A 72089-nucleotide genomic window follows, 5' to 3' on the forward strand; every position below is an offset into this window, starting at 1 on the left:
CACGAGCGAAGAAGGCATGCTAGACTGCAGGCCCAGTGAGGATCAATGAGCTTCAACAGATATGGAATGCTGCAATGGTATACCAAGCAACAGCTTGTTCCCCCTAGGCCTACTTAAGCCATCAAGTAGACTTGGCTGTTGTACAAGCAACTCGTCACCAACCACCTCCAAAGTGTTCTCAGAGTCAAGGTAGGCTGTGATTGTGCAGTTATGTATGTCAACATGGTAATTAAGATTCCACAAAAAATACTGCACCTTAAGCACTGTGGAGAGATTCTTTTAGAAAATCCCACAGCAGTCACAAAAGGAGCTCCGTGGTGCAGAGTGGTAAGCTGCAGTACTGCAGTCCAAGCTCTGCTCACGACCTGAGTTCGATCCCGATGGAAGTCGGTTTCAGGTAGCCGGCTCAAGGTTGACTCAGCCTTCCATCCTTCTGAGGTTGGTAAAATGAGTACCCAGCTTGCTGCTGGGGGTAAAGGGAAGATGATTGGGGAAGGCACTGGCAAACCACCCCGTAAAACAAAGTCTGCCTAGTAAACGTCGGGCTGTGACGTCACCCCATGGGTCAGGAATGACTCAGTGCTTGCACAGGGGACCTTTATCTTTTTCTTCATTCTCTCCTCGCTGGTAATAATCTGTCCCACTTTCCAAACCCACACTCTCCTTCTCCTGGTGGCTTGCTCACATGTACTTGGGTCAGATGATGTTACCCAGGGTTAAACTTTATCCAGTGCTCCCTGGAGGCCCTATAAGATGTGATTTCCCGGGGACTTCCGGTGGTGCTGCTGGGGAGAGCACTCCATTTCCCCAGGCTGTCCTGGGAGAAATCCAAGTTTGCGTTATTTCTGGGGTACATAGATACCCCAACCCGACCCTTGCAAGTGGGTTGGAAAGCAGGAACTCCCTGCAGCCCGCAAACGCGGTTTGACCTCCTAGGTACTCTGAGGGGGCTTTTTAAGCCCCTCGGAGTCCTGGACGCCGGTCCTGCGAGGGCACTAGGGAAGGACATCGCCAAAACGCAACTTAGGCATCAAGCTCCACCCTCCACCACCTTAATACCAACATAAGGACTACATAAAGAAAAGAACCTCACCTCTTGACACCCAAGTGAGTACAAAAGAACTCTTCGTCTACTTACTGGAAACTTGAACAGACGGGGGGCTGATAAGAATATTTCTGGGACCCCCATTCCTCCTTAATCCGAACTGAAAAAGTTTGATCTGAGTTAGCCATCGGGATTAGCGACAGGAGCCTTATCAATCCGATCAGCCTAAACCATAATAAAGAGTCGGAAGGATACCTTTTGATTGACAAGAACTATCACCAATGGGTCCAAGGGAAGGGGAGGGTGATTTTTCTTCCTGATTTTCCGGCGAAGAATATCCTGCCACGTTTGCAGTAAGGGAGCGTCTGGAACGGAAGACCCTCTATAACAACCTATCTATCATCGGAACTAAAATAACAGGAAGTAGTTGTAGGACCGATTACGCGTCGCACTCGAGTTACTTGGAAATCATTCCTGAAGGAACAACCATCGAGAAGAGGCGGTAGAAGGTCCACGGCACTAGCAACTTCCTGTATACTTCCTGATCAGCCCGACCTAGAGCGACCGAAAAAAACTCACTGGTATTTCAAAACTTTAAAACACAATTCTAGAGCCAATTTCGACTCTTTTCAACCCGAAAAAATTATAAGGCTGATGTTTGAATTATTATCTTTTAATTAGAACTTTAAAGGCCCTGTCTGTGGACATGTATTTTACCAGCTTCTTTTGGCTTAATACATAGCCCTGCTCCTATGAAATCAAAGGGAATTTTACAGAATTCAAACATGGAAAAAAAATACAGGACATGCTTGCTAAACATTCTGAGGCGACAATTAAACAATTAAAACAGATTTCAACACAGATGGCTCAACTGATTTCAATGATGACGACTCTTGACCAATCATCACAGGTAGGCAATCAGAAGTTGGATCTGGTTATAGAAGACATAAAAGTCTTGAAAATTCAAACGATGACCACAAATACAGACATACAAGCAATGGACTCTTCTGCCCAAAAAGTCATGGAAGAATACAAGGATACAAAGAAGAAGACAGAAGTTCAAGAAAGCAACCAGCCGGCGATAAAGAGATCAGACATACAAGAAATAGACTTTTCATTTTAAAAAGTCATGGAACGACGTGTGGATATAAGGAAGAAGAGAGCAGGTCAAGGAATACAGATTGAAGCCACGATGGAGATGAAGCCCAGAAAGAGTTATTTTTGGATACGTATCCTGTCTGAGGAAATGAGAGAGAACAAAGAAATCCTGTTCCCATACCTGACTGGCCTATTTCAGTTACAGAAGGAAGTATTAGACCATGGTTAAAGGATTGATTTAAACATGATTGCTGGATCCAAAGGCTTTGATAGTGTGGACGGGTGGCATGGCTATTAATGATGTAGTGGAATTAAGATTAAGACATCATTTTGGGAATAAAGGGCTAGAAATTCTTGAGAAAAAAGACTGGATTGTTAAAATGTTTGAAGTGGCAGAAATGGCAAAACTCACAGCTATTCTAAATGAAGAAAATGACGTTCGGTTTCTGGGGGAATGGGAGGCGTGGATGCATTATTGTGAATATGAGTTAAAATTGGGAAGAATGGAAGAATATTTTCTAATCTGATCCAGAGGATTATTTTTGGTTTTTTTTATAATGAATAAGCATAATTATATTTACTAACAGATTATGGTTTTTTTTATACAGGATATTGATAGTTTATTAAGATTAGATTAACTACGACAAGATGAACTTTTTATTAAGAGGAAGATAGAGGTGAAGGGGAAGTCAAAATTTTCCATTTCTTTTTTTTCCTTTTTTTTCTTTATTATATGTTATGGAACTATAACAACTTTAGGTTAGAATTGAAATTTTATATTGTCATAGATGTTGTTTAATGCAATGGAAAATTTTTAGTACAAAATCCAATAAAATCTATATATATATAAAAAAAAAGTGATTTCCCCACACTTTTCAGAGATTCGTCTATATATGTAAGGACACATTAAAAAAAAATACTTTCTCAAAATCACATTCTTTTTTGCACCCCATTTTCAAGATGACAGGAGAACAAAGCTTAACGTCACCCCCTGAGCCATGAGAACTTCAGCTCATGGGTCAGTTTAACATGGACTCCGATTCTCTTTACACATCAACTTTATAGTGCATCTGGCTCATTTATGGGTAGGTAGGGCAGGGCTGGACAAATCTATGGATTATAGGTGTGTGTGTAAAGTGCCGTCAAGTCGCAGCCGACTTATGGCGACCCCATAGGTTTCCAAGGCAAGAGACTAACAGAGGTGGTTTGCCAGTGCCTTCCTCTGTATAATGATATTCCTTGTACAGGGAGATATAAGGCATTTTACGCAGCCTACTTTATGCTAATTGCTATGATCTTGAGAAAAATGTATTATTTCTCATGTGGAGATCTGCAGTCACAAAATGTTTCCAAGTGGCTTGTGTTTTTTGGGTGTGTGTGTGTGAGTAAGGTCTTGCTAGCTTGCTATCAGCAGCCGAATTCCATCTGGCCTCTATTTGTCTTCCTTCCTCGCAGGTATTTAAATCCAGGGTGGGGGCAGAAGGGTCAGCTGAAGGGCTCTTAGCCCTGATGATCAGGATCAGCCTGGGTGCCTCTTTATTCACTGTTGTTTAAGTATGTTGTTGGCAGCGGGGGAAGCCTGTTGATTGAAAAAATGTATTTCAGTAGTTTTCTGTGAGCTGTTTTGAGTCCCTGTGGAGAGGAAAGTGTCATACAAATGTTGCAAACAAATAAGTGTTTTCATACAGTGTTCAGAGTACCTTAACTCCCCTTAGCCTACAGGACTTAATTAATCAATTACCGTATATACTCGAGTATAAGCCGACCCGAGTATAAGCCGAGGCACCAAATTTGAGGCCACTAAAGGGAATTTTTAATTGATCCGAGTATAAGCCGAGGATGCGCTCGCCAGGATGATCTTGCCCCTGCCCCAGGTCGCCCTCCCACCCGGCCTCCCAGGCCCTCCAGACCCACCCCGACCCCAGCGCCATCCAAGGAGGGGAGGGGGAAGAGCCCCTGAACCCCCTACTCACCGGGAGAGGCGGCGATGCTGCGCTCTAAAATGGCGGCCACCATTTTAGAGCGGGAGGACAAGGCCCGCGGATCAGCTGGCAAGCGGGAGGACCGGCCCGGGTGAGGTGGGGGGTGAGGTGGGGGGGAAGAAGCTGCCGCCGCTGCGCAAAAGGCGCAATCGGGTGAGAAGAAGCCGCCACCGCCTCCGCACAGAAGGCGCGATCGGGTGGGGTGGGGAAGAAGCTGCCGCCGCCGCGCAGAAGGCGCGATCGGGTGGGGGGGGCCAGCGCAGAGGAGGAGGCCGAAGGAGCCGCGGCCGGGGAAGGAGCGCCAGCTGTGGCAGCTGCCAGCACGGAGGAGGCCGAGGCTCCAGCGGGCGGCGTTGAGGCGGCCCCGTGAGTGGCACGGCCTGCCCAGGCGGCATGGCCGGGCGGCTGCGGCGAGGCCTTCCTGCGGTGGTGGTGGTGGTTGCTGCTGTCTGCACAGCAACCCTGTGCAGAAGTCGGGCGGCGGGTTGCTGCTGCCGCTGCCGCAGGACATGCCGGGCGAGGAGAGAAGGGGAGGAGGAGGTAAGTTTCCAGCTGAAATCCACCCCTTAGTGGTGCCTCTCCCCCGGGGTGACTCGCGTATAAGCCGAGGGGGGATTTTTCAGCCCTTTTTTGGGGTTGAAAAACTCGGCTTACACGTGAGTATATACGGTAACTCTATTTATTGGCCACCTGTCTCATTGAGACTGAAGGCGGATCATAGAATATGAAATGATACAATCAGGCACCATAAAAGAAACAATGAACAGTGCGATAAGTCTAGGATTACAGAGTTAGAACACAATACAAACAACAAATTGTCTAAGGGAAGGTATACTATAAACAATGAAAAAAGCTGAATTGTACAGGTAGAACACAAGGAAGATGATACCTATGATACAAGACTTTCAGCCCATTCCTCAAATGACGGCGTGCGGAGTCGGCGGGGGAGAGGCGCAGTGGCGCCTCCTCCTAAGCCAATTCATGCAAGCCGTAAAACAAAAAAAAGCTGTTTCGCTGTTTTTTTTTGTTTCACTGGGGCTAAAAGCCCCATTGAAAACAGCGAGGCTGCGCCTGCTCAAAAACAGGCACAGCACCGCCGTTCCCGGCATTGGTGTAACTGGCCGAACCGGGATAGGAAGCTGCCTAACCAGCGGCTCCTCCCCCAGCTCACCCCTGGAACACCCCCCTGCGCTGGTGCGGCCTCTCTACGCCGTGGCCTGTGCCACGGAGAGGCCACTCCAGTGGAGGGCGAGGCGTTGTCTCGTCGCGGTCGGCTGCCAGTGGGACTGGCCTCACCGCCAGCATAAGTGCGTGTAATCATGGTTTTACATGCACTTATGCTGGCGGCAGGGCCACGCCACCTCCTAAGAGGTTTCGGGGGCCCCTTTCAGGAATCGGCTGTATATATTCTACTATAAATTAGTAGACTGTAAATTAGCTCTCCTGTTTCATGCTACCTTTCTAAAAATGCCTTCCTGAACATTTCAGTTTTGCGTATTGTGCTGAAAGATAGAAGTGTGGAAGCCTTCTTGATGTCCTCAGATAGGCGATTCTACAAGGTGGGAGCCACAACAACGAATAAAGGTGAATGGGCAGTTACTGATCCTACCCATTTGTAAGGTGACACCTTCAGAAGACTGCTTGGATGAGCAGAGCTGTCATGAAGGAATAGAGCGGAAGAGGCAGTCCTGCGGTGCTGAACTCTGGCCCATGCTACAATCTTAGGGTTGCCAGGTGGATAGTTTCAGCGGGCAATGGCCTGCCGATCCCCCCAGCTGCTTCAGAGCGGCACTTGTGTGCACGCATGGCTGTGTGCGCTTGATGATGTTGCTTCCAGGTTTACCAAAATTGGGGGGGGGGGTAGCCCCACCCCCTAAAACCTCCTGCCAATCGAGAGGGGGGACTGGCAACCCTATACAGTCTCCACGTGCCCAATGACTGGCTTCAGATAGAAAGGAGGAGGGAAGAAGTACATCCCTTCCTTGTATTTCTGCCCTTGTTAATTTCTAGCATTTCTTGCTTTGGAGGGGAAAATTTGGGAGTCACAAAGAGGATTCCATGTTTGTGTTTCTTCTTCTATAATTTGAGTCTGGAGTGGGAAAAATAGAGAGATGTACTCCAGAGTTCATTCCATTTTTATCCCAGCCTTCCTCCAAGGCATTCAGGATGGTAAACGAATTCTCCCCCTTCCCATTTTATCCTGATAACAACCCTGTGAAGGATGTTAGGCTGAGACATAATGACTGGCTCAGAGTTACCTGGTGAATTTCATGGCTGAGGAAAAAGCAACATGGTACAATTTCAAGCAAGTCTGTTCCAGGTTCTCTCCCCACCCCCCAGTCCTACTTTACCACTCACATTGGCTGTCGTGTGTCGGTACACACAAATTATCCTTAATTTCTTATATGAGTTTTCAAATAATATCAAAAAAGATGGGAAAATAATGTGTTTTTCACTTGTCTACAGCATGTAAACCTTCTTGAACTTCAGAAATTGCAGTTTGTGTGACAATTTAAATAATGAATAAAGACGTGAATTATCAATGGGTCTCCCTTTAAAATAAAAATGACTTTAAAATTGGGTCAACTTGTTGCCCAGGTTTTGCTAGAGAAAGAGCAGCATTTTTCTAGAGAAAAATATGGCATTTGGGATGCTGGGGAAATGGTCAAGGACCTTATAACAATTACACACAACTTTGGTCTTTACAATCAAGTTCTTTTTAAGAATTCTTTTTTCCAGAATTCTCTTTGATATCCTGAAGTAGCTTGGTAAACAAAAACAAATGGATTCTTGTAGGCTTTCCGGGCTGTGTGACCACATGGTCTTGGTATTTTCTTTCCTCACATTTCGCCAGCAGCTGTGGCAGGCATCTTCAGAGGAGTAACACTGAAGGACAGTGTCTCTACCAAGACCATGGTCACACAGCCCAGATAGCCTTCAAGAACCGATGAACTCTGACCGTGAAAGCCTTCAACAATATTTTAAAACAAATGGACTTTTGTTGAGAGAATATAAAGAACCAGAGACCAGCTATCAGGAACGACCCACAGACTAGGCATTGTGATCAGTCATATGTAGCTTTGACTCTCTATAAACAGATTTGGGGTAATTGACCATCTGAATTTTTCTCTGCGGAGGGCTGAGGACAGAAACTTCTTAGTCTTCCCTTTGAGTGGAGCGACTTGTTTATAACACAAGATCAGATGGGCTCTTGCCAGAGGCTACTGGTGACCTGCTGGGTATTCGTTTATTACAAAATATCATAACATGTGATGAAATGTGAATATCTAGGACGTGACCCCGTGCCAGTGTAGGTGCCGTCTAATCGCAGAACAAGGTGACATCTACACCGGCGCGGGGGGCAAACATGCTTTTGTCTGGGTGCCACCACGCCAGCAGGGCTTTCCTGGAAAGGAAAGCCTGTGCCGGCGTGGGGGGCATTCCTGGGGTGGAGGTCCCTTTAGGCAGTTTCCACAACCCTTTCACCCTGGGAACTCTCCCTTGATCAGCGGTTGGGCTGTGCCCCCCTTTTTGGTGGTGTGGCCTCGCTGTTTTCAATGGGGCATTTCCCCCTTTTTTATTTTTAAAAATGCTTTTCCCCCCCTCCGTGGCAACTGGGAAGCCTTTGAGGAGGAGGCATGGCTCCGCTGTCCCCGACCACCTACCCCCCCTTCAGGATTGTGCTCAAAATGTTAAAAACTGACATCAAACTATTGGAATGTAAGCTGTTTCTCTGTGCGGGGCTGAGTCCCAATGAGAGCAAGTTGGTCAGATGCCAGGGCCCTGCTATGAACAGCAGTGGGCGGCTGGTACCTTCCAAACACAGGAGTGTGACAAGTTTTGCTTACCTTGCTGCACCACTCCCACTGCATCTTTCCTTAACTCCACCTACCTTACCTAAAGCTTTTCCTACCTGCGCCATCCCATTCCCCTTTATGGAGTCTTCTCCTATTAGTTGAAATAGCTACTGAAACCTCCTTGTTCAGGGGCAGTATATTCCTGAACATACAGAGACGAACCACAAGGAAAGTATATTGCTTTTATTCATTTATTGTATTTACAAAATTTAAACTCTGCCTTTCTACCTTCATTAAGCCACCAAGATGGCTAACAGATTAAAAATACATATAATAAAGACATATCTTAAAAAGCCATTAAAAGTAAACAAAATACATCATTCAAACAATTAAAACCAAGTTAAAATACGCATGCAGTGCAATGCAACAGATATACATATGTTCCACTTGTAAACTTCCCCGAGGCATTAGTAAGGCTACCTTTGGAAACAGAAAGCTGGGTGGATGGAGGCAAGGGTATTGTCCATGATCACTAATGGAGTGCATGGCAGAAGCAGTGATGCTCAATTACCTGCTGGTTTGGTGTGCATCCTGCTTGCTAGTCACCATCATTAAAAATGATCTTTCACTGAGATGTTTGGATGGGTCATAATGAATATGGATGTATCCGTTTGCAAATGGAGTGCTTTTTATTTTTATTTATTTATTTATATTTATTTTCACAGGACTATATGGCTCTTTTGCAGTTTCCATCCCCCCTCCAAATCCGGTGTATACTTGGGTATACATTCTGCAGCTGTTAGGATCCGTAAAGAACTCAAGAAGGAGGAAGATTAATGGGTTCCAGGTTTTCTGGGTCTGTGTTTATGTATTCTGTCCTATAGGGGTTATTTTTTAGGTATATAGGGCAAAGTATTGTTCTGTATTGACGACTGCGTATTTTGTGTGTGGGGCTATAATGGTCTCACTTGACTTATGCTGGTTATGTACCGCAATAATAAATTTTCATGTGAAAAAGGAGGGGAAATGGTGTACATGAAAGGAAATTGATTGCATTTACAGTGAACGTATCAGTAGAAAGCTCTGAATGTAAACTGTGATACTGTACAAGTCTGTGGAATAAACTGACATTGTTATAACTTTGTGCATTTGCTCCTCCCCCCCAGCCCTGCTTCTCGTCTCCTAGCAAACCCCTGACAAAAACAATCAATGAAGCACAAGCAGGTTGCATTGCTAGAATGACTTTCTTAGTGGCTGGAAGGCTGTTATCTAATGTCTCCGGAGTCCTGAAGGTTGCTGTCTTTACAAATTAGCTGCTTTCTTGGCTGCATTCCCAACACAGTGCCGTGTTGGTCAATGACAGGAATTGCTGTCTGAGATCAAGAGCAGAACCAATAGGGTTTTTCCCCCCAGTGTTGCTGCGGTACTGCAGTCCAAGCTCTGCTCATGACCTGAGTTCGATCCCGACGGAAGTCAGTTTCAGGTAGCCGGCTCAAGGTTGACTCAGCCTTCCATCCTTCCGAGGTCGGCAAAATGAGTACCCAGCTTGCTGGGGGTAAAGGGAGAAGATGACTGGGGAAGGCACTGGCAAACCAACCCTTAAAACAAAGTCTGCCTAGGAAACGTCGGGATGTGACGTCACCCATTGGGTCAGGAATGACCCGGTGCTTGTGCACAGGACCTTTACCTTTTTATTCTCTTCCCAGGTTTTTTAAAAAACTTTTATGAATTTACGAATTTCAACATAACTGATCCTGAAGTTTCAAGGAAAACAAGATGTCAAAAATACCTCGCAAACAAATCACACCTCATTTTAACACCCATCTACATTTTTTTCAAATTAGCTCTCGCTACCAAGAGGTGCCCCAAAAGAAAAGGTCTTTCAAAAGATTTCAAGTAACGCCTGTATGTTGTATTCATTGTCAGCCTGAAATAGCTCACACTTTCATGCACATTCCCACTGAGTACTCAAAACAGTTCAGCTGGCATTTGTGAGTATTTAACAGGACATTCATCAAGTGCATGAGAGTGTGCACACACAGAGACAGGCCCCCATCCCTCTTGGCAATTCCTCCTCCCCACCTATTGCCAAAGCTATTTGTTGGTATGTGGGGAAAAGTTTGCCAATGTCAGCTTAGGGGTGTTATAAATATATTGGAACTTAGTCCTAATGCTTAGAGTTGGGCTGCCTTGATCTTTACATACAAGTCTAGAAAAAGCATGTGTCTGAAGAGTTTTTCTCCACTCCCCTAGGTTTGCTGTCCCATAATTATTTTTCCAAATGCAGCATAATATATCTTGTCTTTCTTACGTACCGTATATACTCGCGTATAAGCCGAGTTTTTCAGCCCCAAAAATGGGCTGAAAAAGCCGGCCTCGGCTTATACGCGGGTCAATACGGGGGGAGGGAGGGAGGAGGGAGGAGGGAGGGGGGAAACTTACCGCCGCCGGCGCCGCCGCCGGGCCCGTGCCGCTTCCAGCCGCAGGAAGGCTGCCCCGGCCCCCGGCCCCCGCCGCCATTTTTCCCGGGCGGGAGGGGCCATGGGCAGCCTCCTGCAGCCGCAGGATGGCTGCCCAAGGCCCCCCCGCCCCCGCTACCATTTTTTCGGGCGGGAGGGGCCTTGGGCAGCCTCCTGCAGCCGCAGGATGGCTGCCCTTGCCCTTCCCGCCCCCCGCCGCCATTTTTCCCGGGCGGGAGGGGCCTTGGGCAGCCTCCTGCAGCCGCAGGATGGCTGCCCTGGCCCTTCCCGCCCCCCGCTGCCATTTTTTCCGGGCGGGAGGGGCCTGGGGCAGCCTCCTGCAGCCGCAGGATGGCTGCCCAAGGACCCCCCCGCCCCCCGCCGCCATTTTTTCCGGGCGGGAGGGGCCTGGGGCAGCCTCCTGCAGCCGCAGGATGGCTGCCCTGGCCCTTCCCGCCCCCCGCCGTCATTTTTTCCGGGCGGGAGGGGCCTTGGGCAGCCTCCTGCAGCCGCAGGAAGGCTGCTCCGGGTCCCCCTGGGCCTCGCCGCCGCTTCCTCCCGCCGGGAGCGGCCTGGGGCAGCCTCCTGCAGCCGCAGGAAAGCTGCCCAGGCCCCCCCGGGCTGCGCCGCCGCCGGACCCTCGCCGCTGGAGAGCCCTGTCAGGTAAGCCTGCGGGGGGGGGAGGGGTTATAAGCCGACCCTCGGCTTATACACGGGTGCCTAATTTTTCCCCATTTTTGGGGAGAAATTAGGCACCTCGGCTTATACGCGGGTCGGCTTATACATGGGTATATACGGTAACTGGGTCTTCCTAAAGTCTGACAAAAGTCACCCAGTAGTAACTGGGGAATATCTCTTCATCCCAACTGTTGCCACCGGCAACACCATCCCATAGAGGCTCAAGAGCCAGTTTGAGGTCTATTTAGAAATTGGTGGGGGGATGGAAAGAGTTGGGAAGCTTAGCACAGCCTTTTAAAAAGAATTTATGTGGGTAGCCCGATATACTGGGGTCTCATTCATGACAAACAAGTCATGGCCCAAACAAGTCAGTACTGTATATGCTTCAGCTTTGTGTTTGACTCTGTAAGCCAAATTCTGCCCTGATCAGCAACAGGAAAAATCAGTAGCTGACATTATACCAAAATACCAAAGTAAAGTGACAGATAACATTAAATTCTGTAATATCCACTGAGAATTTTAAATGTTTTTTATGTTTTTGTTGCTGTTGTTGAGGGGTCCTATAGCTGTTACTCAAAAAAATGCACTAGTTGTCAGGCCTGTTCCAGCTGTCCCTGTCAATTAGTGTAGCAAGCCAAGAGGGATACATAATCCCCAAGTAGGTGGCCATATAAATTACTTAAGTCAATAAAGTTTAATTACCATCATGTCTGTTTTTCCCTTCCTGGGTGAGGCTGGTAGGCAGGAGAACAGTGAGTGACGAAGTACAAGGTTGGTATACTGGTATGTGGGGCATTAGTAGTGTTGCCAACATCAAGTTGGGGCCTGGAGATCTCCTGGATTTCTAGAAATTCATCCCCCCTGGAGAAAATGGCTGCTTTGGAGGGTGGCCTCTATGACATTATATCCTACTGAGGTCCCTCCCCACTCCAAACCCTGCCCTCTTTAAGCTCTACTCCCCCAAATCATCTCCCAGCCCACAGTTAGCAATGCTAGGCATTGAATGAGGATGTGAGACAACATAGAGTTATTTCTGGGTGATCGTTGTCCCTTTGGTGCTTGGTCCTGAACTGGTCCTTTGGCTAATGTAGCTTGCTGGGTAAAGTTGGGACAATAACTTTCTCTCAGCCTAACCTACCTCATAGGACGGTTGTAGAGATAAAGTGGAGGAGGAGTGAATGATATACCGTGCCCTGAACTCCTTGGAGGAAGGGTGGGATAAAAATTGTACTAAACTAATAAATAAAATCTCCTTGCTGACCAGGACTCTGAGTATAAAGTTTGATTGTTATCAGCAAATGGTATAATTTTATTGTTGTCTTTCTTGTTTGTCTGTCAAAGTCCTGACCATGACTCACTTAATTTAACCGACATCAGTTTAGCAGAGGCCAATAGCGTACGCAATTCAAAACACACACTCCCCTTGGTGTTAATGCTGAATTGGTTTGGCAAGATTACAGAGTTATCTCTGTTTCCATGACACTTGTCCACAGTGACTGTGGAAATGAGGTGTTGACTCATGCCCTGCTGTGATGCTTATACTTAAAAGAACAAAGCTGCTAAGAAGGGTATTTTTGTTTTTGACCTACTGAAAAGCATTAGTCAATAAAACACCTACTGCCAAACAAATGCTTGTGAAGTTCTTGACCATTTATGCTTGGCTGTTAGCCTCGCCATCCCCCTGGACTGCCCCAGGGCTTCTTTGAAGTTATTCATTATTTTTTCCACCTTCAGGAGTCACTTTGCAGCCGTCGCCCACTTGCCCCGTGGTTTTCCAAACCTGTTTTATGACAAATTTAAAGTGTGATTCAAGGCAAAATCCAGGCAATTTCCATGTATAGTCTTCATTTCAGGTTTATCTCCCCACGCCCATTCTCTCTTGTCCCTCAAACTCCTCCCCCAGAAGCTATTTTTTCAGTTTAAGGAAGTGGATGGGGAGAAAGAGGGGAGGCGTGTGTGCTAGTAGGGGCTGCACTTCCAGGCTTCTGCCAAAGCTGCCACCCCACATCAAAATGCTGCTCTGCCATGCAATGCTGGATTCCAAAGCAGGCATTTTTTTTGTATGTTAAGATCTGGGAACAAGAGAGCTGCCCCCCCCCCGCCATAGGCGTGCTCTGCGATCTCCAGTCAGTTTCAGCAGTGAGTATTAAGATCAGCATTTTAAAGGGGGGAGGGACTTGGACAGTCCACATTTTAACTGGTGATTTCTTCATTGCAAAAATTAATCCCTGGTGGTCCTGGAACTTCTTTGAGGAAATGAGCACCCATGCATAGGGCTTTAAAATTCAATTTAGCAAACTGTGCATCTAGCGAGGGACATAATCTTCCTTGCATAAATGGCCCGTTGACCTACTGAAAAGCATTAGTCAATAAAAAACCTTCTGCCAATCAAATGCTTGTGAAGTACTTGAATGAGTTACATTGAGAAATGAAATTCCACAAGCAAATGTTTCTACATCAACAAATAATCTGTCAAGGTGACCACCAGATGTCATCAAAGCATAAAGCAGCAAGGCAGGGGTTGAAGACTCGTGTTCTTTGACAACTTAATTACAACAGATTTTTTTAAAAAGTAAAAGCAGTGGAGACAAACATTCTTGGGAGCACAACAAACGGATATCAACCATGCGTCTGTGTTTACTGGCTACAGGCCAAACTGCAAATTATTTCTTTCCTGATCTTTTCATCCCAACCAAGGCAAGCTGATTGCCCAAGGCAGCCTTTGGAGTTGGCGAGCAGCGCTTGTGATTCAGCCACAAAATGCAAGAACTGGAAAACGAGATTGCAGAGCAGTGCAGAAAGCTTGGGATGGGCCGCCGAAGGAAAATGAAGGGCTGGCAGTGATTCCCAAACCTGTTTTTCTTTGTCCTGTGGGAATTCAGCTAGAGTTGTAATAATACCGAGAATTTGCATAGCATGTTTAAATGCTTAAAACTCATCACCTCAGGATGGAGCAGACAATCTTCTTTAGAGTACGTGGTATGATAGAGGCATTCTTAACCGTACACTAATCTCACTATCGATCACCTTATATAATCAGGTTTTGCAAGTTTTGTACAGTTGCAAAACCCCACAAAACCCATTTGACCAAAGATGACAAAAAGAAATGTGTGTGCACACTGGGATTGTCAATCTCCAGATTTTGGCAGGAGATCTCTCACTATTACAACTGATCTCCAGGAGAAAAGATCAGTCTGTTTTGCTGTTTTGGAAGGTGAACTCTATGGTCTTACACCCCATTGAAGTCCCTCTCTTCCCCCAAACCCACCCTTCTCAGGCTCCACCCTCTACATCTCCAGGTATTTCCCAATCCAGAGATGTCATCCCTAGTATACACCAAAGGCAGCAATGCCTTACTGTAATACACCTCATATATCAAAGGTGGTTATATACCCTGGTATAATTATCTCGTACTGCAGATCAGGTTTGGGGAGGGGCAGTGGTTGAGTCTAAAAGGACCATGCTTTGCATGAGACCACCTAGTGAATTTGTGGCTGAGACAAGGTTTCAGGGAGACTGGGGCTCACAGCTTGCATGAACACATGATATTCCTTATACTGAGTCAGACCATTGGTCTATTAAGGTTATTATTATGGCAGCTACTCGCCAGGTCTCATGTAGAGGTCTTTTATGTTATCTACTACCCAATTGTTATAACTGGAGATGCTGGGGATTGAACCTGTGACCTTCTACATGCCAAGCAGATGTTCTATCACCAAGCCTGCCTCACCCCCTGATTCACTATCCCCGCTCTTGATCAAATTCAATATATTGATTCCATTGATTGGTCCATGCTGTGATTATAACCCTACCAGGATATGGCAACCCTAGATGTGATTCCACAGAACCCCATATCAGAAGTTGCCATTTTCTCAATGGGAATTGATCTCTGTAGGCTGGAGCCAGTGTGGTGTAGTGGTTAAGAGGGGCAGACTCTAATCTGGCGAACTGGGTTGGTTTCCCCACTCCTCCACATGAAGCCTGCTGAGTGAACTTGGTCCAGTTGCAGTTCTGTCAGAACTCTCTCAGCCCATGCAGAGGCAGGCAATGGCAAATCACCTGTGAATGTCTCTTGCATTGAAAATACTACCGAGCACCTGGAAAATTCCAGGCTGGCAGCCCTATGCACATCAGAGATAATACTAAACACACTCATCATAAGCTAGAAGAGTAAAGAACTAACATTTATTTACTGTTGAAGAACTTCCTGTGTGCAGCTGATGGAGGATCAAAGTTCATAATCCATTTGAGAGGTAGGGCTGCCAGGTCCCTCTTTGCCACAGGTTTTTGGGATGGAGCATGAGGAGGGCGGAGTTTGGGGAGGGGAGGGACTTCAATGCCATAGAGTCCAATTGCCAAAGCGGCCATTTTCTCCAGGTGAACGGATCTCCATGATTAATTAAAAAAGCGTCTCTGTTTAAGAAGGCTGCATTCCCTCCCCCCAAGCAACTTTTACTCATGCACTGTGATAAGAGAGGGGGCTTACCCAGGTTTGTTTACAGCAAAAGAACTTAGGTTAGAAATATTGTCGAAGGCTTTCACGGTCAGAGTTCATTGGTTCTTGTAGGTTATCCGGGCTGTGTAACAGTGGTCTTGGTATTTTCTTTCCTGACGTTTCGCCAGCAGCTGTGGCAGGCATCTTCAGAGGAGTAACACTGAAGGACAGTGTCTCTCACAGTGGGGAAAAGGGGAAATATTCCACCCCCACCTGCTCCTTATGCATAGCTAGCGCGCCTCTGTCCCTTTCCATCGTTCGCAAACTCTCAAGGTCGTGTCACGTGTTGCTTTGCATGGTTTTGCAAACTCCGAGTCCAAACGGTTTCTATTTCTATTCATTCCAATGGGCGGAGGGGGGGACCCCTTCTGGGCCCCATAACTCCGGACCCCTGACCCAATCTGCACCAAACTTGGGGGTTCTTGCAAGAAGGGTCCCCTCAAGCTACAGTGAAAGTTTGGGACCTCTATCTCCAAACATGCCCCCTCTGGAGCCTCGGAAAGCCGCAAATGTGTTTTTAATGGCTTTTAAAGGCCGGATTTTCCCCCGAACTCTGAATCTCGCGCCGAATTCCACGGATCTGAATTGAGGGGAGTTCGGACTTTGACATTTCCCAAATCAAACCGGCCCAAATTTTGCCGAATCCTAATTTTACCGAATTTCTTTTTCAACAGCCCTACATAACTTAAACTTAAAAAACCTTTAATGGCATAAGTAATATTACAATTGTTACAGAAGGTTCATAAAATATGCAGTCATTAAGATAAAAACATAGGCCAATAAATTCCAATAATATAAATTACAAGCTTTGGGCTTTTTGAACTTTCATCACATCCACTAGAAAATTGGCAACATCAACAGTAACCTCCGGATAGGAATCATTCAATAAAAATTGACATTTTACTTGGGTAGGTAGGTGATATTTGGAAAGAAGCCAATTTTTTAACCATTTCCCACGGGATGTTTCGTATAGAGGGCAGACAAACAGAATATGATCAATTGAGTCCAGGGAATAGGTATCACAGGGACAAATCCTTTCCTGGATTGGTATTTGTTGATACCTTCCATATAGCATCCTTGAAGGAAAGGCATTAACCCTAGCGAGAGAGAAGGCTCTGCGGAGGGATGGGATGTCCAGAGTATGAAAATAGTGGGGAATATTGTCGGTTAAATTCTTGAGACCCAACATTGCTGGGGAGCAGACCAAGGGTTGAATGGGGAGTAACTTCTGATGCTCCATATCCAAGAAACGCTGTTTAACAATTTTAAAAATATGGGCCTCAGTAGTTAAAGGCAGGTCTTCCACAGAGACTCCAGATGATCTTATTTTGGACAGAATTAGACAATCCCAGGAGGTATTATGAAGTTCTTTTAGCAGCAGTGACATCAGAGAACCACGCTCTGTAATAAAAAACAGTTTAAGCCAATAACAGCCCTACATAGAAGAACAATGCCTGCTGAAAGATAATCATCATGGCTTCTACAAAAAAAGTTCTTCATCACCAGCCGTTTAGAGTTATTTGAAGGAAGTGAACAAGCATGTACATAATGATGATCTAGTACACATTATGAACTTCCAAAAGGCTTTTGACAAGGTATCTCACCAAAGACTCCTGAATAAGCTTTGGAGTCATGGTATAAGAGGATGAGTTTGAGCCTCTATGCCATGTTGTTGGCTCCCCCACAATAACTGCATGGCCCATGTGTGAGACAGGACGGTTGACTAGGTGGACCACTGGTTTGATTCAGGAAGAATCTTCTTATGTCGTTACATTCTGTTGTTCATAACTAAATAGTCACACTAAATGTTACACACATCTCATAAATCCATCTTCTTTAAAATGTAACACCCAGGAATCTTGTGTGAGGAATAATAGTATTTGCTTCTACTGATTCTAGTAAGAGAAGTGGTATGATTGTAAATGGTTTGCTACCCAGATGCTACTGTAGAACAAGTTTATTGATTTCCCCCCTAAAGATGAAAAAAAAACTATACACAAATTAAACACAAAATTGTTTTGAGTAGCAAGAAGATTAATGCTGCTTGGATAAAGGCTGAAATATTTTAAAATCTTATGGGAGAAGCAGCTTGTATTATTGCATCAATTGTGAGACTGGTTCCTTTCTGTTCTTCCTCAGTATTGAGGCTTTAGAAAAGCCTTTCTAGGGCCCCAGTTCTGTGGTGCACTGCTCCTTTTTTGACATCAGTCCTATCACTGGTAGCCCAAGAAAATCCATGCATAAAAATGGAGTTTGTAGCGGGGCAACATTGTGCCTTACATATTTGTTTGCAGAACATCCGGTGAGAGTTTGATGGGCTCCCTACTGGTAGTGCTGGGCGTTCCAGAAACCTTGGATTCCAGGTACTCAACTACTCCATATAAGACAATGGCCACCACCAGCACAGCCAAGACAATACACAGTTTGATGTAGACTTGTAAGAAAGTGCCGTAGCCAAAGGCGATGAAAAATCCCAATGATTCCCACAGGCGATAACTGGCAAATGCGGCATCCAGGTTCTTTTGAAATAAAACTCCATAAAGAGCTGCAAAACAATAAAAAAAGGAAAAAGGGGGCAAAATATATTTGAGGTCTAAATCTGACACTTACTAATACAATTAAACTATTTTCTGGCAAGATCATGTTGACCAAGTGGTAGTTTAGAATGTCCATGCTTAAATGTAATCTGATATATTTATCTCTTGCAGTTTTGCTGTCTTGGTTACCTGAATGGGCCTATCACCAGGCAACTAGTAGGGACTTGGAACAAAATAATCTCACTTGCTGGACGTCTCTTTTCCTTGCCTTTCAAAGCTTTCAGGTAGCGGGAGGGGCAGAGAAAAAGTACTGTTTTGTATTTCAGCTCAGAGGCAAAGAGCTGAGTTTTGAGCTAAGAATTTAGCAATTCTGACAGCAGTCTGGAGGTTAATGCTGTTGTTTTATGGTACTTGAAGGAGAATGAGTGGTCACATTCTGTACTATAGAGGTGTGTTTCTTTCTGCTATGCTTGACTTGCACATTTAAATTTCTTTTTTAACGTTTCTGTAAGTCTCCAGGGCTCTTTCATTCAAAAGAATTTAAACCTTGCACTGTTGCCTAAGGACTTCTCTTCACTCACTTAACAACAGACACACATCCTGTCTTTCAGAGAAACATATAAGAAGTGGAGTCACTAGATCTCCATTTAAAAAATATTAATGAATATATTAAAAAGGTAAAGGTCCCCTGTGCAAACACCAGGTCATTCCTGACCCATGGGGTGACGTCACATCCCGACGTTTACTAGACAGACTGTGATTACGGGGTGGTTTGCCAATGCCTTCCACAGCCGTCTTCCCTTTACCCCCAGCAAGGTGGGTACTCATTTGACCGACCTCGGAAGGATTGTAGGCTGAATCAACTTTGAGCCAGCTACCTGAAACCAACTTCCGTCGGGATCGAACTAAGGTCGTGAGCAGAGCTTGGGCTGCAGTACTACAGCTTACCACTCTGCGCCATGGGGCTCTTAATGAATATATTAAAAAGGTAAAGGTCCCTGTGCAAGCACCAGGTCATTCCTGACCCATGGGGTGACGTCACATCCCAACGTTTCCTAGGCAGAGTTTGTTTGTGGGGTGATTTGCCAGTGCCTTCCCCAGTCATCTTCCCTTTACACCCAGCAAGCTGGGTACTCATTTTACCGACCTTGGAAGGATGGAAGGCTGAGTCAACCTTGAGCTGGCTACCTGAAACCAACTTCCGTCGGGATCGAACTCAGGTCGTGAGCAGAGCTTGGACTGCATTATTGCAGCTTTACCACTCTGCGCCACAGGGCTCCTAATGAATATATTAAGTGTTGCCAATTTCCATTTCAGGTTCAGGCTGCCTCCTTCTATCCTTCTGTGGAATGGCTTAAACAGCAGACAAGTGATTTGTGCTGCTGCAGCCTAAATATGTTGCTATTCCTGGCAACTGGGGCAGAGCCTGGAAGGTCTGTCTCTTCTTGATAGGAAACTTCTATTCCTTCAATACTATGTGAGCCTGGATATCTCTGTCCTTCCCTTCCTAGCTTCTAGGAAGCAATGCAGGGAGCTGAATTGCACAACAAGGGTGATTACCCGTGGCTGCAAAGCGGTCTGGATCCCCAGAACTGGATCTCACAGGCATGTTTATCATTGGAGATTTGCAGCATCATGCAAACAGCATCTGTTTGTATGAATGGATTATCACAGATCATATCATCTCTGATATGAAGCTTTCTGGATGAAATTTGTCCACATGTTTTGCTGCCATGTGTCCCACTTGCCAGTGCAAGCAGAATACTTAGTATATGGTGAAATGAAATGCTTACACACACTTATGAGTCATATATAGGTCATAGGGTTGCCAGGTCCCTCTTTGCCACTGGTGGGAGGTTTTTGGGGCAGAGCCTGAGGAGGGCGGGTTTGGGGAGGGACTTCAATGCCATAGAGTCCAATTGCCAAAGTGGCCATTTTCTCTAGGTGAATGGATTTATATCGGCTGGAGATCAGTTGTAATAGCAGGAGATCTCCAGCCACCACCTGGAGGTTGGCAACCCTAGCAGGTTAGCCTATGAAAATGTACACTGTAGGCCTAAAGTATGCTTTGAGATACAATAATCAATATACAAAGGCTGGTTAGTTTTTCTGGCTGACGCACAGACTGTGTGCTTTCTTTTTGATTTGGTACTATCAGTTATGTTAATAGTTAGAAATGGCACATTGGTGAGGCTGCCAAAAGGACATCTTGTCTAATTCTTAAATTGTTCATCCTTTTAAAAGAGAAGTGCTGGGAAATGGAATTGTTTTCTTGCCTTCTGATTAATTTTATGGCATGCTGTTAAATAATTCTGTTTATGCAACTGTGAGGATTATAACACAAAATTTATACATGGTTGAAGGCTGTTAAAAGGCAGTACATTTTGGAAGGATTGTTATATTGTATGTGTGGGTATGTAAGAATGTTGTGTTTTGTATTTTCTTTTCTTTTTGTTCATAAAAACATTGTTTGAAAAAAATATACATGGTCTGCACAGCAGCAACACTTAGAACCCAAAGATATTAAACAGATTCAATATAACATATTTTGGAATACCAACATACATCTGTATGTACAAACATTGGACAAATTTGCCTAAAAAAACCGTGGTCTTGGAATTTTCTTTCCTGACGTTTCGCCAGCAACTGTGGCAGGCATCTTCAGAGTAGTAACACTGAAGGACAGTGTCTCTCAGTGTCAAGGGTGTAGAAAGAGTAATATATAGTCAGAAAGGGGTTGGGTTTGAGCTGAGTATTGTCCTGCAAAAGTATTGTCCTGTAAGTATCAAGATAATGTGCTAATGAGGGTATGGTATGTTAATATGGAACCATTGTATCCTGAAGTGATCTGTTAATGTGTGTAATCCAAAACTAATCTGTATGGCTATTGTTGGATGTTGTCTTTGTCTGGAGGTGTTTCAGGGCAGGAAGCCAAGCCTTATTCATTCTTAAACTCTCCTCTTTTCTGTTAAAGTTGTGCTGATGTTTGTGAATTTCAATGGCTTCTCTGTGCAATCTGACAAAATAGTTGGTAGAATTGTCCAGTCTTTCAGTGTCTTGGAATAAGACCCTGTGTCCTGTTTGTGTCAGTCCATGTTCAGCCACTGCTGATTTCTCAGGTTGGCCAAGTCTGCAGTATCTTTCATGTTCTTTTATCCTTGTTTGTATGCTGCGTTTTGTGGTCCCGATGTAAACTTCTCCACAGCTGCAAGGTATACGATATACTCCTGCAGAGGTGAGGGGGTCTCTTTTGTCTTTTGCTGATCGTAGCATTTGTTGTATTTTCTTGGTGGGTTTAAACACTGTTTGTAGGTTATGTTTTTTCAAAAGTTTCTCCATCCTATCAGTGACTCCTTTAATAAATGGCAAGAATACCTTTCCTATGGGAGACTGTTTTTCTTGAGTTTTCTGATTTTTGTTTGGTTCAATGGCCCTTCTGATTTCATTCTTGGAGTAGCCGTTTGCTAGCAGTGCGTGATTTAGATGGTTAGTTTCTTCCTTGAGAAACTGTGGTTCACAGATCCGTCTTGCACGGTCCATTAATGTTTTGATTATTCCTCTTTTCTGTCGGGGGTGGTGGTTGGAGTTTTTGTGTAAGTAGCGATCTGTGTGAGTTGGTTTCCGGTAGACCTTGTGACCTAACTGAAGGTTTGATTTACGGATGACAAGGGTATCAAGAAATGGGAGTTTACCCTCAATTTCCTTTTCCATGGTAAACTGAATGTTTGGATGGATATTATTAAGATGGTTTAGAAAGTCCATTAATTTTTCTTCACCATGGCTCCAAATGGTAAATGTATCATCTACGAACCTGAACCAGACTGTAGGTTTGTAAGGTGCTGATTCTAATGCTGTCTTTTCAAAATATTCCATGTAAAAGTTTGCTATTACTGGACTGAGTGGACTTCCCATAGCTACTCCATCAATCTGTTCATAAAATTCTTGATCCCATAGGAAATAACTTGTTGTCAAGTTTGACAACAAGTTATTTCCTATGGGATCAAGAATTTTATGAACAGATTGATGGAGTAGCTATGGGAAGTCCACTCAGTCCAGTAATAGCAAACTTTTACATGGAATATTTTGAAAAGACAGCATTAGAATCAGCACCTTACAAACCTACAGTCTGGTTCAGGTTCGTAGATGATACATTTACCATTTGGAGCCATGGTGAAGAAAAATTAATGGACTTTCTAAACCATCTTAATAATATCCATCCAAACATTCAGTTTACCATGGAAAAGGAAATTGAGGGTAAACTCCCATTTCTTGATACCCTTGTCATCCGTAAATCAAACCTTCAGTTAGGTCACAAGGTCTACCGGAAACCAACTCACACAGATCGCTACTTACACAAAAACTCCAACCACCACCCCCGACAGAAAAGAGGAATAATCAAAACATTAATGGACCGTGCAAGACGGATCTGTGAACCACAGTTTCTCAAGGAAGAAACTAACCATCTAAATCACGCACTGCTAGCAAACGGCTACTCCAAGAATGAAATCAGAAGGGCCATTGAACCAAACAAAAATCAGAAAACTCAAGAAAAACAGTCTCCCATAGGAAAGGTATTCTTGCCATTTATTAAAGGAGTCACTGATAGGATGGAGAAACTTTTGAAAAAACATAACCTACAAACAGTGTTTAAACCCACCAAGAAAATACAACAAATGCTACGATCAGCAAAAGACAAAAGAGACCCCCTCACCTCTGCAGGAGTATATCGTATACCTTGCAGCTGTGGAGAAGTTTACATCGGGACCACAAAACGCAGCATACAAACAAGGATAAAAGAACATGAAAGATACTGCAGACTTGGCCAACCTGAGAAATCAGCAGTGGCTGAACATGGACTGACACAAACAGGACACAGGGTCTTATTCCAAGACACTGAAAGACTGGACAATTCTACCAACTATTTTGTCAGATTGCACAGAGAAGCCATTGAAATTCACAAACATCAGCACAACTTTAACAGAAAAGAGGAGAGTTTAAGAATGAATAAGGCTTGGCTTCCTGCCCTGAAACACCTCCAGACAAAGACAACATCCAACAATAGCCATACAGATTAGTTTTGGATTACACACATTAACAGATCACTTCAGGATACAATGGTTCCATATTAACATACCATACCCTCATTAGCACATTATCTTGATACTTACAGGACAATACTTTTGCAGGACAATACTCAGCTCAAACCCAACCCCTTTCTGACTATATATTACTCTTTCTACACCCTTGACACTGAGAGACACTGTCCTTCAGTGTTACTACTCTGAAGATGCCTGCCACAGTTGCTGGCGAAACGTCAGGAAAGAAAATTCCAAGACCACGGTTACACAGCCCGGATAACCTACAAGAACCAATGAACTCTGACCGTGAAAGCCTTCGACAATATTTTGCCTAAAAAAATTCAGAATGATCTATGCACTCCTCCCTATGTCCTCTAGGAGGAGCTCTTGATCAATATTGAATTGCATATCCCTAAAAGAATTATTTGAACAGTGGTGCTTAGTATTCAGTGTCTTAAATTCTCTTTGGAGTGTAATGGTACTTTAATTAAGTGCTCAGTAAGATTTTACTAAGGAAATTAGTTCTCAGACTGAACTGCTCACACAAAATGGCTCAGTCCAGTTCCTCAAGCCTCACTGTTTGCACAATCCAAAAGCACCAGAGTTTAATGTGAATTTAGGTCTGGAACCTGTTTTAAAGGCAAGATTCAGTCCTGGGATGTGAAATAATCACAATACATTAGTATGCACACCTAGAAATGTACTGATACGATCCCACGTATACAGTAGTCATTCATAAAATAATGAAAATGTTCCAAATCCAAGCAAAATTATTTTTGAAAACATCCAGTGTGCTGGTTATTCTGCCCCCTCACTGACTGATTTCAGTTTTGTGAGTAGCAGGATAGCAAAGGGTAATAGTATGTGCAAACATATACATAGCAAAGACATTGGGAACTGGATTGGCCAGATAGGCATTCTTGTTGGGGTTGCCAGGTCTCTCTTCACCACCAGTGGGAGGTTTTGGGGGTGGAGCCTGAGGAGGGCGGGGTTTGGGGAGGGGAGGGACTTCAATACCATAGAGTCCAATTGCCAAAGTGACCATTATCTCCAGGTGAACTGATCTCCATTGGCTGGAGATCAGTTGTAATAGCAGGAGATCTTCAGGTAGTACCTGGAGGTTGGCAACCCTAATTCTTGTGCTCAGCATTTCCACTTTCAACTCATCATCGCAACCCCATTACACACATTGGGAGGGCTTTTTGATGGGACCCTAGAGATTTGGGGATAGTACATTACATTTATTGTTACTGCCATTGGCCAGCACAGATTTGGGGATATGACATTTTGAAAAGAGAGGAAACACAAAGGAAATGTAAACTCTGCCTTGCATTTCCCAGACTACAAACATGTTTACTACAAGTGTTGAATTTTGACAGATTATAATCAGGATTGCTGGATATACTCCTAAACCCCCCCCCCCACAAAATTTCTGTGTCATTAAGAGTTTTATAAATAACAATAATGCTGAAGAACTGAATTCTGTGATTTATATGTACCAAACAATACAAATTGAGCACATATATTGATTTATCTGAATATATTATTTTTGTATAATTTGACCTGTTTTTGAAGAGCAGTGTTTGGGACTGCTATTCTCTTCTCCCTTCTTCCTCCCCGCCCCCCGCCCACCAACAATACTGGAAAAATTATTTACTGCTCCTTCTGGATTCAGAATTGCTCATGCTCTTCAAAGATGGATGGAAACTGCGATTCTCAAACTGGTGGATTTTGAGTTCTGTGCTTGCCTGGTGCCCATTTTAGTCACTAACACCCAAGGAATATTTCTTTCGATGTTTAATACTTTGGTTGTTTTGTGAGACCTGATGACGATTACTGTTGTCTTCCTAGGGAGTGAAACAGCAGGTATGGACAGTCATCCTTATTAATGGGGCAACCTCTATGGTTGCTATGGGCAAGCTACTTTTTTCACATGGCTAGATGAAGCAATGACATATTTATTCTGCACAGCAAGTTAGCATAGCATTTTTATATGCCAGAAACATATCCAGTTTTTAAGAATAATTCCATCTTTTAATTTTTGTTATGCAATATTATGAGTATGTGCTTGTTATCTGTTTGTTTATTTATTGCTGCAGCTTGAATAATGAACGTCCTAATTAGTTCCTAATGATCAGGTTTTTCCTCTGATTTTTTAAAACACAATCTGGGCTTGAATCCTTCAGATGTAGATGATACACACACTGAAAACTACCACTCAGTATTAAGGGAATAATGCTGGAGGTATTTTACTTCATTGATCATGAACACAACTCATAATAAATCAGGGGACTTATAAGATCTTCACATTTTGCATCTAAGAGCTTGTTTGGTTATTCACAATTTATATTTTTGAATGCCAAGAGTATACGCTCTTCTTAATATCAGCATGATTGCTATTTTTGTTTTATTGTCTGTATTATACTGTGTTTTTAGTGCAATGTTCTCGAATTTTGTTGGTGGTATCTATCACTATTTACGCACGGGAGGTTTTTCCTTGGCTTTGCCACTCTCTAGGTGAACATTTTCCCCATCCGACTTCTCAAAACTCTGCCTGGGGGCTTATTGTTGAGTTGTGAGAATTTGGATGGGGGAAAGTGCAAAACCTCCTGTGCGTAAATGGCCTATATTACCCTTACTGCACTGCAATTGGACGTGAGTCTCAGAGAGAAAGGTGGACTATAAATGAAGCAGAATAATGAAGCAGAATAAGCAAACAAACAAACATTACTTGTGACAGTTCTGTTGTTGTGTTGGGACTCAAAGGTGCTTTGGACAGCACCAGTAATAAGGGGATCTCTCCAATATAAGTGGTCATAGGGCAAAAACGCACGGTTGCTTTGTCCTCCTTTAATCCCTGTTTTAGCCAGGATCGAATGCACATTAGGCGAAACGCATGCGTTCGATCCAGGCTGAATCCTGGCTGAAACAGGGATTAAAGGAGGATAAAGCGACCATGCATTTTCGCCCATAATGATTTTGATTATTACTAAAGAAACAACTTTGGCATTGGTGGCACTGGTATTAATACATAGTAAGCTAAAGCTCCTCATTAATTCTTCTGACTCTGTATTAAGTAGGAATAAAGAGCCACTAGCATTCGTCCCTTATGGGCTATTTATTTCCTTAAAGCCTTGATTTGAAAACAGAAACAAAATAGAACACTAAAAAAGGACTATAAAGCTTACAGTGCATTCCTGAGAGGAATGCCTGCGCCGGGCTTAGGAGGCAACCCAAGGGCGTTGCCTCCTAAGGAGGTTTCGGCACTGCTGAAACCTCTACCCAGCACCAAAAAAACGTGCAACCCTCATAGGGTTGCATGGGAGATACGCCCAAAAAAGCTGGCGTATCTCAACAACAAAAAAGGGGGCGTGCCTGAGCCGAAACAGCTCAGGAGACCGACTAACGTCATCCCCACCCCCAAGCCTGTCCCGAAACACCCCCGGAACGCCTCCTGGGGTGCCGGAATGCCTCCCGGCTCGCCGCCGTGGCCTGTGCCTGTGGCTGGAGGCTGGCAGGAGGGTGCAGTGGCATCTGGGCCCAGCGCTGCCATGGCGGTGGCTGGAGATGGGTGTCTGGGCCTGCATGCTGGCGCTGGGGCCGGCGTGCACCTTCGGGCACCAGCATTGTGGGCCTCTGCACCGGCGGAGGCCTTCGTCCACCTCCTAAGGGGTTTGGTAAGTCCTGCCAGTGCTTCTCAGGAATGCGCTGTTACTTTACTTGTCTTTGGAAGTATTTTTTTCCCCAGTTTACACTACCATGGACTTAAAAGGTTGGAACTCTGTTTAGGATTGCACTGCAAGGCTCTATTCAAATGTCATGAACAAATCGTTCTCAGAGTGAACAAGCCTCAGACCTTTGGGTTTGTGCTGTCTTTCTTTTCTCCTCTTGCATGCTGAATTTTTCTTATTTTGGGAAGTCTTCGAATGGACTACAGTCTTTTCTGCTGTCCATATTCAGGCAACTTAACAAACTAGGATTTATTTATTTCCCAATAATTGGGGTTCTAAACCAGGCTTAACCATAGTTTAGAATCCTTGTTCTTGGGAACATACTCACTTTTGGACATCACAATAAATTTGAATTAGATTGACGACTTCCTAAAGCAGGAAGTCTTCACTTGTCACTTTGCTCACCAGAAGGGTTAAAAATGGGGGGGGGGGGGAGAGAGGAGAGAGAGAGAGAGAGAGAGAATGATATATTGATATATAAATACAGCCTTTGCCCCAAGATTTGGCAGAAACTGCTAAATCATAATAACAAGTCAAAAGGGCATTTTAGGCTTGGTAGAACAGGGTTATATGTTGTACAATTCATGATGGAGGATATACAAAAGCCTAAAGTTTTCCAAAGAATCTGCAGGTGTTAAAATTTGTAGTACTATTCACTATTGTATTCAGTCTGAACCAGTTACAAAGCTATGACTTAACCCCTTCCCTCCACAAGGACTTTGTACTTTGAAGTTTGAAGTTCAGACTTCCTGGGTATATTCTAAACAGACTTACATAATTACTAGATGGGCTCTCCCCTTCCAGTGAGGCTGAATCTCTTGATAAGGGCTTACCATTGGTTTGTGTCTGCCAGACAGCATCACAAAGACCCCAGAGTGCAGGCATTATGAAGAATACAGCAAGATGCTCTGGGCGAGGTTTCCAGAGCAGTAGTGTTATTATACAGGCAAAATTGATAATTGTCGCTGTTGGGGTAAGAAAGATTGAGAGGAAACAATAAAGGTTATTTATAAAGGTGGCCATTTTACAGCAGAAGAACAGTATTGTTAAATCATACTAAAGTCCATATAGATTATTGTTCTGCTTTCAGTAGTGACCCACAGAGCACTGGGAGGCTGGAGAAAGGCTCCTTGGAGCATGGTACTACCCATCCCAAGACCAGCCCAACTATGAATAAGATCATCTCCGTTTGTTTGTTCCCAGTTGTTGGTATTCTGAAATGCAGCCTCTGTCCGTGGAAAGTTCATCAACCTGTTATAGCGTATAGCCACAGATAGACTTCTCCATGATTTTTTTTCATACTATAGAAACTGTTTCATACAGACCCATTCCATCCATGAGATGAAAGTTATTTCCTTGGCATTTTTCTGCTGCAGTACATGTTAAATTCCAGATCCAAGTCAAGGTGTTGGTGTTAACCATTAAAGCCCTCAACCGTCTGAGACCCTCATACCTACAGGATTGTCTCTTCTGTTATAACCCCCCCCCCCCCCAGTATGCTTCCTTTGGTCATCCTCTAGGGGGCCTCTTGCAGGTGCCTGGTCCTAGGATGGCTTGGTTAGTTGTCACCAGGAGAAGGGCCTTCAAAGTTGTAGCCCCTACACTGTTGAATACACCCTCAGATGACACCCGTGCCCTGCCGGACTTGTTTAGTTTCCACAGGGCATGCAAGGCCGAATTGCTTAGATTGTCCTTTGGAGTGTAACCCACAAGTTTGGGCTGTTTTATTAGAGGGATGGGGCAAGCTACATATTTTAATAGTGTAGTATTTTAATGTTAATATTTTATATTTGTTAGCTGCTTTTATGTTGTTTTAACTGACTTATACTATTTTAATGTTGTAAGCTGCCATAAGAAGACCTTTGGGTGAGCAACGACTAAAAAAAATCTAATAAATAAATAAAATAAATACATTACCGGTACTGCTTTTTATAGTAGAACAATCTCGTAGGCAGAGTAAAGTCTAAATATAACTGCAAAAGTACCTTTACCTTAAAATGCACCACAGATTTTTGCCCATATTTCTATATTACTTAAAATAAATGGAAGTCATGAGGAAATAAGACCAATGGCAGAACCTGGTCTTCAGGTATGAGCCTGGCTTGTGTTTTCCCTCAGTCCAAAACCTGATTAATAGACCCATCAGTCTAACCTGATGGGCTGTATTTGCAGCTATAAAAATCTATTTATTTCAGAATTGTCTCATTAGGCTGTTATAGACTAATAAACAGTAGCAGAACCACAACGAGTACATCTCATTGTTATGCTTAGACCTGACATTTATTTATGATTTGTATCCCTCCCCAATCCCCAGACAAAAGGCTGGGCTCAGGGCGGCTAACAGCATTACATAAAACCACAATACATATAATTTATAAATTTAAATAGTTTAAACAGTTTTGACTAACCAATTTATAACTAAAGCACTGGTACACAACATAAGGCATAGAGCATTGCGTACCTGGAAAACCAGTCAATATCCCCTAAGTATTCATTATCAGTATAAAAAAGTGGGGTAGGGAGGCCAACTCTAATGAAAACCATATCTGCTCTCAAGTATAGACCTGGTAGAATATCTCTGTTTTACAGGCCCTGGCCTGTGGAATTCCCTGAGGTCCTGCAGTACCCTGGTGTCATTGGAAAAAGAATTACACCAGGCTGGAGCCAGGGCCGGAAAAACCCTGGCCCCAGCTGAGGATGGATGGACACTCTTCGGGCTGGGAAACACCAGTAAATTACTATTCGCAGGTTGTAGTGCTCTCTGGGGGGCATACCAGGAGAGGCCATCCCGCAGGTATGAAGGTCCCAGGCCATTTAAGTAGGGTTGCCAGGTCCCTCTTCACCACCGGTGGGAGGTTTTTGGGGCGGAGCCTGAGGAGGGTGGGGCTTGGAGAGGGGAGGGGCTTCAACACCATAGAGTCCAATTGCCAAAGTGGCCATTTTCTCCAGGCGAACTGATCTCTATCGGCTGGAGATCAGCTGTTAAACAGGAGATCTTCAGCTAGTACCTGGAGCTGGCAACCCTACATTTAAGGCTTTAAAGGTTAAAACCAGCACCTTGAACCTGATCCGCTACTCCACCTGGAGCCAGTGCAGCTGATGTAGCACTGGCTGAATGTGAGCCCTCAGTGGGGTCCCAGTAAGGACCTTTGCTGCAGCATTTTGTACCAGCTGGAATTTCCGGATCAGTCTCAAGGGCAGCCCTACGTACAGTGAGTTACAGTAATCTGTACATGATCATAAAAAGACTGAAGAAGATAGCAAAACCTTAACTGATTTCAGCAAGACTGAATTTTCTTTAGAACATCTAGCAGAGAACATTTCTTCTAAATCATATTAGATGTGAAGCTCAGGAGGTTCAAAGAAAACCAAGTCCAGTAGAGCATTAGAAACAAACTCAATAGATATGATCTGACAAGCGCTTCCCCACAGGCTGTCTCCCTTGCCTCCCTCCATGAAGTTGGTTGGATCAGCAGCTTAGCAAGTGCAGAGACCCATTAGCAGCCTTTGCTGAACCTTCCACTATAAGGATGCAACGGAAGGATTTGTGGCTGAGTAAGAGTAGTTTAGTATAGTGAAAAAACTCATCGAGAAATGAAAACCCTGCAATTTATTTCAGCTTCAGATATGTTTACAGTTGAGAGCTTAATCAAAGGTTACAACATGTTAAAAGTGAGAGGAATCTCTCTCCCCAAAACACACACTCAATGTTTCTTTCCTTGTGTTTATTGTCACAATTGAGCTGCTGAGTATTAAAAGCCAGCTGTTGAATTCTGGAGCTCTAGAGGCTTAATTATGAAATTGTGGAGGCCAAGTAAGGGAATAAGGTTAAATCTCACCAAAAGATATAGTCTCACAAGAGATTGGTTCCTAGTTGGCTATATAAACTGTTGTATAGTCAGACACCACTCCCAAGGTGGGCAGGTAAATATGTGGCATATTGCTTCCTAGTTTCAGAAGCACTGTGATCCCCTTTGGGTCTCTCCAGGAGATGCCAATGGATAGATGGGGAGAGGGAGAGGCTTGTTCTCCCCAAGATAACTGGAGTGGATCTCTCTTGGGACTGAAAGAAAATCAAGGATTTGAGGTGAGAATCCAGAATTAACATGATGTACAACTTCTCCAGGATGTACAACTTCTCCAGAGCCAGCATGGTATAGTGGTTAAGAGACGTGGTTTGGAGCAGTGGAGTCTGATCTGGAGAACTGGGTTTGATTCCTCACTCCTCCACATGAGCAATGGAGGCTAATCTGGTGAACTGGATTTGTTTCCCCGCTCCTACACTCGAAGATAGATGGGTGACCTTGAGCAAGTCACAGCTCTCTCAGCCTCACCTACCTCACAGGGTTTCTGTTGTGGGGAGGGGAAGGGAAGGTGATTGTAAGCCGGTTTAAGTCTCCCTTAAGTGGCAGAGATAGTCGGCATATAAAAACCAAAACTACTTCTTCTTATCGGGCCACACAAACAAGACTTTGGAGTTAGTAATATTTCCAAGTTGTGAACAACCATTATTCCCATTATATTTGGACCTCTGAGGCTCTGTTTGAAATAAGTGTATCAACAGACCTTTTCCAATATTCTGAATATCCATGATTGTTTCCAGCTCCAAAGTAGCAAGTAGTTTGACTTTCAACTGATCTTCTTTTGCTAGTTGTTTGTCAAAACATTGGCCAGTGATACTCAAAATGATGAGCATATTATATTTGTCAGATCAAAGGAAAACTTGTTCCTTAGTTAGCCTTTACATACCCAATGCAAATAAGGCTTTTCTGCCTGTGAACTGGGAAATCTTCCCAAAGAGAATCGAGCAGAGTGAATTTGTGGCTGAGAAGCAGATCATCACATAGCCAACAAAATTTATCCCGAGGGCACAGGTCACATAAGACTAGAGAGAAGAGAAAGAAATAGTATTAATATTCATGACAGTAACTTTGATTCTCTTGTTTGAGGCTAAAGATATACTGATGAGTGAATATTCAAAGGAAGTAGATTGTGACCAATAAAGCACAGTTCTGTATGTTGCCAGAGAGCCTCTGGATTTGATGTGTGGCTGCTGTGCAGTGGTGGAACTAAGAATATTTGTCATAGATGCTTGTCTGATGGAAAAGCAGATGAAGACCTGGGAAGTGTGGTATTGAACAGGAGCAGTGATCATTTACTTTTTTTAGCATCACCATTTAAGCCATTTCTCTCATTTTGGAAGCTAATTTGCATGAACATCATGATATGCGTCCCAGATACAAAGGGAGGTCCCAGACTTTGAGGTGCCAGCCTGCCAATTGGCTCTTTTCGCCAGTCCTCAGCAATGCTGAACTTCTGAATCTGAAAACCAATGGACAGCTTGGCTCACAAATGCCTGGGGGATGGGGGGTGGCCCCTTTGCTAGCCCATAAAATTGGACCCCCTGTCCCAAAATTCACCAATGTTTGGTTACCATCTTAGGAGAGTCCCTTGCAGCAATGCTGCAAATTTTGTGACTATCTCCAAAAATGCCCCCACAGGTGCTTTGAAAAAAAAAAATCCCCATAGACTACAATGGACCTAATTTTTTTTTTGTAAACCTGGAAATAAAGCCGAAATACTCCTTTACCGGTATGGGTATTCAGCTTATTCTTCCAGGTTTACTGGGGAAAAAATCGTGCCCAATAAACCCGAACCCAAAATTTACCTTTTTTTTTGCACGACTGTAGTGACTACTCTTTTAGCTCAACTGATATTTTAAATTTAGTTTTTGTTTTCAGCTGCTGTGGATGGTTTCTGTATTTGATTATATTGATTTGCATTGTGTTAACTGAAGCATATTTTTGTGAGATGCAGCATAATTAAATAATGCATTTTAATTAGCTCTCAAAGCACTCAAAAGGGAGATCATCCACGTAATCAGGGGCCTACTTTTCCTTTTCAGAAGTTACAATTCTGGCTGTGCATCCACTACTACATTTCAAACCAGTGATAGTTACTCAGTGACTCAGGAGCACCTCAGGAGCACTCTTTCCCAGTGTGGCACCTACCCCATGTTAAAAGAAAGCGGGCAAGGACTAGTAGGGCTTTTACTTGGCAGGCGGTTTTCACCAGGAAACAGCTGGTGATGGTGGGACTGGAGGATGGGAGGAAGAAGAGGAAGAGGAAGAAGAGTTGGTTTTTATATGCCGACTTTCGCTACCACTTAAAGAAGACTCAAAGTGGCTTACAATCACCTTCCCCTCCCCACAACAGACACCCTGTGAGGTAGGTGGGGCTGAGAGAGCTCTTAATAGAACTGTGACTAGCCCAAGGTCACCCAGCTGGCTTCGTGCGTAGGAGTGGGGAAACAAATCCAGTTCATCAGATTAGCCTCTGCCACTCATGTGGAGGAGTGGGGAATCAAACCCAGTTCTCCAGGTCAGAGTCCACCACTCCCTGAGCTGTGGGCATTGTGCCAGGGATGAAAGTCAGAGCCCATCTGTGGCAAATCCTAAAGCCTGCTAAGGCTCAAGACTGCCACTTAGAGCATACAGAACCCTAGATTATATTACAATGAAGAATTCAGTTCCATTCCACATTGGACCATAAAGAGATTCAATACCGGTAATGTATAACCCATATCCTGAGGGCTTTGTATTAACTTTGTTAACTTTGCCAACTTTCTTATAAGCAACTCTTTCATTGTTAACAAGTGAACATACTCTTACATGTATTTTTTGCAGATTAGTGACCTTGCTTGAATTTTGATGTTACTTTGAAATATTGAAAAGCTTATATGCAAAATAAGTTTAAAATTTATAAAATTTGTGAAATTTATAAAATTTAAAAAAGTTTATTATTTAAAAAGCTCAAAGATGTAGAAATTCATAAACCTATTTTTTTTTTTGTAAATGTACAGGTTGCAAGACATTGTTTTAAAACCAGGAGATTATTGTATATAATTCAGCTTGCATTACAGGCTGAAGAAGCCAATGCATATTGGTGAAAACGCTATACATCCGGAAGGTGTTTCCGAGCACCGTGTGGGCACTCCATGCCACGCTCATGTATAATTTCCACTCCTTATTCCTCGACATGCAATTTGCTTGCTTATTGGGACAATTTATCTTGTGAGGCTTGTCAGCCCGTTTTTTGTGTGAGGCTTATCAGCCCGTCGTTTGAGGATTTCTCTGTCCCTTGTTGGGACCGTCTTCGGCTTTTGTTCTTGTTTGTTGTATGTTTACTTGTATTTCCACATTTTTGTTGTTGCATTTGCACTGTTGTGTATTGTACATTTAGATAAATTTTGCATATTTATATCAGACGCTGCATGTTGGCTGAGTACTGGTATTTTTAGCGACATTCTTAGAAAGGAAGCTGACTTAGGTCCAACTCAATTTAGCATAAATATCTGTACATTTCGGATTTCCCATTGTCTTCAGTGGAAACTGGGTCCACAGGAAGTTGGGTAGAGGTTAAGGACTTAAGGGGTTAACTTCTTTATTTTCTGATTTTTCTGTAAATCTGGAGTGTTCCTTTCAGGTTGTAACCCCCCTAATCCTTGGGTGGCCCCTGCTTGTGGATTTTGTTATCTGCATGAGGGAACCATGCTCAGAATTAGATATATAAATGTAATCCGCTGGTGTACTCCCAGCATGTGGAAGAGGTCTACAGTCAATTCAAGAGTTTAAAAACCAACAACAGGAAGGCAGATTTAACAGAGACTATCCTGAGCCCCTAATGAGCATATGTGAATGTACTGAATAAATCTAGTAAGTGAGATAACAGTGAACAGGATGGAATGAGCAAGAGGAGTTTCACTTGCATTTCTACCTTGGTATAGTCACTAGCAAGGAATCCTTGTTCAATTCCACTGTAAAAGGTCAAAGGAATCAGGAGACACTGGCGTACATCTTTAAGATGTCGGAATGTTGCCAGGAAAGTGGAACAGAATGATGGTGGTGTTTTCTCTTCTTTGCTCTCTTCTTTGTTGGCTGTGATCTGATCCAGAAACACGGTGACCAGCAACACAGCTAGCACCCCGCTACCTTCAGATTCAAAGGATAATAATAATACGAGAGTCAAAATGTGAGAGAAAAATTATTTATTATTATCAACGTTCAGTAGTGGAATCAGACCCCTTGATAAGCATGTGTCCATAACTTAAATCGAGCCTTAGAGGCAAAGGAATTTAAATATAATCTCTGCCTCAAGCCTAAACCTTCAAGATAAAGGCACTTGCCCTGCATGTTCCCTCTGTTCAGCTGTGGCCTTTGTGTTATGACAGTTGGAAAAAAACAGCTGTGTACTTGCATAATAAAAACTTCTTACCTTGTCGGGTCAGGTCAGAGGTTGCACAGATGTCATTATGAAAGCCCCACCTTTGGAACTGTTAACACTGGAAGGGCATGAAACTATGTGTTCTGAGCCTCTGTCTTCAGATTTAGTGACATAAATTCTACAAAATTTATGTGATGAGAAAAATCAGACTTGAGCATTGTAGTGTTAAGCTTCATTACAACAATGGAGAGCAGCTTCAGGTGCAGGCAGGTGCCTCTGTATAATTTACAGGGGAAACTAACATTCACAAATATTCAAGAGTTACTGAATTCCATTCTCACTGCTCAAGTTTCCAGTGAGAAATTCTACATTCAAAATTTATATTAGCATTTTGAATGTGATTTTCACTACAAGTTTTGACACTGGAAGGCTTTAGATACACACTGCCGTGAAACTTGCAGGGTGACCCTAGGCTGCCCGACACGCTCAGTCTAACCTAACTCACAAGGTCGTTGTGAAGATAAAATGGGGAAGGGAGAATGATGTATTTCACCCTGAGCTCCTTTAGAGGACAGGTGGAATAAAAATAAAAAGACAGATAGAAGACAGACAAGTTAAGAAGTCACAATTGTTTCAATTCTGGAAAATGTAAAACATGCCATTTCAAAGATTAATTATTTCAAAGATTAATTATGATATTTAACAAACACTGTAAGATTAAAAAACAAAATCACATGTCAAGTATCAAGTACTGTTAAATATCAGAGGGTAGCTGTGTTGGTCTGCAGTAGAACTAGATCTGAGTCCAGTAGCTCTTTAGAGACCAACAAGACCAACAGCATACCTGGTCACACTACATAGCTAACTGACACAGTCAGAAGTGGACATTTCTTGTAATCTCTCTGTCAGATATTTTACATATGTCTCCTTTTGATATTCATTGTCAACATTTATCCATCATGCCATACTAAAAAAAGAGTTTCAAATTTGTAAAATAGGAAAGTGTTATTTTAAAGACAATTAAAATAAATTGAAATTGTGTAAGTTTTGACAACAACCGTCTTGGTTTTTACAGACTGCAAGAGTGTGGCTAAGCCTACGAGCTTGTGAGAATAATGCAGCAAATCAAAGCTTATTCAGTGAAACAAGTGCAAATTTCATTTATTTACACTGAGACCATCTACCTGTATAAATTCCAAGCAGAGTGTAGATTAAGGTATCGTTTGGTTTGCTTGGACTCGGAGCGTCAGTGTCATTTCCATCTAGTTTCTCCATGCAGTCAAATGCACCACAGCATGCCAGCTCTGCTTCTGAGATTTCTGCTCATCCATTAACAAACCAAAGCGAAAGAAGAACTCGTTAGCAGTTACAATACAGGTCAAAAGTAAGGCAATATAAGACAACCAACCAAGACCATATGGTAGTGGTTTTCGGATGTATTCCTATTCTAAGGGTCATTTCCTTGCAGATAGATCAAAGAATAATACCATCCATGCCATGGGTCAAGGTTGGACCTGCCTTGGTGCAATAACGTAACCAAGGTTACCTGGATTTGGTTCCAGTAACTCCCCAAGTAATACACACCATAAAGCAAAAGAAGGCTTTATTAAAGAAATTTAAGAAAGGATATTAAAACAAAGCATATAGTTCAGTGGCAGTGCAGTTGTTTCTTCAGGCAAAAAGTTTCTAGAGCATAGTATGAAAAATCTTCTTGTCAGCAAAGAGCGGTAGGAAGGAAAGGGTAAAGGGATAAGGAATCTTCTCTCTAGCTGCACTTATAGAAAATTGCAGACCATAACCTCCTGACCTCAACCAATCATTGGATAGTATCCATGGAACTTTCTGGGGTGAGAGAAAGGTCTTTTATGCATGGATGTTTCACTCACCATCACCCCTCCAAAGGCTTCGGGTCTTTTTGTTGATTATGCATGTTGTTTCTGACCATCGGAGGTCCCCTAGCTCTCCCCCTACCTCTCCTCGTGTTTTGTCCACGTTTTCAAATTCGAGATAAAACAGGTCTCTGAAAACACGGGCAAAACAAGGGGAAATGCAGGGGGAGAGCAAAGTGACCTCTGATGGTCGGAAGCAGCATGCATAATCAACACAAAGACCCTAAGTCATTGGAGGGAGGATGGCGAGTGAAGCAGCCATGCATAAAAGATTTGAGCTCCCTCTCCCATACCAGATTCACAACTGAATTGTGTGAGCTAATTAACAGTAGCCCCCAGTATGGGGGTGGCTGGAGCCCTGACCTGGATGGCCCAGGCTAGCTTGATCTCGTCAGATCTCAGAAGCTAAGCAGGGTCAGCCCTGGTTAATATTTGGATGGGAGACCACCAAGGCATACCAGGGTTGCTGTGCAGAGGAAGGCACTGGCAAACCACCTCTGTTAGTCTCTTGCCATGAAAACCCCAAAAAGGAGTCGCCATAAGTCAGCTGCAACTTGACGGCACTTTACACACATACACAACACCTGAAGAGAGTCAGGGAACAGTGAACTCAGCTGGAAAGCTCATTTTCAGTGCCCCTTTGCAAGGTGCAACTCTGCCTTTGGGACCTGGTCAAACATGATGTTCCCTTGAAGGTATCACTTCAGAATTGCTATTAGAGTCTTTAAGTTAGTTCCTTGCAGTAACTTTTAGTCTTGTCAGCTAGTTGAGTTTTATGCATGACCAGTATGACACTGGTTATTAATTGGCTGCTGTGACATATAACCCTAATCTACCCCTGAAGAGACTACTTTTATTATTCTTGGATTTACTTTTAAACAGCCGTCTCTGTCTGGCCCGAGTTAATAATCCTGGGCTGAACATGACACAACTAAAAATAAAAATTCAGAATTATACAGATCTCTCTCCTTTTTGGCATCAAGTCACAGCTGATTTATGGTGACCCCGTAGGGTTTTCAAGGAAAGAGATATTCAGAGGTGGCTTGCCATTGCCTGCCTCTGTGTAGCAATCCTAGACTTCCTTGGAGGTCTCCCATCCAAATACTGACCAGGGCCAACCTTGCTTAGATTCTGAAATTTGATGAGATCAGGCTAGCCTGGGCTATCCAAGTCAGAGGAAAATATGGTGGGGGTAGAAAGCTCTGTCAAGTAGCAGTCGATTTATGGCGACCCTATAGGGTTTTCAAGGCAAGAGATATTCAGAGGTGGTTTGCCATTGCCTGCCTCTTTGTAGTAACCCTGGACTTCCTTGATGGTCTCGTATCCAAGTACTAACCAGGGCTGATACTGCTTAGCTTCTGAGATATGACAAGATTGGGCTAGCTTGAGCCACCCAGGTCAGGGCATACATCTCTTGACTAAATCATTTCAGAACTAATTCTTCCTAGAGTTGTTGTATAATTTGGTCATCATAAATGGTAAAGTATGACACACATCCCCTACAGACACACCACTGTTACTGTGAGTTCAATGCCATGGTTTGCAAAGATCTCCAGGTCAAGACTAATAAGTAGCAATTACATTAATTGAGATTGAATGGTTTATTTCGCAAGGCACTATCAAAACGATTTTGCTCACTTCTTATGGATCTATCCCACCTGTCTTCCATCATGCAGTGCACAAGGTAGCAAAAGTAGCGTTCCACGGAGGCCTCCCATCCAGGCACTGATTGGACCTTGACCAAAGTAGACTTCTACAAGGTTGCTGCAGGAGATACTTTCAGACCACAGCTGGGATCACATTTAAGTATACATGGTGGCAACATGGAGTTCTTATAGCTACTTTCAATTAAACAAATAGCAATGATGGGGGGTAGGATTGCCAACATCCAGGTCCTAGCTGGAGATCTCCTGCTATTACAACTGATCTCCAGCCGATAGAGATCAGTTCACCTGGAGAAAATGGCTGCTTTGGCAAGTGGGCTCTATGGCATTGAAGTCTCTCTGCTCCACAAACCCAGCCCTCCTCAGGCTCTGCCCCAAAAACCTCCTGCCGGTGGTGATGAGGTACCTGGCAACCCTAATGGGGGGGGGGAGTGCCTGCCTGCCACTTTCAGGCAACAATATGTTTAGGCTTTCTTCCTCCTTCCAACTGTGGTTGTATTTAGCCAAGAAAATAGGAGGTGGTACAACACTCTCTTGTAGTTAAAGGGAATGGGGCTTTCCTTTGCCTGATGGATTGGGAAAGGAGGTTAGCATTTTATTTTAGCTTTTGTGTGCATTACTTTAAGCATGAAAGGAACAAGGAAGCTTCTTCTAGATAATGAGAGAGCTCCTCCTTGGTACAGGACAGCTGCAAAATGTTACTACTTTTATGTGGTCCTTTAAAAATGCACAATTTGATGATAAGCTTCATTCTTTAAGAAATGGTTATTTTCTTTAAAATTGACTAAGGATTGAGCAAAAAGTACTATCATGACATCATACTCCTGTATTTTTAAAATAAACTGCTTCTCATTTTCTTTTTAGCCTTCCCTGTTATCCCTGGAATTGATTCTGCACTATTCTACTTGACACTGTCTCCCAGGTTGCAAGGGCAGTAATTGGGAGGGAGGGTTGGAGGGAGGGGTAATCTACTTTGCTGTAGCCTATAGCATACCCGAGTCTTAAAGGAAAATGTCAGGGAAGAAAGATATATTTACCTCTGTTAGGCGACTGGCCAAACACTAAAGAAGATATAAGATTTCCCCAGACTCCAGAAGATTGGAATATCAGAAAGAAGATCCCAAAATACAGGTTGATAACATCTTTTCCAATTTTTCCTGCTTTCTGGGCATATGAGTTACCAGCAATGGTGAGATATGTGCATTTAGCAGACCAGAGAGGTGCACCTGCCAGACCCAAGATCATAGATGTTGGGATCAGTGTATACCTGCCAAAAACACATTATTTAGTTATCTCTTTTAAGCACTAACTTGCCTTGAAAGACAAGACAAAGACAGTTTATTAAAGTATTACATTGTGAATACTGAGACATATAAACAATATGAAAGCCAACATAGTATAGTGGTTAGGGTAGATCTAGGAGGCTGAGGGTCCCTAATCTGCCATGAGAGTTCGATGAGTGACCATGGGCCTGCCTGCCTGCCTGTTAACCTAACCTACCTGCTGTTGAGATGATAAAATAGAGAACAATGTTGTAAAATGTTGTTAAATGGCAATTGGACTCTGTGGCATTGAAGTCCCTCCCCTCCCCAAATCCCACCCTCCTCAGGCTCTGCCCCAAAAACCTCCCACTGGTGGCAAAGAGGGACCTGGCAACCCTACTCCTTCTTGAGCTATTCTCTAAAGCGTGACTTCCTTGCACCGGTTCTGCTTTCTGATAGACTTTACTCAAATCTCCTATGTAACATAACTGCATTATGGGGATCCACTCATAGCAGGCTCTCATCCATGAATATTTATGCCAGAATACAATGGTTTATGCCGGAATACAGTGCCAGAATACAGTCTCTGCATTGCCACAGGACCCCCTGTTTATTTTTGCTGCAACAGGCTAATGTGGTCGCCCCTTTGAAATCTACTGTTTGTTTCCTTTGCCAGCCCTCTTTGTCCTACCTAATTGGCAGTGAATTGTCTTCGATCATAAAAGATATGATTATGTTCTTTCCATTTACTATTGTGGGTTGTTTTAAAAGTCTGCTTTGAAATGAATTTAGGGAAGTGAAAAAACACATTTAATATGAGCCAGAAAGGGATTATCTGAGCTATCATCTTGCTGCCTGACTTGGCCTCTTAATTCTAATATGCTGCTCAGTCTGAGCAAAGTTATCTAAAGCTAACCTAAGTTGGTTCTTGTAGGTTATCCGGGCTGTGTAACCGTGGTCTTGGTATTTTCTTTCCTGATGTTTCGCCAGCAGCTGTGGCAGGCATCTTCAGAGGAGTAACACTGAAGGACAGTGTCTCTGGACACTGTGAGAGACACTGTCCTTCAGTGTTACTCCTCTGAAGATGCCTGCCACAGCTGCTGGCGAAACGTCAGGAAAGAAAATACCAAGACCACGGTTACACAGCCCGGATAATCTACAAGAACCAATGAACTCTGACCGTGAAAGCCTTCGACAATATTAAGGACCTTCTGTTTATTAAATATTTTCACCTTGGAATTTGCATGAGCATCAGGTTAGCTAACTTTTAACCTAACCCAGCTAGTTGTCCTTTTATATTGGTTTGATCAGTTTCATCTGCAGCCAATTCCAGTTCCATGACATGAAAAGCTTTAATGGCCCATTTCTACTTATTAAGTCTCTGTTAAAGGGACAGGACATTTTTTTTTCCTGGCCAGTTGGCAACCCTAATGAGCATCTATGAAGCTGCCTTATACTGAATCAGACCATTGGCCCATCCATGTCAGTATTGTCTACTCATACTGCCAGTGGCTGTCTAGGGTCTCAGACAGAGGTCTTTCACATGACCTATCACTTGATCCTTTTAACTGGTGATGCTGGGGATTGAACCTGAGACCTTCTGCATGCAAAGCAGATGCTCTACCATTGAGCCACACCCCCTCAGATGGTGAAAGCCTATTGATTAGATTGACAGTATTTTCAAGTACCCCCTTCCCAACAAAAACTACATATTTCATAGGAATCAGTAATACCAGCTGGCATAGAAGTTGCCCAAGGAGAACGTAATATAGCAGCACATGGAGCCTACAATGGTCCACTTGCATCCAAATTTCTTAATGATCATTGGTGGAAGAAACATGGCAGACAGGATAAGAGCTCCATAGATAACGCTCAGAGAAGCAACGCCCAGGCCATTTTCAGAGTGGAGACTGCTCTGTAGAGACAAAAATGCAACAGATGCAAATATTTACAGCAAACAGGTGGAGACTTGGGGTGAAAACGCATGGTCACTTTAGCCTCCTTTATTCACTGTTTCAGCCAGGATTCAGCCAGGATCAAACGCTAGGGCTGTTGGAAAAAAAATTCGGTAAAATTCATATTCGGCAAAATTTGGCCCGTTTTAATTCAGGAAATGCCGAAGTCTAAACTCCCCCGATTTGGATCCGTGCAATTTGGCATGAGATTCGGAGTTCGGGAATAAATTCGGCCGAATAAAGTCATTTAAAACACATTAGCGGCTTTCTGCGGCTCTGGGGGGCATTTTGGGGGGCAGAGGTCCTAAACTTTCAGGGTAGCTTGAGGGGACCCTTCTTGCAAGAACCCCCAAGTTTTGTAAAGATTGAATCAGAGGTCCAGAGTTATGGGGCCCAGAAGGGGGCGCCCCCATTCCCCCAAAGGAATAATGCCATTTAAAGCACATTCACGGGTTTCTGCGGCTCTGGGGGGGCATTTTTGGAGGTAGAGGTCCCAAACATTCAGGGTAGCTTGAGGGGGCCCTTCTTGCAAGAACTCCCAAGTTTTGTAAAGATTGGGTCAGGGGGTCCGGAGTTATGGGGCTTGGAAGGGGGTGCCCCCCTCCGCCCATTGGAATGAATAGACCTTTTGGAGTTTGCAAACCAAAGCAGTACACGACCTTTGGAGTGTGCAGTTGCAATTTGCAAACTCCAAGGCAGAGGCACGCTAGCTATGCATTGCATATGCTATTAACTCAGCAAATAGGAACAAAGGAGCAGGTAACTTGGGACTGGGAGACCATGCAAATGCATTGTAAAAGTCACATTTTGCAAAAACAGTTTTGAGTGAGCAGCAAAACAGACCGTGCAAAAAAGCCCCCCCTTGTGCAAACGACCCCTCCAATAGAAGCGGCTGCACAGCCCATTGGAAACAATAGCAGCCAGCGAGACTCATTGACCCAGTTAACTCCAGACAAAGTTGGCAACCAATGAAAACAGCAGAAAGCACAGTCCCACACAGAGGCAATCAAGCCCACCCCACTTTGGCTTCCCCCTCACACACACACACACAGAATCTGCTTTCCCCCCCCCACACACACACACAGGAAAAAAGTTATAGAGCAGCAAAACAGACCGTGCAAAAAAAGCCCCTGAGTTAGCATTTTCTGCCCTGCTCCTTTATCTCATGGTGGAGGGACACTCCCCCCTTATGCAAACGACCCCTTCAGCAGAAGTGGCTGCACAGCCCATTGGAAACAATAGCAGCCAGCCAGAGAGACTCACTGACCCAGTTAATTCCAGACGAAGTTGGCAACCAATGAAAACAGCAGAAAGCACAGTCCCACACAGAGGCAATCAAGCCCACTCCACTTTGGCTCCCCCCCTCTCTCTCTCACACACACACACAGAATCTGCTTCCCCCCCAACAGCAAAAAAGTTATAGGTAAAAGCCCCAAAATGGATCAAGCTGTGGATGTCTTCTCTTCCAGCAGAAGCAGGGGTCAGAACTGGAGGAGTAATCCATACTGATTCCAGCAAGCAGCAGCAGGTCAGCTCAGGATCTCTAACGATCAGCACAGGAGCAGCAGCAATGGAAGGAATACAGACACTCTGGCCATTTCTGCACAGAAGGTTTTGCCTTGGATTTGCTGCTCACTAGAGATGCACATTAAGGATCTCTAGAGATGCACATTTTTCCCAATGGGGAAAAGGGGGGACCCCATATCTCGGGACCCTCTGACCCAATCTTTACAAAACTTGGGGGTTCTTGCAACAAGGGTCCCCTCAACCTATCCTAAAGGTTTGGGACCTCTACCTCCAAAAATGCCCTCCCCAGAGCTGCGGAATGCCCCCAATGTGCTTTAAATGGCATTATTCCTTTGGGGAAACGGGGGCGCCCCCTTCCAGGCCCCATAACTCTGGACCCCCTGATCCAATCTTTACAAAACTTGGGGGTTCTTGCAATAAGGGTCTCTTAAAGCTACTCTGAAAGGTTGGGACCTCTATCTCCAAAAATGCCCCCCCCCGAGCCGCGAAATGCCGCCAATGTGCTTTTAATGGCATTATTCCTTTGGGGGAATGGGGGCGCCCCCTTCCGGGCCCCATAACTCTGGAGCCCCTGACCCAATCTTTACAAATCTTGGGGGTTCTTGCAAGAAGGGTCCCCTAAAGCTACCCTAAATGTTTGGGACCTCTACCTCCAAAAATGCCCCCATGGAGCCACAGAATGCCGCCACTATGCTTTAAACGGCTTCATTACTTTGGGGGAATGGGGGCGCCCCTTCCAGGCCCCATATCTCGAGACCCTCTGACCCAATCTTTACAAAACATGGGGGTTCTTGCAGGAAGGGTCCCCTCAAGCTACCCTGAAAGTTTGGGACGTCTACCTCCAAAAATGTCCCCCTAGAGCTGCGAAAAGCTGCGAATGTGCACACACCCCTCTATGGGGATCTCTCTCTCTCACACAAACACACACACACACACACACACACAGATGCTCTTTCTTTCTCTCCCCAGGCTGCGCAGCAGCTGGGCTCATGCGCTCACCCACGACTGATTGGCCAGAAGAAGACCCAGCTTGGCCACCAATTGGCCACAGGAGAATGCTCCTTCGGGAGCGCCGAATTTGCCTGAATTTATTCGGCATCTGCCTGAACTCGCTGGGTTTGGCTCATCGTTTTCCTGCCTTTTTTGACTTCGGTTCTATCCGAAGTAGAAAATCCGGCTGTTTTTCGGTTTGGGACAAACCGAATCGACAGCCCTATCGAACGCACGTTTGACGAAACGCATGCGTTCGATCCTGGCTGAATCCTGACTGAAACAGGGAATAAAGGAGGCTAAAGCGACCATACGTTTTCGCCCTTGGAGTGAAGGGCAAGAAAGCACCTTCATTTACCGACTGATTTTATTTTACAAAATGTATACACCACCTTTCTGCCCTCATGGAAGAATCTGACCTTAGTTAAAACAGGAATTAAGCAGAACCAGTCTGTTCATAGGAACACCTATATGCAATGGAAATGCAATGCTCCTGCAGTTGTTGGGAGAGGGCTATCCTGCTCTGGAAGCAAAACATCTTGGACATTGGGGAAAGAAAGGCCCACTCCTTTCTTTGCATCTCTACCACCTAGCATGGGAAATGGAACTATGGGACTCAGTGCCTTAGGGACCTCTTTGTTCTGAGAAAGGTGTTTTCTCCCACAATCACTCAAATATTCTTTATGGTGGAGGGGGAGCCCACACTCTTTCTACCAGGCACAAAGGCTGAGTTGGCTGGTCTTCCAAAGTTTTCAGGTAACATGGCATTTCTGTTTTTCCACCTGGTGTATCTAGACTTATGAGTTTCTTGGGCTATATTCAATTCATTTTTAGTTTTTTCTAGCTTATCTTGCAAAGCTACTGCTCACTGAAGATATCTTTCCTGTATGAACTCTCATCATCCTAGGAGAAGAAGTACCATAATTAAGTCCTCTCACCTGTAGGTTCTGGAGCCCTAAATAAGCAGTAAACAGAAGCAAGAATCCAAATGAGAGAACAAGAATATTCTTCAGATACTTTTCCATTTTGGGGTGAGATGAGATAAAAGTCTAGCAGTTTAAGGTCTACAGGGAATCATTCCAGTTGCAGAGAGTTCACGGAAGTTGGGGAAAATAGCAGTCAAGCTCTAGTTTCACTTCACCTGTAAAGCAAAAATGTTGCATTAATGTTCAGATGGACTTTCGCTTCTGTAATGCTGAAAAATCCATAGACACTTTTTATTTATTCACCTGTTAAGAAGCATTGGCAGAACTCCAGAGACAAGTTTTTTTTAAATCTGCATTAATATGTACTCGCTTATACTCAGCTACAGAATCACTTGCATGGATGAGGCAAGTTTTCACAATGCCCTCATACAGCATAACATGTTGCTTTCATGGCAAAGGGCATGAAAGGCAGAATGTAACTCCAAGGCATGAGTGGGATACAGTTACAGATCAGATTTAAAGGGTAAAGATCAAAAGGTTGCTGAGAAGGCTCAGTACCCCGGTTATTAACCAACACTGTGTAACAAAAATTTAATAATCTAGGATCACTATGTGACAGGATAATGAGAGGTGATAGCAAATATGCTGCAGGTAAAAGTAAGGATAGAGGAAGGCACTGGCAAACCACCTCTGTTAGTCTTTTGCCATGAAAACTCCAAAAAGGGGTCGCCATAATTTGGCTGTGACTTGACAGCACTTTACATTCACACAAAAGTAAGGATAGATCATGTAATCCATATCCCAGTTAGGTCTGGAGGAATTTTGCATGTTGACTTTTCCAATAGCAAAGCACTGTTGATATATATATATATTTGCAATGGGAGGGTAAAATGCACATACTTAAAACTTTCCCATGGGAATCTAAGAGATTTTAAAGAGCACAACTCTGACTGGACCATGGCCTAATGTAATTCCTCTTTCTTTTGTTTACAATAAAGCCCATTTGTTTTTATGTTTACCAGGATATCTACTGAAAAACCCCCAAGGTACTTTCAGTGTGAAGGGGTTCCAATCTTGAAATATGTTTGCATTCATATATTTTTATTCCTCTGCATCTATTGATCTCAAGAATACACAGAGGAGGAAAAGATTTCTAAACAGCGGATTTGAACAAGAGGCAGCAGTACTAACCCTACACTTCATTTCATAATGCTTGGCCACATCTTCTAACAGACTCTTTTTTCTTGGTAAACATGTACACATACCTGCTAATTTACAATACCATTTCCATCTTTCTAATAAAGGGATTCTAGTTCACACATGTTTAAGTCATAGTCAATTAATCTTTAAGGTGCCACAGACCCCTTGTAGGTTTTGCCACAACAAAGTAGAATGGCTACTCCTGTAGAGGAAGTAATCACAATGGAAGACAATCTCTAAGGGAACCACTGAACCAGCCACTAGAGAGCACTGGGTTGCTTTATTGATTTAGTTGGTCTTATGCAGAGTGGTTAAGACTGAATTCTGCTTGGCAGAGACCCCACAGTGTAAACCACTCACCACATGGATCACTCCGATTGCCAGAGGACTGTCCTGCCGGCGCTACATTTTCTTTGGCTGCCGCTGTGACCCATGCGTAGACTCCTCGCCCAACGACCCACGTGGTTCAGTTTTCATATATTACAGCTGCCATATTGACCCAACACCACATGAAAATGTTTCCTACTTTGAGTAGCCAAAATGTGAGACTCACCTCCTTACTTTCTCCTTACTGACACCTTTTCTGGCTCCCAAGTGATTTTAGGAAGTGGGTGGGGCCAGGAAGGGCTTTTGCCCAGCAAGGCTTCTCATTGATTATTGGAGATTTGGCTGTGTAGATTTTTTAAAATGTTGCTTTGGCAGCAGCTGCCACCATAGCGCAAGTATCTACATTGTGTTATTGAAGTTAAACTGTGGCAATCGTTTTGTGGCTGGCTCCACCTCCATTTTGTGGCGGCATCTACCATGCTGTGGCAGAATTCCAAATGTGCCTACAGGCTCAAAAAGGTTGGGGACCCCTGGTGTAATAATTGACCTGTGTGAAATGTGCAGAAACAAGGTAAGTTCTCACCATGAAATAAAGTGGAAATTCAAAATAGGACAAATCCCAATACAGACAGCAATACAAAGATGGCAAACGTGAAACAAATAGAACCTTTTTTTTTGTAATGGACCCCCCCACCCCACCCCCAGTTAGAAAATTTGCTTGCAAGTAGTTCTTCAAATTCTGGACATCTTCTGGACATCAATTGTCCAGAACCTTCTACTGGAAAGTTGTGATGGGATAACCTTTGGTGCAGGACAGACACAAGGGAACTAATTTGATATTATGTCTTGGTTTGCTATCTGGTGAGGAATAGACAGTGAGGAACAATTCCTTGAACTATAACTTGGACAGGTTACATCTCCAGCCTTTTGGGCTGCTACCTGTGGGGTGAGTAATTTCATTCCCTAGAAAGATTCATAAAACATGTCAATAACATTCCTCAGTGTAACTCTGATTCGAGCCTCATGTTCTTCAGCATATAAGAACTCTGCTCACTCATTATTGAGGCATTTTAGTGCTTTTTGAGATCAGCATGGCCTGTTCTTTATCTCTGTCCAGGGACTGGGTTTTCTACTCTCCTCTAGTGAGTCCCTTCTCAGGAATGCACAGAGTCTTCACCACAGAAATCTGATAAGGCTGAAGTGTTTTTTTATTTTGTACCAAGCTGCGAAATGTGTCCCGAAGGCCTGCTGTGTATCAGTCTTGACACCCTTTCATTCTTTCTGTCAGGACATCTAAGATAAAGTTGTCTCCAAAGAACCAAACAGGCCTCATGCTTCACTCTCAGGTCTTGCATATACAGGGAATTCCAAACACTTCCAGTTAAAAGCTCTCATACAATGAGATCACAGAAATGAGCAAAAGAAGAGACTACAGAGATTAATGACCCCCATCCCTCAAACCAAGGAAGTTCACCTTTACTTATATTAAGCCCTAAATGAGTGCAATTAAACTCCAGTTCCCTCGAACACCCATCTTGGGGGAAAATATTTTTTTCTTCAATTTGCTTCTTGTTACTTTGAAAATTTCCTTTCTGAATTTTTTTAAAATGTCAAATTATGTTATTAAGGTATTGTTTCACTCCAAACAAGTGTAGGGTGGCATAGGATGCTACTGTACACAGTAATGCAATGTACAGTAATCATCATTATTATGTCACGAGGTCTAGGATAGCTCCCCACTAATAGGAATTAAAGAAAATGTACCCTGTCATTATGATTATGGACATCTGTCTTTGTTTGGTCATGGTGAATGTTGTGTTTACGTACATTTTTCTGGGGTGGGTGTGTTCCATAGCTTTTATCAGATTCTCAAGGTTGTGATCCATAAGAACCACTAGATTACTATAAGTCATTTTACATGGGGCTGCCTTTGTAAATGGTCTAGAAACGTCAGCTTCTTCAAAATGCATCAGCCAGGCTATTGTCAGGGGAGTGATACTGGGATCATATCACTGCAATGCTGGAAGATCTGCACTGGCTGGCCATTTGTTTCCAGGCACAATTTAAAGGGCTGGGTATTACCTTTAAAGCCCCAAATTACTTTGGGTCAGGGTATCTGAATGACAGAGGAGCCCCGTGGCACAGAGTGGTCAGCTGCAGTACTGCAGTCCAAGCTCTGCTCACGACCTGAGTTCGATCCCAACAGAAGTTGGTTTCAGGTAGCTGGCTCAAGGTTGACTCAGCCTTCCATCCTTCCGAGGTCGGTAAAATGAGTACCCAGCTTGCTGGGGGTAAGGGAAGATGACTGGGGAAGGCACTGGCAAACCACCCCGCAAACAAAGTCTGCCTAGGAAACGTTGGGATGTGACGTCACCCCATGAGTCAGGAATGACCCGGTGCTTGCACAGGGAATCTTTACCCTTTACCCTTTTTATCTGAATGACAACCTGCTCCCATATTGTCCAGCCTGGTAGGTAAACTCTATATCGCAAGTCCTGCAATCTATACCCCTGCCTTCACAGGTGAGGCAGGTGGCAACCAGACTCAGGGCTTTTTCCGTAGTGGTACCTCATTTACGGAATGCCCTTCCTGGCACCTTTGTTGTTTTCTTTGAGGCACCAGGCCAAAATGTTTACGTTCATCCAGGATTTTAATTAAGAGGTTGATCTTTTAACACTTTTAGACTGGAAAGCTGTCCATGGTCTGGGAGACCATACTTGCAATACAGTGTATACTTCTGGCCATTGCACCTGAAAAAGAATATTGTAGAGTTTGAAAAGATGCAGAAAAGAGCTGCTAAAATAATCAGGGGGCTAAAGCAACTGCTCTATGAGTAGGGTCACCAGTTCTGGGATGGCAAATAGCTGGAGAGTTTGGAGGCAGAGCCTGAGTATGGTGGGGTTAGGAGAGGGGAGGGACTTCAGTGCCATAGAGTCCACTTTCCAAAGCAGCCATTTTCTCCAGGTGAATTGATCTCTGTTGCCTGGAGATTGGTTGTTATCCCAGGAGATCTCTGGAGGTTGGTAACCCTATTACCCTTAGTAGGCAGTCTCAGTTTTAGATGGGGGAATTAGCATTCTGAAGACTAAGCTTAGTGAGAGGGAGGGGCTCAGGATCTTTTTACCAACTTTTACAGAGATAAGACTCCTTGGAAAATTCTTAAATAAAGAAGTGTTGTTTCTACATTTTATGGTTTTATTTAAAAATAGTTGAAACACACACACACAGCAACAAAACCACACACCCGATACACAGAAGAGCCTAAGAAATAAAAGGAAAGAGGGGTGTGACACAAGGATATGATGAGTTGAAGAATGCGACGCCGAAACAAGAGGACATTCCAGATTTGGAAAAGTGGCAACAGAAAATGGAAGAATTTGTGGTGATGGCCAGATTAACCAATATGATGAAAGAAAAGCCAATGGAAGAAACACGGAAGAAATGGCAATGTTATTTTGAATATGTTAAATGGAAAGAATAAATTTGATAAATAGCGATAATATAGATAATGTTTAGATTACATAGACACTGGATTTATTAAGTATATTGAATAACACTGAAATAATCTTATAAAAGGTATTAGATGTAAGAAGAAATCTATTCCCTGAAGGACTAGAATCTGTGTGATTGTAAATGTATGTATTTTTTTTAATTAATAAAATATCTTGAAAAAAAGAAGAATGCGACGCCCAAATGATAGCAGCACTGAGCAGCAGAGAAATGGACCAGCGTCTCTTGGAAATAAAAGGACCTGACACGCAAGTAAAGGGTGGGTCTCTCAGATCCAAGAAAAACACGCACATGTTTGAATGGCGAAAAAGCCACTACTTATAGCAAAAATGAGCCCTGAGGCTGCATGAGGTAACTGGCAAAAACGATGGACTTTTTTGCCAGGGACAAAAAGTTTAATTACTTCTCCAGTGGCTGAGATAGTAAAGTATGAAAGGACATGAAGTAATGGCAACATGGAAGAATACTGTCATTTGTCTGATCAAGTATCGGTAAATACTTTAGTATAGATTTTCAGATGTGTGAAGATGTTTGGGAGGTTTTCCCAGGAAGGGAGGAGTGGACAGGAGATGGCTGGGTGGATCTACTCTGCAAGTGAGATGGGGCTGGAGGGTGAATTAGATATGCAAAAGGACTAGTCAGAGTTAGCTGAATAGTTCCTGGATTGCTGATGGGATTAAGGTGTTGGCTATCAGTTCCATGTATCTGCTTGGAGTGCTTCATTAAGGATGCTTCATTAAGATGTAATATGTCCCTTCGATCAGCCTCTGTACCAGAGGGCTGGAGAATGGCCAATGTAACACCCATTTATAAAAAAAAGTTCCAGGAAATTCCTGGGGACCCAGGAAATTACAGGCCAGTTAGCTTAACGTCTGTTCAGGGTAAATTAGTGGAAAGCATTATTAAAGATAGAATTGTCAAGCATATAGAAGGGCAAGGTCTGCTGGGCAAAACCCAACATGGCTTCTGTAAGGGTAGGTCCTGTCTCACTAACCTATTAGAGTCTTTTTGAAAGCGTCAGTAAGCATGTGGACAGGAATGAGCCTGTGGCTATTGTGTATTTGGATTTCCAAAAAGCTTTTGACAAAGTCCCCCACCAAAGACTGCTAAGCAAACTTCATAGTCACGGGATAAGAGGACAAGTCCTCTTATGGATTGAGAGCCGGCTGAAAAATAGGAAGCAGAGAGTAGGAATCAATGGTCAGTTCTCACAATGGCGGGATGTGAGCAGTGGGGTGCCCCAGGGATCTGTGTTGGGACCGGTGCTTTTCAACCTGTTCATCAATGACCTGGAGGTGGGGTTAAACAGTGAAGTAGCCCAGTTTGCAGATGATACCAAATTATTTAGGATGGTTAAAACAAAATCGGACTGAAGAGCTCCAGAAGGATCTCTGCATACTGGAAGAATGGGCATTAAACTGGCAAATGGGATTCAATGTGAGTAAGTGTAAAGTGATGCATTTTGGGACAAAAAATCCCAACTTCACATATACACTGATGGGATCTGTGCTGGCAGCAACAGACCAAGAAAGGGATCTTGGGGTGGTAGTGGATAGCTCAATGAAGATGTCAACCCAGTGTGCGGCTGCTGAAAAAAAGGCAAATTCCATGCCGGCCATAATTAGATGAGGAATAGAGAATAAAACTGCTGATATCATACTGCCCTTGTACAAATCTATGGTGAGACCACACTTGGAATACTGTGTACAGTTCTGGTCACCACACCTAAAAAAGGATATTACAGAGCTTGAGAAGGTGCAGAAAAGAGCAACCAAAATTATTAGGGGACTAGAGCAACTGTCCTATGGGGAGCGGTTAAGACGCTTAGGGCTGTTTAGCTTGGAAAGAAGGCGGCTAAGGGGAGACATGATTGAGGTCTATAAAATTATGCATGGTTTGGAGAGAGTGGTCAGGGAGACGTTTTTCTCCCTCTCCCATAATACTAGAACACGGGGTCATCTGCTAAAGCTGGAGGGTGAGAGATTCAAAACAGATAAAAGGAAGTATTTTTTCACACAACGCATAGTTACATTGTGGAACTCCCTGCCCCAGGAAGTGGTGAAGGCTGCCAGCTTGGAGGGCTTTAAGAGGGAGTGGACATATTCATGGAGGAGAGGGGTATTCATGGCTGTTAGTTAGAATGGATACTAGTCATGCTGCATACCTATTCTGTCTAGTATCAGAGGAGCATGCCTATTATTTTGGATGCGGTGGAACACAGGCAGGATGGTGCTGCTGCACTCGTCTTGTTAGTGGCTTCCTAGAGGCACCTGGTTGGCCACTGTGTGAACAGACTTCTGGACTTGATGGGCCTTGGTCTGATCCAGCAGGGCCTTTCTTATGTTCTTATGATGCAAGGGAGTCTCATCTACTCCCTGTTGTTTCCAGATTTTCCACCTCGAGGTCAGAGGAATTCAAACAACCCATCTCTGCCTGACAGCTCATAAAGTTTGCACAGGTCACTAGGGCTGTTGAATTAAAACAAATTCGGTATAGTTCGGATTCGGCTGAATTTGGCCCGTTTAGATTCGGGATATGCCGAAGTCCGAACTCCCCCACTTCGGGTCCGTGCAATTAGGCGGGAATTCAAAGTTCGGGAAAAAAATTCAGCCAAATAAAGCCATTAAAAACACAACCGTGCCTTTCCGTGGCTCTGGGGGGGCATTTTGGGGGGTAGGGGTCCCAAACGTTCAGCGGAGCTTCAAAAGACCCTTCTTGCAAGACCCCCCAAGTTTTGTAAAGATTGTGTCGGGGGGGCTGAGATATGGGTCCCGAAAGGGGTCACCCCACCCTTAATGTGCATCTCTGAGCAAAGCTTGCCGCCCACGCACAAAGCTCCCAGCCCCAACAAACAGCTGAGAAGTTTGCAAAGCAACCCAGCTGCAAAGCAACACAACTGCAAAGCAACACAAACAAGTAAAGCAACACCTTTGCAACTGTGCAAAGCATGGAAAGGGACAGAGGCAGCTAGCTATGCATAAGGAGCAGGAGCGGTGGAATTTCCCCTTTTGCATCGGACTCGGGACTAGGCAAATGCATTCTTTAAGTCACCATTTGAAAATCAGTTTTGAGCAAGCATCAAAATAGACCTAACCAATCTTATGAATGAGGGAAAACCTGAGGATACACAACTGAAGCCCCCCCTCAAACCAGGGAGAGAGAGACTCGAGGGGGCATACACCCCCCAGGCAGAACGGGCGAAAGCCCCCTTTGGCTTCCCCCCCACCCACAGAAACTGCTCAAAAAAGTGCCCCCTGCAGCCACGGAAATGGAAAAGGGGGTGGGAAAAGGGGTGGAGCCCATATCTCGGGACCCCCTGACCCAATGTTTACAAAACTTGGGGGGTCTCTTAAGAAGGCTTGTCTAAAGCTCTGTTGAAAGTTTGGGGTCTGTACCCCCAAAAATGCTCCCCCTGCAGCCTTGGAAAGGAGCGAATGTGCACAAGCACCCCCCCCCACACACAAGGATTTCTCTCTTTCTCTCTCCCCGGCCAGGCCGCACATCAGCTGATTCCTCCAGTACTCAATCCTGACTGATTGGCCAGAAGAAGACCCAGCTTGGCCACCGATTGGCTGGGGGAGGAGAATGCTGCTTACTGACGGTTATGCTGCTTACTGACGGCCCCGAATTTGCCGGATTTATTCGTGAACTCCCGAACTTGCTGAATTCGCCCCCCCTTTTCCTGCCATTTTTGAGTTCAGTTCGTCTCGAACTAAAAACCGCCGAATCAGAGGAAATTCGGCTGTTTTTCAGTTCGGGCCGAACCGAATCGACAGCCCTACAGGTCACCAAGATGGAGTCCAGAGCCCTGGAATCTTTGGTTCACCTTGGCATAGCAGTACCCTGCTTCTCCTGGCAGCTTTGGTCCCATATGCCCTCATGGCATACCAGGTTGCTGGGACACATAGGGGGCCAACAACCCTACCTATGAGGATTGGTGAAATGCTTAGGGATGTTTAGCTTAGAAAAAAGGCAAGTAAGGGGAGGCATGATAAAGGTCTATAAAATTATGCATGGTGTGGAGAGAGTGGACAGGGAGAAAGCTTCTCCTTTGCCCATAAAAGTACAACCCGGGGTCATCCACTGAAGCTGAAGGTGAGAGATTCAGGAGAGACGAAAGGAAGGACTTCTTCACACAGAGCATAGTTAAATTGTGAAACTCCTGACACAGGAGGTGGTGATGGGTACCGTACCAACTTGGAAGACTTTAAAAGGGGAGTAGACAAATTCATGGAGGATGGGGCTATCAATGGCTACTAGTGACAATGGCTACAGCATTTACTTCCTCCAGTACTAGAGGAAATATGCATTTTTAGATCATTTGCTGGGGAGCATGCTGCAGTCATCCTGTTTGTGGGCATCCTGGAGGCAACTAGTGGGCTATTTTGTGAACAGAATGTGGGACTAGATGGGCCTTTAGTCTGATCCAGCATGGCTCTTCTTATGTTTTTATGTTTTCATGATCTTTTTTCTTTTCTTTCTTTTTCTGTTTTGTGCTGGGCTGGGGTTTTTTAATACTGGATTTTCATTAATATGTTTTAATTTTTTATTTTCTTAGTTTTTATTTTGTAAGCCACATTGGGCAGGTTCCTGGAGAGGTGGCATAGAAATGTTCTAAACAAATAAGCAAATAAATGATATTTTTAGTAACCTGGAAATCTTTTCTTGATTTCTGTCAGCAAAAGTTGAATTTAAGTTGAAATGTATTTAATTGCCATACTTAGTTATGAATGTATAGTGGGTCGATTTATCTTCATGTTGGTTACTTTGTATATTTATAAAAATACATTTAAAAAAGGACTGTTGTGTGGGTGAATGATAAAATAATGTTGATAAAACATTCCAAGAAGTTACACAGAAACATTTAACAATGTGACTGTTATTGAGTACTGGATAGTATCAGTTTGAATCATGCCTACTCATTTTCTAAGTAATATTTTGCTCCAGGAATTTACAAGAAGTAATTATCCTATTAATATATTCAAATCAGGAACAGAACTCAAGAGCTGAACATGAGACCAACAGCTAAGCTGTACTTTTTACTCTACAAACATGCCACTCCTTTTCATTGTGTTCACTTTTAGTTTTCTAATTGTTCACAGTAAAAAGATGGAGGAGAACTGGTTGCCCAGAGCAGCCTACACAAAGAAAACAACAACTTGAACTATTCCCAGCAAACATTTTTACCATGAACCCTTACAGAAGAGCAGCTGAGTTAGTGTGAGACCAGGTAAAAGGACCTCCCAATAACTGCATCTCCATGCCAGGGAAATAGGGTTGCCAACTGCCAGGTAGTAGCAGGAGATCTCCTGCTAATTCAACTGATCTCCAGCCAATAGAGATCAGATCACCTGAAGAAAAATGGCCGCTTTGGCAATTGAACTCGATGTCATTGAAGTCCCTCCCTTCCCCAAACCCCGCCCTCTTCAGGCTCCACCCCCAAAATCTCCTGCCGGTTGCGAAAAGGGACCTGGCAACCCTACAGGGAAAGCATCCCCAATCTATCACCACCTGTTTGGGCAGCAAATCCCAAAAGGCCAAAAGACTTGGTGATAAATTTGCTGCCTTTAAAAAGGGACTGAGCAAATTTACCAGGAGAAAAAGTCAACTGGCTAAATGGAACCTAAATGTTCAGAGGCAGGGGCAAATGGTGAGGGAGAAAAAAGTGTTGTTTGGAAGCTCACAAGTAACACAAAGACGCAATAAGGTTGCTATATAAGGTTGCCAACTGCCAGGTAGTTACAATACAAAATAGGCACCTTGTGCCAATACCAATGGTTAGAAAATCTGCAACGGAGTCTCCAATACAAAAGTAGCAAAAAAATTCTTATTGGTGCTTACACATATGACATCAACAATACAAGAGTGAAAGATACATATAAGAACAATCAAAGTTATATACAGTATGTACAATCTAAGTAAGGTGCAGTTTCAGTGCACCAATTGCCATGTTCTTTCAAGTAAATATTGTATTTTCTTCAAAAAGTCTAATAGTAGGTACTATCCCAAAAGCACACTTTTTGGGAAAAGGTGGGGGATGGCCGTTTCAAATCTTTTCTTCAGCCCCAAACCTAAATTAAATAGGAGGGATACAGAAAGAATTCTAAGGCAAAAAGAGACTTATTTTATACATCTCTTTGATACGATGTATCTAGTATACATCTCACAAGTAAGCTGTTTATATATCAATACACTATGCAATACTTACAGTAAACATATCCAAATTGTACCCAATAGTAAAATCTTCCACTCTGTTCTCAGTTCCCCGAGGGATACTCTAAAGTGAAGCCGAGTACAAGGTTTCGCCACTAAGCATGCAGTTTAAAACAGGTGTTGAGAAATCACCCCGTCAGCTCGCCTCCATCGATGTTGGGGGTAAAGGGAAGATGACTGGGGAAGGCACTGGCAAACCACCCCGCAAACAAAGTCTGCCTAGTAAACGTCGGGATGTGATGTCACCTCATGGGTCAGGAATGACCCGGTGCTTGCACAGGGGACCTTTACCTTTTAAAAAGGCTTGGTGTTGGAGGAGAGTGTTACGGATACTGTGGACTGCCCAAAAAAAGCAAATCAGTGGGTTATAGATCAAATCAAGCCTGAACTGACCCTAGAAGCTAAAACTACTAAACTGAAACTATCATATTTTGGTCACATTATGAGAAGACGAGTCACTGGAAAAGACAGTCATGGTAGGAAAAGTTGAGGGCAGCAGGAAAAGAGGGAGACCCAATGGATTGACTCAATAAACGAAGCCACAGTCCTCAATTTGCAAGATCTGAGCAAGGCTGTCAAAGATAGGACGTTTTGGAGGACATTGATTCATAGGGTCGCCATGAGTCAAAAGCGACTTGACGGTACTTAACATGAGCAAAAAGGCTAATATGTACTGAGATTAATCTGACCCACAAAATCAGAGTATCTTACAATCACTCTGAAATATACTCCCTCATCATTCCTTAGTTTATCTATTGCATATAAAAACACAGACTCGCTCCCTAGACACTTTCTTTTCCATTTGAAATGTTTTGCTCCACATTAGCAGCAGTCTTACAAAGGAGATTTAGCCCAGAGCTGTCTATCCTGACTGGCAACTCCTCTCCATGGTCTTAGTCAAATATCTTCCTCAGCACTGCTATTTAAGATTCTTATTAATTGGAAATACCAGAAACTGCAGTCTTCAGCATGTACAATGTTAGCCATTAATCGGGTTGCCAGTTTGCTTGGATTGGCGGGCAATTGCCCACCAATCGACCAGCTGGTTCAGGAGTGGGGATTGCATGCACGCACAGTTGTGCATGGCACGATTACATCACTTCCAGTTAACACCCAGAAATGCTGCATCGCGGCAGGCTGCTTTACCATTCAAGCCCCCAAAACTGGGATTGAGTGTTAAAGCATCACATTGCAATGTGGCGCTTCTGGGTATAAACTGGAACTGATGTGATTGTGCCATGTACGATCCCCACCCTAGCTCTGCCCCAAAAATACCCAGAGGGGGGACCTGGCTGCCCTAGCCATTAAGCCATAGGCCTCCACCATGGACTGGAGAGCTTGTGGTAGATCATACACACAAGGAGGCTGGTCTCCACGCCATTCACAAGCTTTAAGATTTGTAATCTCCTGTAAATTCATGACAGTTAGACAAGGTTGCCTCCTTGCTCCTCTCTTGTTTAATTTATACCTGAATGATATGGCAACCAATTTCTCAGAGTCTTGCCACCCCCCAAAGCTTGCAAGCCATTCCACCCCGATTCTACTCTATGCTGACGATGCAGTTCTCCTGCCCCGCACAAGAATTGGTTTGAAAAGATCTTTGCAAACTTTTTCTGAGTACTGCTCTAGGGAAGGTCTTAAAATAAACCATCATAAATCTAAGATCATGATCTTCACTAAGAGGAGAAAAATGCCTCTTTTTCACTGGGTAATAGATGGCTTTGAGGTTGACCAAGTCAAGGAGTTTGTTTACCTTGGCCTTCTGTTTTCCCATAACCTAAATTGGAATGCCCATCAAAAAGCAGTGTCCAACAAAATTAAACCTGGGGTTAGTGCTATTGTCAATTTTTTCACACCAAAGGTGGCAAATATATTCCAGGGGCTATTCAGGTTTTTAACCTGAAAATTATCCCAATTATCCTCTTTGGTGTTGCCATCTCGAGTTTGGCCAAATGTCACTTGAAGCTAGGGAGTGGTTGGCTGCCTTTAAACTCCACCTTAAACTGTGCTTTAGCACTGAGGGGTTCCTAGCTTCTCTGAAGCATGACTCTTTCAAATCCTCATGGCAAAAAATTTTAGATGAGAAACTGGCGTTGCTGGGCTTCTCGCAGGATATGTTATCAGATCTTGGGAAAACTGAAGCTTTTGCCAAAATTAAAAAGCGCATTAAAGAGCTCGACTATAACAGCACTACTTTTCGTGCTCGTCGCGTCTGTTCATCCCAGTTCTTCGGAATACCCCCTCCACGTGGTCTGCCTGCCTATACATATTATCTGACAACTCCTCGTCTCTGTAGAGCTTTTTGCTTGGCTAGATTGAATGCTAACCCTTCTATGGTAATGCAGGGCAGAATTCTGAATATACCCTACTCAGACAGGATCTGCCCTTGCTCTTCTGGCTCTATTGACACATTAGCCCATGCCCTTTTGGAATGTCGCTTTTACGAGGAACTTCGATCGCACTATATTCCCCCCCTTTTAATACACAAATCCAATGCCTCTGTGACTGACATAATGCCTTTTTTTACTAAGCGACAGGGACCCCAAGGCTACATTGTCAGTGGCAAGATTTGTTTCAGTCCTTATATCCCTCCAACACTAGATATATGCTGCTCAAGATCAATTGATCAAGGAGCTTCTAAGGGATAAAAGGAAAGGTAAATTCATGACAGCAGAAAGAACCCACTTCTTTTCCCTGCCTCTCAACCACACTGCACACAGATCTTAGCCTGCTCCAGCTTGTTCAATGAGTTACCTTTGGAAATGTTTCTTGTTCATAGTAGTTGCAGCAGTGATGCAGCAGTGATGCTGAGAACAGTCTCTGAAAAGCCTACTTTTTCAGAGCAGCCCATGTCCTTCTGAGACTCAGCAGTCCCTCCCCGTGCCATTTGGAGACAGAAGGCTCTCTGTTCACTTATTTGAAGAGACATTGATCTTACGTCACACTGAGTTACAAAACATTGTTTTGTGCCTTCACTTATTTAGAAACTCCCTGTTCCTGGTAAATGCCTTTAAGTAGTCGAGCAAGAGTGTTTCATTTCACTCGCCTCTTCCTTTCTACATACATATCACAGAATGGTCTTCCACATCTTGGAGGATCAAAGCATGATAGTAATTAATGACCAATGACTGATTTGAGAAGAAAAGGAGAAAGTCAATGCACCTGAGACCCATTCATTTGGGTCCTACCACTCCTGTCAGAAAAGCATAGATCCAGTACTTCCCCCAAAGTACTCTTTCATCAGAGGAAGGATCCCAATACTGGCTCCGTGCACATGCCACTCTGATGACTCAGCCCATTGCTTCTCCTTCCCTTGACTTCTTAAATGTTTGGGAGAGTTTCACCAACTCAGGAATGAGGATGTGACAATCCAAGTCTTATCTAATCCACACATCTTAATTACAAAATGGAGCCTTGCGGAACATTAAAGACTGATAGAGTTATGAAGCATAACCTTTCATGGGTTAGAGCCCGCTTTATGCTTCAGTAAATCTATTAGACTTTAAGGTGCCACCAGACTTTTTTTTCACTGCCTAACATGGGATGCTTTCACACATGCTGAATAATGCACTTTCAATCTACTTTCAATGCACTTTAACCATAGTTTGCAAGTGGACTTTGCTGTTTCACACAATAAAATCCAGCTTCAAAGTGCATTGAAAGTGGATTGAAAGTGCATTATTTGTCATGTGTGAAAGCGCCCATGGTCTCCCTGCTGATCTCAATTTGAAGAAAGTAATATGAGGCACTCAGCTGTATGTTAACAGAACATAAGAGCATCACCCTCCCCTTAAAACCATGGTTACCACACTTTCCAGTTTGGTAACATTTCTGTAGTCTTCATATGCATTCATACATTCTGTCTCATCAGAAACAAACTATGTTTATTTCAGACAGTATACCAGCCAGAACAGAGTTAAAATGATCTGCCAATTTTAAAGAGGCCATTTCAGTACACTAAAATTGTTCAAAATATTAAAACTGCCAATTATAAAATAAGTGTTTTCAATTAATCAGTATTTTCCAAATCAAAGCCAGGCGGAACAAATATTAAAGAATATGAAAGCAATTACCCCAAAATCTATTGAGCTCCTCAGTTTCTTTTAGGTTGCACTGAAGGGTGTGATGAGAAGAATAGCTGGATGCAAACCAGAAAAGTTTCTTTGATTGTATGTGAAAGAAACTTCAGGAATGGCAGGTCAGCCAAAGGCCTTAGAACCTAATGACCAACTTCCTAGAAAATCAGCTCTCATGAAGCTTCAGTTCATAATCTGAAGTAATGAATACCTGTCATTCTACCTGAAACACATGGTCTATGCTCACTGTGGACAAAATTAATATACAATGGTTTTGTTCCCTGACACAAACATTTGGACAAAACAACATTAAATAGTGTTTTTTAATTATGAACTGAGTTTTATCTGGCATACTAGCCGTAAATAAAATTTATTTATTTATTTATAATTATTAACTGACTAACAACATCAGAATTTAGTAACTGACTTCCGGATTGGGGGGGAATCGCCGCGGCCGCACGACCGATCGTGCGCCGGCTTGAAGCTGCTGGGGGGCAGGGAACCCCCCCCCCAACACCTGGCAAGCGGCACCCCTTGAACAAGAGGGGATGCTGAACAGGACGCTGGTGAGCTCCCTGTCCTAGGAGCGGCCGTTGCAGTGAAAGCGGCGATGATTGCTGGGACGGGTGAGCCAAGGAGTGGGCGCCATTACAGTTCAGGCAGCCGGGAAGTGCGGCGTGGAGACCCCAATCTAAAAACAGCAAGTGCCTTTTTTCATTTCATTAATGTCTAACAAATAACACGACTGAGGTGTCTGACAGTTATTGTTCTAAAGAGAAAGCACTCTGGACTTTACCTATAACTCTCTAACGTGTTTCAAATCGAAACTTGGCTTTTTGCCAGCTGTGGCGCACTTGAAATTCAATCTTGCCAGCTTAATCAACCATTTTACCATCTTAACCAAGCCTTTTGCAGTGAATAATAGCTGGCAAGAGACAGCAAACTAAAGAAGAGGTTGTGCTAAAGTGCTCTCTAAGGTTTGGACTACAAACTAAGTCTTATTTCCAGTTTTCTAAGTAAACTTTAAACTGATGTTTTAAGCAACAAGGGCCACCCCCCACCCTGTGGATTATAAATTGCAGCCAACACAGGATTTTTGGAATGGGAGACAAAGACAAAAAAGATACAGAAAAACACCCGAAAGGACTCATTAAAGATCCTAAACAGCTCCAGATTCAGCAAACTTCCCATAGAAGAGCATCTGCATCCAATATAACTGTCCTACCAGCCACTTCACCAGTTCTGACAGGGATATCTGTGGCTGCAAAGATGACTCCTAAACAAAAACCTGAGGTCACCCTGAACTCTCTACATGAACTGATGACCAAAACACTTCAGGAGATGACAGCAGTAAAACAAGAACTGACTCAAAATACAATGGCTATTGGACAAAATACGGCCGCCATTTCTGCTCTGAAAGACAGGATTTCATCTTTGACAGTCCAACAGAACAAGATGGAGGTCAAACTCCAGAAACATTCACAGGATAACAAAGATACCAGAAAAAGGGTTGACACTTTGGAAATGTCAATGGAAGCAAGTCAAGAGAAGAAAAACATGATGACTATACTGCAATGCTGGAATTAAAAATAAAGGAAAGCTGCATTCGTATGCGCAGCCTCAAAGAAAAATCTGAAGGGAAAGATTTAAAAAAATTCCTGAAGGTATTGCTGGCTGATTTTCTCCAGGAAGATGAAGCAATTGTGGAAGGAATGATTATAACAGTTTATAGGGTTAACTCTGCTTATGCAACAAAAAAGAATGTTCCAAGGGACTGTCTAATCCAACTTTTTTCTAGAAGCTACCGGGATCTGATCCTGAATAAACATTATTCAAACCCACTTACAATAGAAGGTACACTGGTGAGGTTAATGAAAGAGATTCCTGGAAGACTACTTAGGATAAGAAAGGATTTTTCAGAAATTGTGGAACAGCTGAGATTCAATGGGATTCAACATAGATGGGAATTTCCACAAGGCATATCTTTTCTCTTCAAGGCCAAAAGATTCAAGATCACAGACACTACCAAGGCTGATCAATTTCTAAGAAGATATGACAGAGATCTTCCTAAACCAGCACGTCGTCCGTCCAAAGATCTTCCCGAAGAAGGCAAGGTGGCAGAAGCAAGTGGAGGGCCAAAGTTACCAGAAACAACTGAGGAGGACTCACAGTCAGATGATGGCTGAACTATTAAAAATGATACTAAAAGCAGTAATGGGGGGCAGGAGGGGGGTTAGAGTTAAACAAGGGTTAATGACATGGGGTTAATTGAATGTTAATATGTTGCAAGTATTGTCATGGAATGTTAATGGTTTGAATTCTCCCAACGAAAGGAAGAAGATATTTTACCATTTACAAAAATCTAAGGCTAATATTTTTTGTTTACAGGAAACTCATATTTTACCAAAGGATACTATAAGATTGGAACAATCAAAATTGGGTAAACTTTTACCTCATGTAATGAAAAGGAAAAAAATTAATGGAATTGCTATGTATGTTCCTTTGATATTTGAACCTAAGCTTATATATAAAGATAATGATGGGAGGATCCTGTTGATAGAAATTGTAAGTGGTTTTCAAAAGATATTGTTGGTGGGTATTTATGCTCCTAATACAAACCAAAAATTTTTATAATAATTTGGCATCAATATTAGCTGAATATGCTAAAGAAAAAATGATTTGGATGGGAGACTTTAACGGAGTGATGGAACCAAAGTTGGACAGATCCCTGGAGGCGCGCGGGGCCGCAAAGAAAGGGGCACAGTCCCAAGCCGAGCGTGGGGGGTGGTGCAGCGGGCACCGACTAATCGTGCCGCCGCTTTAATTAAGACCCGCAGTTCCAAGCCGAGCGTGGGAGGGGGCGGGCTCCAGCTAATCGCACCGCCGCCGCCAGGAAAACAAAAAGGAAGTCGCGGGGGTGGGGAGGGGTAGCAAAAGGAAGGAAAGCCGAGAGCAGGCTACTTGCTTCCCTGAAACTCCTCCTGCTCCTTCGCGCTGCCACGTGGTCCCCGACCCAAGCGCTCCCAGCCGTTCTCCTTCTGACCTCGCTGTCCCGTCCAAAGAGGACGGCAGCTGGGCTGCGCCTGGCTTAAATAGGCGCAGAGGGGGGTGACGTCAGGACGCCCCCCCGCCTTGGAAGGGAGGGGGAGAAGCCGAGAGGCCAGCCTGGCCTCGCGAGATGGCGGCAGCCCCCCCCAGAGAGACCAACTCCCCTTCCCATGTCTCCTGCCCGGTAAGTCCACAAGGGTGGTACCTGTTTATTCAGGTCCCCCTTTTTTATCACCAATAGCATGTATTACACAATACACCCGGCTCTTCTCAGCCACCCTTATTTGGTCTAAGACAGACTTCTTCCATTAGGAATTGTTTGTTAAAACCGACTCTTTAGCGAACAAGCGAGGAGTTAATATCGCCAGCCATTACAAGTGTGGCGCATGCGTGGTTTGCACTTACAGTCTCCCGATCAAAGAAGTGAGTTCCACAGCCACGAAATTCAAGTTTAAATTAAAACAGTTTACAAATTGTCTGTCACAAAATGTTGTTTACGTCATTTTGTGCCCGTGCTTTTTAATGTATATCGGCTTGACCACTAGACAACTTAAATTAAGGATTGGGGAACATAGGGCGCGGATACGCGCCAAGGTATTGGACGCACCCCTCACGAGTCATTACTTACAGAAATTACATACTGACAATGACCTCCTATTTTTTGCATGTGGCAATATAAAACCCGTTCTTATTATCGCCCAAATATTACTAAATTACTTCGGAGGCAAGAAATGAGGTTCGTACACCTCTTTATAACTATGAATCTGACAGGTTTAAATAATGAATTCAACCTAGCATTCTTTCTTTAAGATCTTTCAGCACCCTTTGCCCCCATAAACATCTTCAGCTGATGGAGACAGGTAGAATGAATTTAAACTACAGTAACCTTATGGTCCCTATCAGCCTGCAAAAAGATTGGAGAACCTTTTGAGTTCCATTGGTCGTAGGCACAATTGGACTGTGCAAGGAAATTTCTGCCTTGGAATCCCGGTAAAGTAACCTGGGGATGTTTACATGATAGAAATTGAAAGGAAGCAACCTACTTCCTCGCTGTTATTTCTACTTGTATCTGTGAAACAGAGCATTTGTAATTGTGATTATACTTTATGCATGTTTCTTCCATAATACAGTCAAATATTGTTAGTTAAACGTTGTTACGTATGAGCATGTGTGCTGCTATTGTTGTTTAAACTTAGTACCTGGATGCTGGCAACCCTACCACCAATGGTGATCATGTTCTGGCTCCTGTGCCTGTAGCATAGCTTATGGGATCCAATGAATAGGTTCAGTGCATATGTTTGTGTAAATATATTTATTTTAGAGTCTTCAGATGAGTTGTGATGTCACAAAATACTGTTTTAAAACTGAGGTGTACTGCAGTGAAGATACTCAACCACCTCCAAACTGTTCTCAGCGTCAAGGTAGGCTGTGATTTTGCAGTTATGTATGTCAACATGGTAAGTAAGATTCCATAAAAAATACTGCATGTTAAGCACTATGATTCTCTTTGAAAAGCCCACAGCAGTCACAAAAGGAGGACTAGCAGAAAGCAAGTTGTGATGTGATGTCTGTTCATTTCTGTGTAATTCTCAGAAATTCACCCTTGACTTAATGGATTTGTTATTCTCTCCTCGCTGGCAATAATCTGTCCCACTTTCCAAACCCACACTCTCCTTCTCCTCATGGCTTGCTCACATGCACTTGGGTCAGATGATGTTACCCAGGGTTCAACTTTGTCCAGTGCTCCCTGGAGGCCCTATAAGATGTGATTTCCCCACACTTTTTGGAGATTCATCTATATTTGTAAGGACCCGTTTTTTAAAAAATACTTTCTCAAAATCACATTCTTTTTTGCACCCCCAGAAACATGCTATTTTCAAGGTGACAGGAGAACAAAGCTTAACGTCACCCCCTGAGCCATGAGAACTTCAGCTCACGGGTCAGTTTAACATGGACTTCGATTCTCTTTACACATCAGCTTTATAGTGCATCTGGGCTCATTTATGGGTACGTAGGGCAGGGCTGGACAAATCTATGGATTACAGGTACAGGGAGATATAAGGCATTTTATGCAGCCTACGTTATGCTAATTGCTATGATCCTGAGAAAAATGTATTAGTTCTCATGTGGAGAACTGCAGTCACAAATTGTTTTCAAGTGGCTTGTGTTTTTTTTGGTGTGTGTGTGTGAGAGAGTAAGGTCTTGCTAGCTTGCTATCAGCAGCAGAATGCCATCTGGCTTATATTTGTCTTCCTTCCTTGCAGGTATTTAAATCTTGGGTGGGGGCAGAGGTGTCAGCTGAAGGGCTCTTAGCCCTGATGATCAGGATCAGCCTGGGTGCCTCTTCATTCATTGTTGTTTAAGTATGTTGTTGTTGTTGGGGGGGAGCCTGTTGGTTGAAAAAAATGTATTTCAGTAGTTTTCTGTGAGCTGTTTTAGGTCCCTGTGGAGATGAAAGTGGCATACAAATGCTGCAAACAAATAAGTGTTTTCATACAGTGTTCAGAGTACCTTAACTCCCCTTAGCCTACAGAACTTAATTAATCAATTAACTTTATTTATTGACCACCTTTCTCATTGAGACTGAAGGCGAATCATAGAATATGAAATGATACAATCAGACACCATAAGGGAAACAATGAACAGTGCGATAAATCTAGGATTACAGAGTTAGAAAACAGTACAAACAGCAAATTGTGTAAGAAAAGGTATACTCTAAACAATGCAAAAAGCAGAATTATACAGGTAGAACACAATATCATAAAAGCAAGATGATACCTACGATTCAAGACTATATATTCTACTATAGATATGCTCTCCTGTTTCACGCTACCTTTCTAAAAATGCCTTCCTGAACATTTCAGTTTTGCACAAGATACAAGTGTGGAAACCTTCCTGATCTCCTCTGACAGGCTATTCAACAAGGTGGGAGCCACAACAAAGAATAAAGGTGAATGGGCAGTTACTGATCCTACCCATTTGTAAGGTGACACCTTCAGAAGACTTTGTTTGGAAGAGCAGAGCTGTCACGAAGGAGTAGTGCGGAAAAGGCATTCATGCGGTGTTGAACTCTGGCCCATGCTACAATCTTAGGGTTTCCAGGTGGATAGTTTCAGCAGGCAATTGCCTGCCAATCCACTAGGGCTGTTGAAAAAAAAATTCAGTAAAATTCAGATTCGGCAAAATTCGGCCCGTTTTGATTTGGGCCGTGCTGAAGTCTGAATTCCCCGCTTCCGATCCCTGAAATTCAGGCAAGATCCGGAGTTTGGGGGAAAATTCGGCCCCCCACGCTTTCAGGGGGCTCCCTGAAGGTGCGGGGGGGGGGCTTTAAACAGATCTGCACCTCCCAGCTAGGAGGGACAGATCTGTTTAAAGGGGTGTGTGGAAAGGGGGTTCTGTTTAAAGGAGGGTATTCCAAGCCCCCCTCGTGCCTTCAGGGGACCCCCCTGAAGACGCGCGGGGGGGCCTTTAAATAGATTTGTGCCTCCCAGCCGGGAGGCACAGATCTATTCCAAGCCCCCCTGCGCGCCTTCAGGGGACTCCCCTGAAGACATGCAGGGAGCCCTTTAAATAGATCTGTGCCTCCTGGCCGGGAGTCACAGATCTATTCCAAGCTGTCCCACAGGCCTTCAGGGGACTCCCCTGAAGACGCGCGGGGGGCCCTTTAAACAGATCTGTGCCGTCTTCAGGGGAGTCCCCTGACGGCATGCGGGGGGGCTTGGAATAGATTTGTGCCTCCCAGCTGGGAGGCGCTGATCTATTCAAAGGGCCCCCCGCGTGCCTTCAGGGAAGCCCCATGAAAGCGCGTGGGGGGTCCTTTAAACAAGCCCTCTGTGCTGTCTGCGCAGGCAGCACAGAGGGGTTTAAAGACCCCCGCCCCCTTCCAGGGACTCCCTGGAAGGTGGGCGGGGGTTGTCAAGCCCTTCTGCACTCTCTGCGCAGAGAGTGCAGAGGGGTTTAAAGACCCCCACCTACCTTCCCGGGACTCTCGGGGGGCGTGGAAGAGGTGCGTGGGGGGCATGGAACAGATGTGTGCCTCCCGGCCGGGAGGTGCAAATCTGTTTAACCCCCCCCCCGTGCCTTCACGGGGCTTCCCAGAAGGCGCATGGGGGCCCTTTAAACAGATCTGCACCGGAGGCGCAGATTTGTTTAAATGGCTTCCCGCACCTTAATGGAAGCCCCGTGAAGGCGCGGGGGGGGGGGGGGTTAAACTGGCTGTGGTGATGCAGCACTTCTGGGGATAAACCCGGAAGTGACGTCATCACATGTGCGCAGCCACAAGCACACATGGCCTCCCCAGCCCCGCCCCCTAAAACCTCCTGCCGATCGAGAGGGGTGACCTGGCAACCCTAAAATCTTCATGTGCCCAATGACTGGCTTCTGATAGAAAGGAGGAGGGAAGAAGTACATCCCTTCCTTGTATTTCCCCTTGCTTCGGAGGGGAAAATTTGGGAGTCACAAAGAGGATTTCATGTTTGTGTTTCTTCTTCTTTAATCTGTGTCTGGAGTGGGAAAAATAGAGAGACGTACTCCTGAGTTCATTACATTTTTATCCCAGTCTTCCTCCAAGGCATTTAGAATGGTAAACAAGTTCTCCCCCTTCCCATTTTATCCTGGTAACAACCCTGTGAAGGATGTTAGGCTGAGACGTAATGACTGGCCCAGAGTTACCTGGTAAATTTCATGGCTGAGGAAAAAGCAACATGGTACAATTTCAAGCAAGTCTGTTCCAGGTTCTCTCCCCACCCCCCAGTTCTACTTTACCACTCACATTGGCTGTCGTGTGTCGGTACACACAAATTATCCATAATTTCTTATATGAGTTTTCAAATAATATCAAAAAAGATTGCAAAATAATATGTTTTTCACTTGTAAACCTTCTTGAACTTGAGAAATTGCAGTTTGTGTGACAGTTTAAATAATGAATAAAGACACGGATTATCAATGGGTCTTCCTTTAAAATAAAAATGACTTTAAAATTGGGTCAACTTGTTGCCCAGGCTTTGCTAGAGAAAGAGCAGAATTTTTCTAGAGAAAAATATGGCATTTGGGATGCTGTGTGACCATGGTCTTGGTATTTTCTTTCCTGACGTTTCGCCAGCAGCTGTGGCAGGCATCTTCAGAAGAGTAACATCGAAGGACAGTGTCTCTACCAAGACCACGGTCACACAGCCCAGATAGCCTACAAGAACCGATGAACTCTGACCGTGAAAGCCTTCAACAATATTTTAAAACAAATGGACTTTTGTTGAGAGAATATAAAGAACCAGAGACCAGCTATCAGGAACAATCCACAGAGACATTGTGATCAGTCATATGTAGCTTTGACTCTCCATATACAGATTTGGGGTAATTAACCATCTGAATTTTTCTTTGAGGGGAAGGCTGAGGATAGAAACTTCTTAGTCTTCCCTTTGAGAGGAGCGACTTGTTTATAACACAAGATCAGATGGTGTGCTAGGCCAGGTCATCTCGGGTTACTGCCGGCTACTGGTCTTGAGCGCAGGCTGTTAGTAGTTCAGGAATGCAGGAATCCGGGAGATCCCACCAGGAGCTGGAAACCAAGATAAAGTAGGCGTGCAGAGGCAAAGTCAAAAGTCCGGTCCACAGGGTCAGAAGTCTGTTCATCAATGTCTAGGAGCATCAGCAACAAAAGTCAGAGATCCTTTTGCAACAATTGCTTTCGCAAGTCTGTTCCAAGCATGGTTTTAAGCTGTTTCCCTTTGCCTTAGTTCTCATCCTCAGACGACTCACAGTCTTGGAGCCATCTTCTTAATGCCTGTAGACGTGCACTTCTCCTTTTACTTTGCAATTCCATTCTCCCTTTTTGCCTGTGCTGTTGAGTGGGTTCAGGTGAGCTGGGTGGGTCCTGCTTCTGTGGAGTTACAGCTGCATCTGGTTGTGCCGAGGTGATTCTGTGTTTAGTTCAGAATCCTCAGCAGGGCTGGTGTTTACTCCTATCTGTTGTCCTTCACCCTACCCTGCATTCTCAGCTGCCTGAGGTGCAATGCCCGTTGTTTCTCCCTGCTCTGGCTCTTCTTCTGATGATGCTTCGCCTGTTGAAGTCTGGGCCATGACAGATGGGCTCTTGCCAGAGGCAACTAGTGACCTGCTGGGTATTTGTTTATTACAAAATATCATAATGTGATGAAATGTGAATATCTAGGAAGAGCAGTCAATGGGCAGCACATTCGTGAAAGGGTGGGCAAAGCTCCTTTGGAGCTGGTGTGACCCTGTGCCAGCATAGGTGCCGTCTCATCACAGAATAAGGTGCATCTACGCCTGTGCAGGGGCAAACATGCTGGCGTCCGGGTGCCACCACGCCAGCAGGGCTTTCCTGGAATGGAAAGCCTGTGCCGGTGTGGGGGGGGCATTCTTGGGGTGGAGCTGCCTTTAGGCAACTTCCACAACACGTTAACCCTGGGAACTCCCCTTGAATGGTGGTGGGGCTGTGCCCCCTTTTTGGTGGTGCGGCCTCGCTGTTTTCAATGGGGCATTTCCCCCTTTTTTATTTTTAAAACTGCTTCCCCCCCTTCTGTGACAGCTGGGAAGCCTCTGAGGAGGAGAAATGGCTCCTCTTCTCCCAGTCACCTACCCCCCCTTCAGGATTGTGCTCAGTAAGCAAAACTGACATCATACTATTGGAATGTAAATTGTTTCTCTGTGTGGGGCTGAGTCCCAATGAGAGCAAGTTGGTCAGATGCCAGGGCCCTGCTATGAATAGCAGTGGGTGGCTGGTACCTTCCAAACACAGGAGTGCTACAAGTTTTACTTACCTTGCTCCACCACTCTCCATTTACCCTACCTGAAGCTTTTCCTACCTGCGCCATCCCATTTCCAATTATGGAATCTTCTCCTATCAGTTGTGATAGCTAATGAAACCTCCTTGTTCAGGGGCAGTATATCCCTGAATATACAGAGACAAACCACAAGGAAAGTCTACTGCTTATATTCATTTATTTTATTTACAAAATTTAAACTCTGCCTTTCTGCCTTCATTAAGCCACCAAGATGGATAACAGATTTAAAATACCTATAATAAAAGCATATCTTAAAAAGCCATTAAAAGTAAACAAAATGCATCATTGAAACAATTAAAACCAAGTTAAAATACACATGCAATGCAACGCAACAAATATACATAATGTTCCATTTGTAAGCTTCCCCGAGGCATTAGTATGGCTACCCAGAAAGCTGGCTGGGTGGAGGCAAGGGTATTGTCCATGATCACTAATGGAGTGCAAGGCAGAAGCAAGAATGCTCAATTACCTGCTGGTTTGGTGTACATCCTTCTTGCTCGTCACCATCATTAAAAGTTATCCTTCACTGAGATGTTTGGATGGGTCATAATGAATATGGATGTATCCATTTGCAAATGGAGTGCTTTTTATTGCTTTTGCACAGGACTATATGGCTCTCTTGCAGTTTCCATCCCCCCCCCCAATCTGTCAGCCCTGCCTCCAGTCATTAAAAGGCACAGTAGGATCAGTAGGGGAGGACTCTAAGATTGCCATCAATATTTGTCAATCTAGCTAATTTTGCAATCAATTCTTCTGTTCATAAATAAATTGACAGGTACAAAAAGCAGTTGAAATATACAATGACGGTCATTTAAAGGATAACTGACTACAGGCATAAAGCAGGAACAAACGGGAAGCCATTATCTTCTTGACAAGCAAACCACTTTAATAGGGTTGCCAGGTCCCCCCTCTTCTCTGGCAGGAGGTTTTTGGGATGGAGCTGAGGGAGCCGCGCTGACGCAATCGCATAACTTCTGGTTTACACCCAGAAGTGGCGCATCGCAACAGGCCTTTTACCACTCAAACTGGGAGTCTGAGTGGTAAAAGGCCTGTTGCGATGTGGCACTTCCAGGTTTCTAGAGAGTCAAAGCTAAATATGACTGATCCCTCCTCTCAGCACACACTGATCTGCACACACTTTCCCAGCTCTTTTGGATTCTGAATCAAAGCGAGAAGTCTTGAATCAAGCCGCTAAGGAATGGGACAAAAGGGTGGCTGCAATCGGGGGGGGGGGCAGGAGAAGTGTGGTCAAATCCATTTGCCTCCCCTCCCCAGGAGATAGATGCTGGCTACTGTCAGAGACTGCTTTCTCCATGGCTTAAGAATTGGGGTGCCAAAGGCAATTAACTACCACCGGATTTACCAAACCTTTCAGTTGCCTGGGGAATCCCCCACTGATTTCATGATTAGGCTTAAAGATGCTTTCAGACGTTACATGGATCAGGACCCTGACTCCCCAGTCGCTGAACACACTTTAAAGACTGCTCTCATTGGTCAAAGTGCAGCGGACATTCGCAAAAAGTTAAACCGCTTACAAGCCCCCTCTGCACAGACCTTTGAAGTCCTGATGCAGACTGCG

General features: G+C 43.9%; 1 protein-coding gene across 1 annotated transcript; it reads right to left on the reverse strand.

The window, feature by feature from the left end:
* Positions 1-17830: 17830 nt before the first annotated feature.
* On the reverse strand, positions 17831-45435 carry LOC130481013 (protein unc-93 homolog A-like). The gene is made up of 8 exons (XM_056853651.1): positions 45349-45435; positions 41672-41853; positions 39714-39943; positions 36308-36442; positions 34677-34891; positions 31650-31785; positions 27734-27865; positions 17831-18099 (listed from the first exon to the last, which is right to left on the reverse strand). Exons 1-8 carry the CDS (start codon positions 45433-45435, stop codon positions 17831-17833), a joined length of 1386 nt encoding a protein of 461 aa, XP_056709629.1.
* Positions 45436-72089: the final 26654 nt, after the last annotated feature.

The sequence above is a fragment of the Euleptes europaea genome, chromosome 7 (assembly GCF_029931775.1).
Source record: "Euleptes europaea isolate rEulEur1 chromosome 7, rEulEur1.hap1, whole genome shotgun sequence".
Classification (NCBI taxonomy): Eukaryota; Metazoa; Chordata; class Lepidosauria; order Squamata; family Sphaerodactylidae; genus Euleptes; species Euleptes europaea.

Coding starts and splice junctions, on each gene's coding strand:
- LOC130481013 (XM_056853651.1), bottom strand. CDS start 45,435: ATGGAAAAGTATCTGAAGAATATTCTTGTTCTCTCATTTGGATTCTTG. Junction 36,443..39,713: donor TGGCCAGTCGCCTAACAGAG/GTAAATATATCT, acceptor ATGGATGAGCAG/AAATCTCAGAAGCAGAGCTG. Junction 34,892..36,307: donor TCTGCTTGGAATTTATACAG/GTAGATGGTCTC, acceptor TTGAATCTGAAG/GTAGCGGGGTGCTAGCTGTG.